Source organism: Limanda limanda, chromosome 7, assembly GCF_963576545.1.
Source record: "Limanda limanda chromosome 7, fLimLim1.1, whole genome shotgun sequence".
Classification (NCBI taxonomy): Eukaryota; Metazoa; Chordata; class Actinopteri; order Pleuronectiformes; family Pleuronectidae; genus Limanda; species Limanda limanda.
In genome coordinates, this window is record NC_083642.1 from 16907516 (window position 1) to 16969872 (window position 62357).

The 62357-nt window shown below is 43.9% G+C and overlaps 1 protein-coding gene across 1 annotated transcript; it reads left to right on the top strand.

The window, feature by feature from the left end:
• Positions 1 to 3979: 3979 nt before the first annotated feature.
• casz1 (castor zinc finger 1) lies at positions 3980 to 48155 on the top strand. Its single transcript, XM_061075377.1, has 19 exons — positions 3980 to 4058; positions 18036 to 18596; positions 23598 to 24498; positions 26348 to 26413; positions 29008 to 29104; positions 31650 to 31814; positions 33446 to 33618; positions 34218 to 35077; positions 38488 to 38635; positions 38988 to 39051; positions 40049 to 40212; positions 40438 to 40560; positions 40668 to 40988; positions 41094 to 41292; positions 42082 to 42253; positions 43784 to 43932; positions 44747 to 44963; positions 45733 to 46077; positions 46847 to 48155. Exons 1-19 carry the CDS (start codon positions 3980 to 3982, stop codon positions 48121 to 48123), a joined length of 6081 nt encoding a protein of 2026 aa, XP_060931360.1. The 3' UTR covers positions 48124 to 48155.
• Positions 48156 to 62357: the final 14202 nt, after the last annotated feature.

Genomic DNA, 62357 nt, shown 5'->3' on the forward strand with positions numbered 1-62357 from the left:
CACTTGGTTTCTGGGGCCAGAAAGCGCACGTCCCTGTCACCGAGGCTACCTCCCCTTGGCTTTGGGTCAGGGTGACACTGGCAGGGGGGGAGGGAAAAAAAATCCATCACCACCACACCCTGCCCCCACAAAAATGAATAAAAATTGGAAAACAACATGCAAGGTCCACCTAATACAGGAACACTTGCAATATGCTGATGTTTTCTTTTGCACACTGTGTTTGCTAAATTGCCTTTGACTGCGTGCATCAGTAATGAAACTTTATGTCCTTGTGGAGAGGGCAGCAAGTCCGTTCCAGTTAGGACCGGGACGATCTCTCCTGTCTGGCTTTTGTAAGACTTTTTTTTTTTCTAATACACGTCCTTATGAATAAATGAAGCCCATGAAGTCATTTTTTCCATATTTGTGTAAATTGCTTTAAAAGCATTTTATCATGTCATAAAAAAGCGCAATTGATCTGCTGGGCTTAGCCCATTGGACAGCTGTGTGTTTTGTTAATGGCCACTTTGCTCCAAGCAGCTTATTAAAAAATTTATATAGAAATGCTAAAATTGCATAAATTATTTAGATACAGTAAGCATTTTTTTGTTTTGGTCAGGCAGGGAGGGGCTGTTATCAGTATGGAAATTTACCATAGTATATTATCCTTTGAAATATAGTAATATATCTGCCCAGACACATATGTGTCCTCCTCACTGCACCCCCACACATGCAGAGGCGCAGGAAAAAAAGTATATATTTTTTGATGACTTCGTTTCAGCATCCACGGAATGTCACCCATATCCTGGTTGATTGTACTTTCGAGTTTTATGATGTTTTTCCATTGATTTGTTTCCCCGGCGCAGCTGCCGACCTCTATTGAGGGACGAACGTAATCAGCGCTGACGCAAATTAGATGGTTATTCGTTTCGAAAATTGACAGAAAAACAATAAAAAAGATGAAATGCTCCCAAATCAATAGATATAATGAAATTCAAATAATCCGAGAGATGAGGTCTCCATGGCAACTGATAATGTGGAAAAGAAAACAATTTAATAAAGGACAGACACGCTTTGAAAACAGATTGGGGAGGGGGGCGGCTGTAAAGCGGGGAGAGGAGAGCAGAGGAGAGGAGATGGAGGGATAGAGAGAGGGAGGTAGGGAGGTGGAGGGCTGTTTGTGGCTGTAGTGGTTGCTCTATAGCTTGTTTCCCCCGGCGTGTGAAGGATCTGTGTCTGTCCCAAGGACACCGGAATAATTAGAAAAGCTTTCAGGCCAGAAAGTGCAGATTCAGGTTTTAATACACAAAATTATTTCAGGGGCAGTGAATCGGAAAACCATTTGTTGGTGACCTTCCTGAGAGGCCTCCCCCTCCCCGGTACAGGGCAAGATGGAGGCTATGTGGCAGCAGTGCCTGAGTTATGGCATATTTGTGTTTTTATAGAGGCAGGGGGAATGGAGTTGGGGAAGTTGGGAGGGGGATGTGGGGGTAAATGTGTGTGTATGGTTGTGTTTTTTGTGCGAGTGTGTGTGCGTGCATGCATGTGTGTGTATGAGTTGGGGGGGTCGTTGGGAGCCCTTCATGATCTGTGCGTGCGGTCGTGCGTGCGTGCATGCGTGTGTGTGTGTGTGTGTGTGTGTGTCTGTTCTAGCAGGAGTTTGGGCAGAGGGAAGGAGAGCAAAGACGAGGAGGGAGAAAGTCAGGCAGCGACAGCGAGAGAGAGAGAGAGAAAGAGAAAGGGGGAAGTTGCAGATCCGGCTGTATTTACAGATCAGTTGTCAAAAGGAGCCATTTAAGGGGAATGCGCCCGTCCCTGCACTGTGACAGCCGAGGTGGCTGTTTAAAAAGCAAAAGACAACTATGAACCTGAGAGAGAGATAGTCAAACACAGGCTTTTTCTGTTGAAGACAGACAGAGCAGGGGGTGGCGCAGGGAGGCGAGTGGGTGTTAAGTGACTTCATTTGTAGTCTATTTAAGGTATGTTTTACTTGTCCTTGTGCTGCTCTTCCAACGTCTAATACAGGGGGCTGTGTTCTAGTTAGCACAGCGAGGGAATAATGATCTGGTGCATCATTCTTATTTCCCGTAAATACAAATGACTTTCCCTCAACTGCCTTAAAACCTATATTTGATTTCAGTCCTGCTGTTAAAGGGAGATTTCCCACTGATGCAAACAGTGATAAAAGCCCGGCTCTGTTTCCCTCATTAGCTTATCACCACTTCAAGTATGTACACTTTCGGGTGGCTTTATTCAACATCCGTGTCCTGCTATTTTAACATCCTATTTTCTTTATTACTCCTTGTCAACGTTTTGACGGCAGCCTGGCTGGGCGTTGGAGCCTCGTCTGTCAAGCAGTCACTGCCATTTTTGTGTCATTATAAGGCTTTGTTTGACTCAAATAAAGGTGATCCACCCTCTGTTCAAATGATACCAGCAGCAGGTCCGGGACAACACGTCTTGAATGCAGATACCCTTATCCTGTTCCACACGGCAATAAATGGAAAAACAAGTCCTCACACAAAGCTCAGCCTCATAATTACTGATCTAATATTTTAATAGCACAGGATCTGATCTGGATCTGTCATTTTCCTGTAATATGATTCTTCATAAACGCTGTTCAACATTTGATGAAAATGTTCTTTGTCTCATAGGTGAAATTAGTTTGCTGCCTACAAAACAAATAAGGTGTTATGGAGTCGTCACACCCTTCTGTCTACTTTTAAACATTAGTTTCATTCTATTCTTATTAAAAATCTTAAAATCTGTTGTTGACATGCGGTTGCACCCAGAAGATAATTATTACTGGTTTATTTAGACTCCGATAATTAGATCTTTGCTTTTTTTTGCCCAGGGGAGTCAAACCTTATTCAAAGTGTAACAGAGATCTGACATTCTTCCGCAGGACAGCTAATATTCTCCAGTATTGATATTGCAATGTGAAAAGTGCCCCACAAGTAGGAGAGAAACTAGAAATTCCCCACTGTGCACTAGCTAAGAGCCTTCAAATCTAACATGCCAGTGTCAATGAATACTGTTTTCTTTTTTTAAATAAAAAAACTCGGGATAGAATAGAGATCTGAAATATGAGACCCGATAGGCATCCGCTGTGTGTGTTTGTGCACACACACACACAGGACACAAAGCACATGTTATCACTGTCAACAGCAGCAGTAGCAAACAGCAGCAGTTGTTCTGTGTGGGTATGTGTGTTGTGCACGACTCAAAGTGTGTGTGTGTGTGTGTGTGTGTGTGTGTGTGCTAGTGTAGGCCTACAATCTCTCTGGCTGCTGGCTCTGAGGGACCCACTGTAAGTCAATCTGTGTGTTCGTGTGCTTGTGTGTGTGTGTGTGTATTTGTGTGCGTCTGAGCCGCTACTGTACTACTGTACAACACTCCAGGGGCCAGGAGCCAGGACGAGCCCAGCCGAACAGGGCTGGAGAGGGCCAGGGGCCAGCTCCCTGCGCACATCACTCACTTCACACCTGTCTCTCTCTCTCTCTCTCTCTCTCTCTTGGTCTCTATCTCTCTCTCTCAGACACACACACGCAAACACATGCACACAGCTCATACAGCCATGCTGCTTTGGCACAGGGCTCTCATTTATAGCAGTGACAGGAGGGAGCCCGTTAAGTGGCTCTCTCTTCCTGGGGCCCGTGCGCATGTGTGTATGTGTGTGTGTGTATTTTGTTCCCCCATGTGGCTGTGGGGTGGATAAGGGCGATGAAGGACCCCTACCGGTAAAGTGGGTAAACTTGCACAGCCTCGACATCTGTGCTCAGGGAGGGAGGGAGCGAGGGAGGGAGGGGGGAGTGGAGAGGAGGATAGAGGGGGAGGGTAAGGAGGGAGGAGAAATATAGACAGCAAGAGAGGAGGACAGAGTGGGAACAAGGAAAGGAGTGAGAAGGAGAGAGGGAGGGAGAGGGAGACACAGAGGGAGAGTGGGAGAGAGAGAAGAGAGAGAGAGAGAGAAGCTTGGCAGAGAGCAGTTGAGGAGAAAATGCCTTGCTTTGTGGAGAGAATTCTTCCAGGGCAGGAGGGAGAGGTGAGACAGAGCGCAGAGGGCGGTCTGCTGCCAGGTAAGACTCTCACACACTTTCCTCTCTGCCTCTCACTCCCTCCCTCTCTCCCCTCCTCACTCACTCACTCACTCACACACACACACACACACACACACACACACACACACACACACACACACACACACACACACACACACACACACACACACACACACACACACACACACATTGGGGTTGAGTGCTACCTCGAGGTGAACGGGACTGCTACTAGTTGCAGTTGGCATGAGTCAGGCACGCATGTGTAGTGATGTGGTGGGTGCTGTCAAAGTGTGTGTGTGTGAGAGAGAGAGAGAGCGAGTGAGAGGAAACAGAGCAGGTGTAATGTTTATTTTTTGGGACATTTTTTAACTAGAGATGCACATTTGCACATATCGTGCACTGAATGTGTTGAAGTAGTTTTGATAGTTTGTTGCTTCCTCAAAAGTTTTGTTGTTGACTTTTTGTTCACTCTGCAGTTCCACTTTTACATGTGACACTTTTTTTATTTATTACTTTTATTTTACGACATTTCAGAGAAACTAAAATGCAGTTTTCACGTCTCATAGAGAAGTGAATTTACTTTAATTTCGTTAATTTTCCATTTAGATACAAGTTGCTTTAATTTTAAATAAGATATTGTGGACTTATAAAATAGAGTGAATTGTTACAGATGAACCTCAACAGCAGTTGATAAAGTAGTTTTATGTAGTTTTATTAAGCTCAGCTTCAACCAGCTACCACACTAAAATATTTTCACTAACTATTTATATTTCATATATTTCATTTATCTTTCATAATCCATAAAACCATTGATTTATTTTTACTTCTGATATTTTCAAATTTGTACTTTTTAAATAACTTTTATTTAAATATTTTTTTATATTTTGATGTTACTACTGTGTTAAGACATTAATACTCTGCACGTTACTTAATTCCATACTAATAGTTTTTATCAAGAAGCACTTTTCAGGTCATTGAAGAAATACAAATTCTTTTCATTTTTAATTGGAAACAGAAATAAAAAGATCTAAATGTGACATTCAGAAGGTTCAAAATAGAAATAATTAAAAAGCACCATAATCCGTGCACTCTAATGTAAAGTGCAGATGTTTTCAGATCAGACATGCCGTAATTTGCGGTGTTGGTCCCGATTGATTTGTCTGTTTAGATACAGATGTTGTGATGGAGAGGTTTGTCATCGGAGGGATTTTCCACTCTGCTGATGTAAACACTGTCTGTTGAGAAAAGGCTAAAGAATCCTTCTCTCCCTGCTGGAGACACAGTTCTGAAAGGAATAATTCTCCTTGTGTATGATTAGATTTTCTCCTTTTGGTTAAATAAATACTGTGTGTGTGAACATAAACACAGATTTACATGCGGCCCTGTGGGTGTCTGTCTCTTAAACAGCTTGGGCCTGATTTTTCTTGTTAAGGCCCACAGGAAAAAAGAAAAGAAAAAGAAAAGAAAGACGAGGCGGAAGTTGGCCAGCTCTGACTTCATGCTTGCTGTTTATTTGTTTTTATAACAAATGGAACCAGCTTCCCGAGTGAAAGGTGAAGTCAGAATTGAATTTGGCTTGCGTTACCGTGGCGATCTGGCAACCGCTCCTGTGTCCCATAGGGCTGCTCCGGTTGCTGTGTGCCGGGCGCGTGTGTTTGTTATTTAACTGGCTGTGTGTGTGTGTGTGTGTGTGTGAGAGTGTGTGTGCTCTTGCATTACGTGTGTGTGTTTGAGTAGTGGGTGGTGGTAGCACCATTCACGAGAGAGACATTTTACTAAGCAGACATTTCCCCCTCTGTTTTCACTCTGACCTGGTAGGAGATTGATGACTGAATTGTGGAGTACATGTTAACAGTAACTGGTGATTTATGAAGATACTTAGGGTAAGTGAGGCCGCACAGGCTGGAAGGGAAGAAAAAGATATAGCCTTTTAAGTTAATGCAAAAATATAGCCTTTTTAAGTAATAATTGTTATTACTACTGCAGGGGTTTGGAGAGAGGACTGACTTCGAGTTGGATGTGAAGCTTTATCTTTCATGCACTTCTTTTTTCTTGGATTTTTAACTCCATTCAACAGTGCAAGTTTCTTAAAGAATGAAAAATGTGGGTTTAAAGGAAGGATTCCTTTAAAAAGCTAAATTCAAATATTTGAACGGAAAAGATAAAAACCTTCTTTTTCCTGGGTAAACCAAGATGGAAAACTTCTCTTGGATGAACCCTTGCACTGCAACAAGTGCACTGTGTGTTTTGGCAGCCCCCCTCAGCCAAAGATCCCTCAGAAAATCCTCATGCAATTTCAGGAGCATCAGATTCTTTCCCTTCGGTTGGCTCGTGAACTCCTTGATATCATGCACATGGAGAATCCTCCTCTCTATTCAAATGTGAGACTCAATCCACTGGGATGTGATCTATGGCGTTTTTACGGAATAAAGCAATTTTAGGGGAATACGGAAGAGTGTTTCCCCGGGAAGAGGGATGGCTTTCATTTTTTTTCAAGGCACCTCTTAGACTGAGTGAAATGTTTCCCCTGTTCGCTCAAGGACGACTTTATTTCTTACCAGGGATTTAACACTCACTCAGTCCCCTCATAAATACAGCGTCCCTCAGCCCTTCGCTAGCCATAACTCATGCACTAACTCTCTAGCTAACTAAACTCATATAGCAGAGCCAACACTTGTTTGTCTTTTACCTCAGCCTTTCTCTCTCCCTCTTCCTCTCTGTCTCTTTCCCTCCCCACCTGATTTATACGTGACAGAATCTACTCTGACTATCGTCTCACCATGCTCCTGTGCTGATCTGCTTGGCCCACTCGTGGAGTGGGTTTTAGAAGAAATGCGCATTTGAATATGAGCCAGCCTAATCTCCTTGAGGCTATTTAGAGTGAGCCTAATGCTCCAAGAATGAGCGAGAACAACACCAGAGAAAATGCGGACGTCCCTCTCGGCGTGTCACAACACAACTCAGGTCTCAGAAAAAACGAAGCGAGTCTTTGATTTGCTGATGAAAATCCCTCTTTAAGGCCAAGGACATAAAACATCCTACTTTCAAGACACCTGTTGAAGCCCTCAGTCGCCTCAGAAAGGTCGACGTGTGTGGTTTTGTTTTTTGCCTTTATGGCACCTACCTGTGGAATTCAGCATGTTATCCCAATGGTACAATAAATAGCAGACGTACAGCAGCTGATAAACTTTCAAGCCATTTCCCTCTCAGAAGATGAAAGTGCTCAGGTGGGAAATTACAGTATGGTGGAAGCCTTTACTGATCTGGTGCCGACTGGCATTTTGGGAGGAGACGGCCTTTCTGGCGTGGTTCCCGTATTGGTTGTTAACAGCCTGCTGGTACCTTCTGTTCTCTCTGTTCAGTCCCACTGGCCCGACACTGACAACTCCTCAAGCATCTGAAGACCCTCTGAAGTCAAAATCGCCCATTTTGATGTCTCATGGCAGCACCCGGCGTTTTGTTGTATTTGCGTCTGAAAACACAGGCCCTGCTTGGAGGAATTACCCTCAGCACTCGTTGGCGCTCGATGGGGGAGGAGGGTTATCGTTCCCCTTTTTCTCCCCCATCTCCCTGCTCTCCTTGCTGTCCTTCCTCTCTTTTTGATCTCGCCATCAAATCTTCCCCGGTTTTTATGAGTGACGTTTACCCGAGAGCAACTTGGGAAATGGTTGGCTGAAGAAGACGTTTGAGAAAATGCGCCTGAGCAAGCAATCACCTTTGATAAAGCCATAGTTCCAGTGGGAGAGGAAGAAGAAAGCCAAAGAGTACGAGCATTATTGGTAATGAAAAATGCTATGCAAGAGGGAGCATCACTCTGATCCCGGCGTGTTGAACCAACAATGTATAGTACAACAGATGCGGCACCGGTACGTCAAACATTTCTCTCTTGTTGTACAACAATGACCCAGAGGACTGATTTGAAACTGGGATACCACACTGGGCCTTTATTGCACAAATAATCTCATAATACAGCACTCACACAAACACAGTGAGTCGCACACCTGCTGCCGTCAACATTGGCAAACGTTCAGCTGTGCCACCAGTTGGCAAAAGTCTGGCAAGGCTTTTGAGAACACTGTAAAAGTGGAAGAAATAATGGGGAAGTTGAAGGCAGTTGGAGGCACGGAGAGCAAGAAATATTAGCTCTAGTAATTAGTACTTCCATAGAGAAGCAGCGGAGAGGACAGTGAGGCAAGCAAGTGCACAAAGGAGGCCCCGTGTGCAGATAATGATGGGGTATCATTGTAGCTCTGACAGCGTTAATCTTGGAGTGCTTCAGAGTGCGTGTGTGTGTGAGTGTGTCTGTGTGTGTGTGTGTGCTTGATTGCTCTGTGCAGCACATGTATATACTGCCGGAGTGTATGGGGTCGTGGTAAAGTGCCACCGACTGTCGCCCCACCAGGGAGACCGACCACCTGACAGCGCAGTTTATTTGGCCATGTTGACAGTTGCCGCCTCTCACAGCATCTAGCAGATAGTCCTGAAAATCCACAGCCTCCAGCGCAAGCTCACGAAAGCCAAACTTGTCTTTGCAGAAGAGGGAGGAAGAAACGGAGGCGGGAAAAAAAAGGGGAAGAGCAGTCCAACTTTTCTTTGTGCCCTTTTCCTTTTCTCCCCTTCCCATTTGAAGTTGTGAGACACTCATTTAAGCCTCGCTGCACACCGACACTCAACACACGAGAAAGTGTTATGAATATGTATCAACAGAGCATATGGCAGCCGTAGCGCTGGGACTAGGTGTGTCCAGAAGGTAGAGTGCTGCCGATGCATTATTCTCCATTCAAATTACCACAGTAAGAATGCAGCGGGAAGCAGAGAGAGGTGTTCGCCACCTCTTTAGACGGGGCAGGAGAAGAAGTTGGATCACGCGAAACAGCAGGAGCGGATGAGCTGTGATGAGCACAGTAGTAGCTCGGCTGAGTTTCCTTGATTTGTTCGGTTTTTTCGGCGGCTTCAAACCCAGCACTCGCTGACACGAGCGTGATTAAAAGTGATATTTCTGACACATTAGAATGCGCACGGGAAGTAACCTCCTCTAAAGCGTTCATTATTAGATGCATGACAGACCTGAATATTTATAAAATAGATTTTAATAATTAATAGCAGCAATCTGCTCGCGTAATTCATCAGATTTGCACTTCAACAGAGTATCCGTTTTCACTTTAAAATAATAATAAGAGGAATATTAATGTTGCAGAAATGTAAAACGGGCAGCTGGATACAGCGCAAATAGGCAAGCGCTCCGTGTTCACTTCTGAGGCTTTCCTTTAACGTGTCACTTTTAAAATAAAATTACATTTTAAGCCGTCAACACGGCGGCGTTTGAAAACCTTCAGCTGCTTGCGCTCGACAATTTAGTGAGTGGCTTCTCACAAACATGGGAAGTCATGAAGATAAAGATGCAGCAAACAAAGTGGGTTTGGTGTAGAATGCAAAAGTAGTGGCGGTGGTTTTATCAAAAGCAAATTTATTTGTTTGAGTGAACTTCCTTTTGTATACTGAGACCAAAAATAGACAGCATTCTTTTTTTTTTTTCCTGTAAAGCAGCTTTGCATGTTTCATCGTTTCACAGTCATTTTACTCTTTTTTTTCCTGCCTTATTGTGAGTGTTGTTTTATCCCGTCTTCAGATTCAGCCACAGCACATTCCTCCCTCTACTGAACTCCCAGAAACAAGAATGTTTCCGTTTTAGGTGAAAACTGCCGCGTTTAGTTCCGCCTCCAGTTCACATTGAACTTTTCGCTAAAGCAAGCTGATTTAGCGCTGTCACTGACACACCGGTGTGTTTATCCTCAGTGTGGATCAGGTTCTCCTGAGTGTGTAGTAATGTCAGTGTGCTCCTTTCACTGTGTGTGTGTGTGTGTGTGTGTGTGTGTGTGTCTCAGAGCAAATGATGTGACCTGCAGCCACGAGACAGAGAGAAGCAGAAAGAGCACACAAGCACAATGTCTGTCTACAACACCCTGCAAGCAGGCGTGCAACACACATGCACACCAACAACCACACTTTATATTTGTTTCAGCCACTTAACATATGTGTTTACAGTGGATTGTGCACATACTCGCACGTCCCCAGCAGCATATGGCCACACACATTCTTCACAATGTCGTGTATCATGGAAACCCTGACGTTGTCACTTCCATCCGGCTTATCCGAAGAAGTAAAAAGATAACAAACTAAAGTTCTGGCAAGAGAATCACAGCCACGGGGGTATAAAATGCAAATCCCACGAGCAGGAAGACTCACTCTCATCACTTCCTCTCATGGCCCTGCAAAGAATATATTGTGATCAAAGTTTAATTGCGCTCCATAGGAAAAATACGTTGAATATTGAAAGGGCAGAATTTGATAAAAAGTAAGTCTGAAAAAGCCTCCGCCGTTGAGCGAGCCGTGGGTCACTGTCGGACAGGTAGACAACCTGTCCAAGATGACATTTTAACAGGCACCTGTGATTCACTCCAGCGCATATAAAGTCCGAAAGAGGAAAAGTCTGTCAGGCAGAGCAAATGTTTTAATGGTAGCCAGGGATCGATGTTGTCAGCTCAGGCATCCTGTCTGGAAATACATACTTTTTGGGGGTTAATGTTACCTCCTTCTTTTCAAGGAGAGAGCAAGGGAAGAAGAGGTAGAAGGTGTGAGACAGAAGGAGGTCGGCGACATCTCATGCAAACGATCCGAACGACACCGAGTTTAGGGAAATAGCTTGAAAAACTCACTCATTCACCAGGCCCCCTTATCTTGAAAAACAAATTTGAAACATAACCTTGGAAATCAATTAAGAAGTCCCCGGGAGCTTGAGAAAAAATAAAGACATTTTTTTCTCTCTTCATGTCCTCCACTTAACAGGGACTTGGATCTGCCCATCAGAACGCTGCCTCGTGTACGGGGGCTTTGTCAGCGGGGCTTTATTTAATTTTTTGTAACGGCAGAGTGCCCTATATGCTGTCAAGATGTCTTAAGAGTCTTATTAAAGAAATGCCACAGCTCATTTCCTTGTAATGCAATTCATATGCTGTTGAAAGGGGGCATGTCTAAAGATCTAAACAGCTTTGCTTTTTAGGCTTCACATTAGGGGTTATCTGTGAGGGCTTGTCATTGATTGACATTATCTGGCCTGACAGGGCCTCATATCAAGGTTAACCTCATGGACAAAAGTGCCACCCGCGCGGACACACAAACACACTCCGTATCACCCACACCCGCAGTCAAATAAGACACGCTCTCCTCAACTTCCTGTTGAGAGGGGCCCACTTCATCCGTGTGTGTGTGTGTGTGTGTGAGAGAGAGTGTGTAAGCCAGGTGGAGATTTCCAGACTTAATTGATAACTAATGGAGCGGCGTGTGCTGAGTTTACCCTGGAGGATTGACACTGTGTGTGTGTGTGTGTGTGCGCGTGTGTCCTGTGGAGAGATGGGTAGAGGGGTAGGTGAAGGTAAGAGGATGGGGATGACTTACTCAGCAGTGTAGCGCCGGATTCTGGTAAATTAAATACAGTACGGCCCTAAAGATAATGCCCAGGAGTTACACAAGCCAATCCACGGGCTCCTGAACTTTACAGCAAGTAGGCCGCGCACTTTGCTGCACGAGAAAGTGTGAAAACTAAACAACAGTGTGAGCACGTACACACACACATGCTCATCTCCCAAGAAGCCACAAAGGCAACAAGAAATCCCCGTGACCAAAATACAACTGAAGCAGTTAATCTGTACAGATATTAGCTCAAGGGCCCTTTAGAGGTGCACCGCCGAGCCCCCTCTGCACTAAACTACCCACACTGCCTTGCATGCGGCACCAAGAACAGCAACCACCAGGGAGGGACACAGGGGTCGTCTGCTCATTCACCACGGTGGTTGGCTCATCAAATTGCACTCCCAGTGTCTGAAAAAGACTGGGAGTGCAAGTAGAGAGCCGAGCTTCAAAATAAAGCTGCAGGAATACATTCTCCTGGTTTCAGGACATAGAAGCACGAGGCTGTATTTTTTTAAGCAAAGTTTTGCCCGGCTCCACAGGAACACTTACAAATTAAGTCGTCATCTGGTGCCAGCTGTGGGTCCAGATTTCGTGTACAATTTTAACAAGTTAGCCGAGTGTCCCATGAATTACCCTGAGCAGCAAACTGAATAAAAGTTGCCTGTTTTGGTATGTGGTTGTCAGAATGGATCATGTCACTCATGTCGGATAGTGTTATATATATTTTTACTCCCTTAGACCATTTTAGGATGCTTGTCCTCTGCTGTGGAAAACACCATAATTACCCTGTTTGTGATGAAGGCGGAGGGCGTATTTGTCCTACGATTTCAACTTTCCTGTCTGATTGCCCTCAAGTTCAACGTCTTTCCTCTTCCGTCTGCACTTGAAATATACATTGTTTTCTTCAGCCATTGTCCTGTGCAGTCTCACTGTGTGTGTGTGTGTGTGTGTGTGTTACTTGGGCCGTTTGTGTCTGCCTTTGTCCTGCAGCGTCTTGTTTGTGTTTTGCAGCAGTGTGAGAGGAGCGTGGCACTTGGCTGAGGGCTCGTATTTGATAACAGCCCGTGGACGGAGCCAGAGTGAAATAGTCCAAACGGGTCCTTCAAGGTCGGCACCCCCAGAAAGACAGTACACAGTGTGCAAGGTCACATTCTAGACTAAAAGCAATAAGTGCTTTATTGATAGAAAAAAAAACAACAAGCAGGCAGATGTGCAACCAACTGATTAATAATAAAATAGATTTGTGAGAGAGAGAGACAGGGGGAGGGTCGGGGGCAGAGGGAGAGAAGACAGCTACCTCCTGATTGTACGCCCATGTGTCTGTGTACTGTGTGTGTGTGTGTGTGTGTGTGTGTGTGTGTGTGTGTGTGTGTTTGTGTGTGCATGCATGTACAGTATGCTTTGCAGCACAACATTGATCCTGTAGTGGAACCTAAAAAAATCCATTAGAAATCCAGTGGTTAAAAAAGAACAAAATGTGACAGATGGGTGCTGGTGGCAGTTTTCCGGCTGCACATTCTCTCTTCTTCATGCCTGAATCATTTCCTATCATCCCCACACAGTTTATGTGATCTGTAAAGTACAGTGTGAAAGTACTGTTTAAAAGAAGATCACAAGCAACTCACTTCTCCTGTTTTCACAGTATTCCCCATCTCGTATATATCTCATCAGTATCGCCTTTTATGACTGAGACAACAGACACTGTAGATTCCTTTTTTCCATTCAGTCACTAAATGAACAATGTGCCTTTTGTGCTGCACCTACTGTGTTATTATCTTTTTATGAAAATAAGCACAGGCTATTGGACTGTCGTCATCTTTTATATGCCTTTATCGCGCTCCCTCTTTTTCCGTCTTGTCCCCAACCTGGCAAACCTGCCAAGTGAGTAGAGCTCTAAAGTGGATCAGTCAGTGGCAGATTTAGATTTGAGGTGGGGAAAGCTTAGTCCCAGCCCCAGCCAAAACTGTCTTGTCAGGAAGACTCAGAGGGACAGGAGGGCTGGGAGATTTCCATATGCTCCGCCACCCCCTTTCCACAGCAGTCTACCCCCCCCACCCCCCCACCCCTCTTGCTCCTCGGTCGTGTACCCGTCTTTACAGCCCCCTTTTTTCTAAATCCCTTCTCTCCATAAACTTCCCCTCAGATGTGCCCACCCCCAAACCCACATCTATCAACTAGTTGGCAATGGCATTGTTTTTAATCATCAGAACCTCAAAATTATTATTATCGCTTCTGATGCGGCAATTAAAACTTCAGGTCAGAGGCACAACGAGCGGTGATCAGCAGCCGAGCTGAGAAGTTTTAATTAGACGATCAGAACCATTAATGCACAAAAAAAAGGTGTGCGCTGGGAAATTAACGGGAACGTCTTAATCAGGGTTAGCGACTCCGAAGAGGAGTCAAGTGAACAGAGAGCAAAAAACAAATCATTTCCGCACCACTGGGACAAAACTCAATTAAATATGCATGCGGAAAAATGGAAATTTCTCAGCATAGGCTGCACCGACTGTTAGGAAACTGTGGCAAAATCTCACAGCGGGGTCGGCGACCTGCTTATTGTTATTCTTGTGTAATAAAAATGAGAGAGGGGCCAGATGCTGGGGTCTGGGTGTCGTGGCGTAGTTGTCCATCAGTGGCTTTCCGCTTGACTTCCCTGCGTCTGCCGCAACCTCTCTACCATGCAGGGGAGAGAGACAGAGGAAGAGAGAGAAGAGGAAAACACTCTCTTCCTGCGAGACCTAAATTTACAAAAATAAAAACATGGTAATTTCGAGTGTGTCTGTGCATGTTTGCCTGCGTGGCTCAATGATTTCCCTGAAACACGCACGCACACTGACTCTCTCGCACGTACATCTCCCCGGAGAGCCACAGACACAAAAGGTTCACTGAGCTCCACACAGGGAGCTGCAGCCTCGTCGATTAATCTGCCAAAGGTTCATAAAGTTATAACTACGCTTTTTTAAAGAGCTGGAGAAACTCTACCTCCGCATATTGTAAAATAATCCTGAGCTGAGCAGACGTCTCCCAGACCCTGTTTGTATTAATTAAGTCCTGATATTGCGGGGGGTTTGTCCCCGTGTCAGTCATGTTGAAACTCAGCAGGAATCTACAACGAGCCCCGTACCTGTGTTTGATTAGGTGAAGAGATAAGCTTCAGTTTAAACAAGTAATATCTACCTCCCTTATATACAGACCCTCCTGCGTGCTGGCTCGCTCCGCACAAACTGACAGCGCTGCAGGGAGTCCGTGTGTTTACGGCGAGGCACTGCATTTAGAATGAACAATAAAGCCAGGTTAAATAATTCTCTATATGTTGTAAATGTAATTCTACAATTTCCATACCATGATTACAAACGCTTCTTGGACGTAAGCCGCCTCGTCTAGTATGTCAGGGAGAGGTAAAGCCCGCGGTCTTCCAACTGTGGTTAACTCCCACAACCCCTTACCCGGAGCTGCCTTGATTATATTCTGCGCACGTTCACACAAATAATGCACTTCCAACAGCGTTATTAGGATTTGAAACACCACTTGATTGGGCATGATATCATTCTGGCACACAAACAGAGAGTCTGCATCAAAAAACCAACAAGACCTGTGGGGTTTGGAGCGGTGGAAGAGTGTGTTTGTCAGTGCGGCAGTGCTTGAACACAAGCCGTGTCAACCCAGCACTGACAAGAAACAGGGCCCTGAAGAACTGGATGATGCACTTCTTTTTGACTGAAGATGAAAAAGAACCTGATCTGGTCCAAATGTATTCAAAATACTTTCTTGACTTTTTTCCTCAGGTTTTTGGCCTTATACAGACAGCACGCCGCGCTCCACTGTGGCCCTGCACAGTTTCCAGTAAAAATAGTGTCACAGTTAACGTAAGCAGTCGGAAAAATTAGTTTCAGCTGTTGTGTTCGCGTTCGAAAAACCTGCCTGTTTTTTCCTCCGCGCCGTGCTTACTGAGGTGTCTCCTCCTTGACAATTAGCACACCAGGCTAAAACAGAAGTGTAAATAATGTCCGGCGCGTGTGACAGCGTTGTTTTTCTGTCTGATATTCATTAATAAGGCAGAATGCTTACTGGACTCTCTGGGAGGTGGGGGAGTCGCTCCCAGAGGGAAAAGTTGTTCTTTCATGTAGGTCCCCACAGATTTTATCTCATTGTACGCTATCATGCACACAAACGACTTGAGGTAAACAGCTTACTGTTACCATAGCAATCTCAATTGAAAGCAGTGGCAAAAAAGCTGCTGAGGACAAAACCCGCAGCATAAATAATAGTTTAGACAGCCTCCGTAAACCATCGAACCGTAGCGTGTCCCTTCTCGGGGGAAGCTCGCAATATCAAATTTGTTTTAAAGAAGGCTTCACCTTTAAAACAACACACTAGATGTGTGTTTAAGATGTCTATTAATTGAGCTGCAGGCCTGAAACGGTTTCACTCGGCCCTCTTTTATAATTGTTAAGAAAAAAGTATAAGTGAAAAGGCACTAATGGAAAGAAACAACTGTGTAGGGGTCATTTCCTACAAGGAGCTTGAGATTGCAATAGAAAGGAAATCAGTAGTTAAAGCATGAAATACTGAACACGGTAAACAGAAGAAAAAACGACCTCCTCTGCAACACCCAAATGACCTCAATCTTCCTTTGGAGAGTATTTCTAAAATATATATATATATATATATATATATAACTTGAACATTTATGGCTTCTCCTTCCTAATAGTTTTTCCAGCTGATTTTTTTTTTTTTTTTTTCAAATTGCTGTCTTCTAAAAGGTGACCCTTTCACCCCTGCCTGCAATTGTCTAACACTAAATTGTACGGTAATGTGCCGCTGATATATGACCGCCTCAAAACTACATAATTCCTGGAGTCATTGTTTCAGAGAGGAAGCCTGCAATGTAAATACAGTAACTGAGAAAGCATGTGTGGGGGGCAGGGGGTGCATTGTGATCCGTAAACTCCTTCAAATTGTATATCCTCTAATGATTCCACAGCTTTGCAAAAGAAAATGAAAACAGGATTTTATGTTGCACCAGCGTTATTTACATAATGCCGGCAATGGCTCACACATGATTGTGCTTGGCTTTATGGCCGAGGGAAAATTAAGGGGCTCGTTCTCATTGTTGTAGAAAGTGAATTGAATCTTTAAGATAGAACTTTGTTACCTCTGATATTGTACATTTCTCTGTGTTCGGATGGTGTGTCCGTAGCTCGGCCTGGTCTATTATCTTACTCACAGTGCAGCTGAGTTCAAATTCAATACAACTAAGAGGAAATGTCTCCTCTGTTATTTGGCATTTATCAGTTTCCACAGAGCCTCAACTGACAAAGCTGAGACTCTGCTTAATAAAAATCTGAACACAAGTGAACAACTTTTTTTTAATTTATCATAAATACTGTGTAACTCAGGGCCACCTCTTCCTTCTCCAACTCCTACGAACCTGATAAAGATCTGGCCTTGATTTTGAGTCTGGAAAATGCTGTTGGAAGGTGAACTTTGGTGGCTCTGGAAATCAAGTGAAAGGTAACAGAGTTTCTGCCCTAAAAAGGCAGCTCTGGATCTGGAATGCCACAGGCAGCTGTTCCTGCCTCATCAGAGGACATGTTATAAAGATAGCCCCACTTGGGTTGAAATAATGCCACCCATTCCTGCCCCGAAGCACACTCTATCATGCTCTATTGTTCAGGGAGGCCCGGTGGGAAAAAACGCTCAGCCTGTGTAGTATGTCTTGTGAAGTAAAGACATGTAAAACACAGGAACTACAACATTTGTTTGAATGATGTACCTGTGTCGCTGTCTTGGTTAGATCAGCAGTAAAAGACAGCAGAGTGTAAACAGCTTACACACACACACACACGTTGTGTTATTTTGCTGTTAATAAAATGATTATTACGACGTTTATTGAACCGAATCCTGCTGAATTGCCGACGTGAGAACAAGGTCCAAAAAGCTCAAAAGTGCTCAGCGGTCAGAGCATTCTGACAGCTGTAACGCTGAGCAGCCCCCCACTCAGTGGCAAGACCACAGCCTCTTGAGGTGAGAGTGAAGATAACATTTCACGGTGTCTGTATAGCGCTGTCATGTGAAGGATTATGTAGCCGTGTATCTGCTGCTTGTAGTACCGTAGGGGGTCTGATACCTATCTGCCTGTGGTTTCAGCTGCCTGCACCTTTTTTTTCTCCTTTTTTTCCCACCACTGCGTTTACGTCAGAGCTGACCGAAGAGGTGTGACTTAGAAAGATATGTACAGTATCTCAGTGTGTCCTTGTAGTCTTGTGCTGTTTTTGTTAAGTGTTCTTGTATGTTATTAATAGCAGCGGTCGCTGTTGTTCTATGGCAGTTTGTTTTTCCATTGTGATGTTTTAAATCAGTACAAGTTACTGACGTGGAAAAGCAGCTTCAAAGCTGCTTCTGGTGATACTCAAAGCATTTCTGCGCCTCATGTGGAGGGAGTTACGTTTTTTCTCAAACTGTAACCGATTTGGTTTCACTATTGTAATGTGTATTTTGTTATTTTTTGTTTGTTTCTAACAGCTGAAAGGAGTTTATGCACTGAAACGACCTCAGGAAAACCCAAGATGGCCGCCAAAAGAAAAGGTGGCCTAAAACTCAACGCTATCTGTGCCAAGCTGAGCCGCCAGGTGGTGTTCGACAGCAGCTCCCAGAATGCAGAGGGAGACCAGAGTGTAGCAGAAAACAGCGAGCGTGGCAGTTCCCACGACGACGACAATGAGACCAACTTCCCCGAGAGCCTGAGCCTAAATCAGAGCCTAGAGGAGGACCAGAAGAGACGCGAGGCCATCGAGAAGTGGGTCAACGGCGAGTACGGCGACGAGCCGCCGGCTCCCGAGGACGAGCAGGAGCGCGAAATCAAAGTCAGCAATGACGAAGACGGCCCTCCCGAGGGCGTGTACATGTTACAGCCCAAAGGCTGCAGCGACGATGAAGACAATGCAGAGGAGGCGGAGCCTGTGGCCGGGTCTCAAGATGGCAGTTACCATGACGACAAAGAAGGTGAAGACAGGCCTCCAAAAGACAACGCCTTCGTGCCACCGAGCGAGGCCCCGAGTCGCCAAGCACCGTTCTCCTCTCCAGGTACGTTCTGCCCCTCTGTCCTCCCTCTCATGGAGACTTCTTATACATCTTAAACCAACACCACCTCTGCCCTTTAAAACATTTCACTCCATAGCATCAAGGCTTAGATTAAAGGGTGGGTGACATTGTCACCTCCACTAAAGCTTTAGTGAATTCAGAGTCACATTCTACAGTTAAAGTATGAATAGCCAGAACCCTAAAGACAGATTCAACTCCTAGACATGGAGGGGGGGAAATCAGTAACTTGTCAGTGTGTGGTTAACTGTATGAGGAAATTCATAAATGGAGCGCGCTTACAACATAAGGCTGTTTATGTATTCTCCCAGCAGCTGTGGGCCAACAGCGCATGGCCGGGCCAGGCTAAGCTTCACATTACACCCAGGATTACATATTGACTCTTTGATTTTTCCCTAAGCTCACTAAACTTAGCCACTGCTTCAAGCTCCTCTATTACATGGAGCCGTAGTCTGCCCTGGAGGGGTTTGTTGTTTTTTTCCACAGTTGTCAAATCCAAGAGATCAATCGTCAAATAAAGTCAGTAACATAGAAGTTATCCTGCAGTGCCATATCAACCTTTAAGCACGTTACCAACAACAGCTCCACGTATTTATGATTAACACACATTAACGTGTTTTGATACATTTCTCATATGGGCTCTCGTAAATGAGTCATTGACTGTTCAATTGTAAATTTATGATGTTACCTCGCAATAATTCACTGATTATCAAAGAGATAACATCGGCAGAAACAGTCATCTGAGGTAGCAAGAAAATGCGTTAGCAGCACAAACAATCTTTTAAGAAAGCGCCCTTTACTGTTATACACTTTGTGACCCTTGAAACTGCACGCACACACACTATGGGAGAGATTGGCCTTTGTGTAGCAGAAGTTAAAACAGAGCTGTAAAAAGGAGAAAAAAAAAAAAGTATACTCGGTTATATGAATAGATAAAGCCTGTTTTTTCACAGGCAACAAGAGAGGGGGGGGGGGGTGGAAATAGCAATTTGCAGGCGAGACCGGTTGTTGTGGTACAAAAACAAGTTTTGTTTCGTGCTTGCTCACATCAGTTTAACAGTTTTTTTTTTCTGGTCTTTCATCTAGGTTTAGGTATGTACCTCAGAGTCATGTACACAAGCTCTTTTTGTTTGCATTTTTCTTCTTGTTTTCAACGACCGTGCACCAGCAGCTCCGGCCACACACACTCTCTCACACACTCTCACACACACACTCTCACACACACACACACACACACACACACACACACACACACACACACACACACAAGCAAGGGCAGGGGCTTCTCAGAAAATGAAGCGCGTTTCATTTCAAAGGCAAATGAAAAAGGTTTTTGTGGTTTTAATTAGTCATTTTGTGTGTTTGTCATGGCCCTAAAAAAACAAAAAAACTGTCTGTTAATATGTATTACTGTAGCAGGCCTCCACCTCTGTCTTCCCTGTCTCCTTTACTACTTCGCATCTCACTACAAAGCCAGAGTTTGCAGACTGCAGGGAGAGCATCCTGCATAAGTTGTTGCAAATCTTATCTCTTTAGTCTGTGTGTTTTTTTTCAGAGTTGCTCTTTGTTGATTGTAACTAGGGCATCTATATTGCCACGTTTTTGCTCAGCTCACAATTAAAACATCCCCCCCCCCCTGTCTCTCTCTCTCTCTCTTTCTCTCTCTCTCTCTCTCTCTCGCCGCTGTCTTTCAAAGGCTGATGCGGAGTGCACATAATTATGCATATAAACATAGTGGCTTAATTATCTCTCACAACATCAGTGACAATGTAATTAACAAACATTGCAAGATCAATGAGAGAAACTGCGACCTTCAAAACATTTAACTCCTCACATTGAGGCATCGCACGGATTTCCTATCAGTGCAAAACCCCAGAATACTTTTCCTAGATAATTTAGATGTCGCATTAGAGCCCTCATAAGCCAGTCAATGGGGAAAAAAGCCAATGAATACAAACTATGAAAGCAATGACAGAGATGCTCATAGAGATGGATCAAACAGGCTTGACCATGACTTCCATTTGCAATTCTGGGTTCACTGTAAAAGGTTATTGTTCATTTCAAGCTATTTCAAAGCGCTCGCTCTATTTACTGCCCGTTAATTAACTAACCAAACAGCAAGGAAGTTCGAGGCTCTGTACAGTTTTGTGCATGTGTCAAATTAATCCAAACAAATGCCCATGATATTATTTATTCAAGCCAACTATTTATCAGCACACCACTGTTCATTTTAACAAAACACACTCAAACTAATTCGCCAACTTGAGCACAAATTGCTTATTAAAAATTAATTTAAATGACTGTACCTTATGAAAATAACACAGTGCAGAAACTTTCCCTGACTGAACTCCACTGAAAACGCAGCAGATTATAAAAAGTCCAAATAGTTTACATTGTGCTTGTGTGGCTCAAAGCAGACCCCTTTAGAGGGTATTCAAAGTCTAGATTAGTCCATATATAGCAGCTAGCATGCAGCTTTATCATCAGCGACACCTCTGCCTCTCAGTCCTGTGAGTAGAGAAGCGATGCCATGTGGATGGCCATGTTTGGTCAGCCAAAAGGAGATATAATGCCCATCTGTTATCATATCTGCGCAGGAAAATGTGGCCTAATTGCCTCAAATATAGACAAGGCAGGTCTGTGTGGTGTGTCGGATTTTGCTGGCCTGAAGTGTCAAGATTAGGAGCCACTTGTTTGTAGATCTTCCAGTGGCACCAGACAGAGCACGGTCAGACGAGCTGGGGATATTTATTTATTTATTTATTAACTCGCAGTTTCCTGCTCGGTGTCACATGACATCAGCCAGAAAGGGCTTGAGTAGAAAACTCATTTACATGGTGCTTCAGAAAGGTTATCTCCTGTTGGTCCCAGTCATAATCCCTTCATGTCCAATCGTTTGCCTTTCATTGATAGCTGTCACACGATGTCACATGAAGGAATAAAGAGACTCAGATATTTTTTTTTTGGCAGAAGGTGGTGATGAAACCCGCAGCAAAGAGAATATGAGAAAAGGGATGTCAGAGCTCCCATGACAGAAACCACCATCTCTCTGAAACAATTAGCAATTGGCCCTGTAACTGAAACAAGAGAGGTTTTCTGTAATTAACACATTTTGCTATAATGATAGTGTAATGAACTGTGAGATTTGTTATGTTGGTAATGGCATTGATCTCCAAATATTACTATGATATTTTAAAATGGGTGTCTATCCAACAATATTTATTCGACACCTTTTCCCTTTCCAGTCCTTCTTCCTCACTCAGTAAAGTGTAGTTTCAACTTTCTGACCCAGTAGTGGTGTTGGCTGCTCAGCCTTAACTTTAGAGCTATATGATATACTGTGACCTGAGATGTCCTTATAAATACAGTAGCAGTAAACTCCAACCAAGCACTGAAGTCATCAACACCTAAATCAAATGTGAGGAATGTATAGCTGAATGCTTTTCAATGAACATGCCCAGATGTATCTCTAACAACATTTGATGCCATGTGCTCTTATCATTTTACAAGCTTAGGAAAGATTAAAAACGACTTTAACTCTAGAATAGGGTGAACCCCGCATCAAATACTTCTATATGTAGACACAGTGTGTCACTCTGTGGTTTCAGTGCATGTAAAAACATGTACAAACTTCCTCTCAAATACCTCATGCATTTCTCTTAAATTTTTCATGCCCTTTCGATCCACCAGCTCCTCTTTCATACTGATCCACTGAGCAGAGGAGCAACCCCAACGTGGTGAATGGAAAATTTGGGGATTATTTTACATGCTGCGCAGGAGACGTGAAAAGCAGGACCCAGCGACTGATTTAGCAATAACTGAGAAATCTGAGACAAGAGCAGAGATATTTGTGTATTAATTACCCGGACGGTTGGTGATATTACCTCTCGCCAGCTCATGTGTTTCTGTGGTCATGAAAAAAACCAATAAGATTTTAGTATTTGGACCTTGATCCTGTGCCTGTGCCAGTGATGAGTTAAGATGGCCAAAGGCTTTAAATGACTATCATCTATCATCTTTCCTTTCATTACTAGCATGTCTGTTTTCTGAGATCCTGCATAACATGCAAACTGACACAGAGAGAGATTTTTTGAATTAAGCCGGATCAGCAAACACAACCGAGAAAAGCAGCCTCACAGGTCCACCCTGTCTCTTTCTGTCTTTGTTCCTCTCTCATATACCCTTCCCCTTGTCTTTTACCCCTCGCTATTCTTCTTTATGCACAGCTTTGTCCCTCCGCTGCTTTCAGCGCAAATCATTTTTCCCTTTTCCCCACTCTCTGACCCCTTGCACTAACCTGGATGAAAGTTAATGGGCCAGAATTAATCTCCACATAATGCAATTAAACTATACATTGACTATACAGTATTTCGCTATGTCCTTGGGGAAGTTGTCCAATTTAATGGACTCTTAAAATGAAAGTGATGTTTCAGTTCACAAATGTGTAAAAAGAGGAAAAGATTCATTCTGTTCACTTTTGAAGGTGACACAATAATCACATTATTTTAAAACACCTTACACTAAGCTTCATGGAGGATTAAATGGAACACACTTGCCACGTGTCATTATGTCTCTGCTGATAGTGATAGTTTTGTCTTTGTAATAATATTCAGCATCAGTCTGCACATAAAAAATTTGCTGAAAGTCTTTTTTTCAAAGGCTATGTAAAAAAGTCGTTTCTTCATTATCAATTTGTTGCTGTGTCTTTGCCAAAATGGTAAGGTGAGCTAGCGTCTCTTCCAAGCTATTTCGTCAGATTGTCAACTTCAATGATATCTGATCCCAAACAAAATGCAAAGTTGTCAAACAAAGGCGAGCATCAGTCAATATGTAGCAAGAGGGAAGCATTTGGTAGACCATGTTTGTATAAGCTGTATTAGCATTTATTACTGTGATAAGACTTTATTTATTAATACCAGACAGAACCGACTTGATGGGCATCAGGACTGAAGTTAAGTTTAGCTATCTTCCTTTTTTTTTCACCAGGAGAGGCGTCTGCCCTGCGAGACTATGCAGCCAACACCATGAATGAGTTTTTGGGAATGTTCGGTTATGATGACCAGCAGGTAAGGGATGAGCTGACCAAGAAGATCAGCTTTGAGAAGCTCAAAGCTGCTACCTCAAACCCATCATCCCTCAGCAGTGAAGAGGCCTCACGGCGTGCTCGCTTCTCCAAGTACGAAGAGTACATTCGCAAGCTAAAAGCAGGCGAGACCTTACCTTGGCCTGTGCATGCTCCCCCACCCAAACCAGACGACCTCAACTCAAAACTGGCCCAAGACAAGAGTGCTACCATGCTCCAGACCTCGGGGTGCCACCCAGGGGCCGAGGCACAGATCTACCCCTCCAGCCTGGACCACAAACAGCCAGGAGCACTCCAACTGGGAACACCTCAGCCAGCCAACCCCTCTCACATGCAGAACATGACACCCCGATCCTCCAAGTACGACTTCTTTATTCAGAAGCTGAAGATGGGGGAGAGTCTGCAGCAGCAGAATGGTAATGCTTACAAGCGACCCTCCAAATACGACCTGGAGAACGTCAAGTTCCTGCACCTCTTCAAGCCCGGCGAGGGCAGTCCTGACATGGGCGGTGCCATCGCCTTTAAAACAGGCAAAGTGGGCCGCCCCTCGAAGTATGACATCAGAACAATTCAGAAACTGATGCCAGGAAATCCTGAGGCCTCGCTGATGCCCAATGTCCTCGCTACAGCACCAGGAAACCCAGGAGCTCCTGGTGTTCCCACTGTAGGTGCAGCCGGGGCCAGCATCACTCCAGGGCTCACAATCGACCAGACCGGCCAAATAAGCTTCAACGCCACCGACTACCTAAAGTCCAGCTTTTCCAAGACTGACTCCATCACCACTGGCACTGTGTCCTCTGTTAAGTAAGTCTGATCAAACATTGTCATATAACACTAGAAAGCAAAGACAAGGCTTTTATTTAGTTTGAATACATCTGCATCAAAAACACAAATTGAAAATACTGTGCGCCTGTGCAAAGGTTGAAGCCTGTGAGCAATTTCTGGGCCTTGCCACTGATAGTGGATATTCCAAGTTTTAGAACTGTATCACAGTACTAAAATCGGTCTAATATGTTGGAGATTGCATTAAATCTGTAGATGGACTGGTCAAATAAGTGTGCTGTACAAAAAAATTAAAAATAGCAGAATTTCTCACAGCACCAAAATGGGGGTTATATGTTTAAGCTGGTAATTTTTGGGGAAACGTTACCCATTTTATACTTTATATGAACTTAATATGCATCCCTTCTAATGACGACATGCATCCCATTTACTTATTCACCAAAATATTAAAATCTGATAATAAATCATTTAACCTGTCATTAAAATTCTAATTTAAAGTTTAATGGTGGTTTGAAAAGATTTCAAGCTCAGAGGTCTGTCTTCCTCACACCGATAGTCTCTCAGTGGAACACCTTGGAGCTAATGTGGAGCTCACATACACTTAACTGCTACTGTGAGTCAGTTAGCCCAACGCAAAGGTAATTGCTATCTTTACAGCAGCCAACAGGAACGTTGTGTGAAATAGCGCATAGCGCCCAATAGATCCACGACATGATGAGTTGCGAAGGCACATGAAGTGTTTACTCGCTGTAGCACTCCATGGAGACTGATTTAGCACAGTCATCGCAAAGTGACTGACTTCTTTCGTTTGGCTAGGGTGTAACAACTCTCCCTTTAATTACTTTGGAGCCATGACTAACCTCCCGGCGAGTCACAGGGGCCGACTCAACACTGCCTGACGAGTGCACTTTAAAGGAAGCAAACGAGGGGTTTGGGGAACTAGCCTACAGTTGTGTGCACTACCAGTAGGAAACAGCTCCCAGAGTCTGTTTGATTGGTTTTGACCTTGTCTCTAGTTAGTCAAGACCTATCAAAGACACTGTTCAGGAGCCCTCCGGCACCTCTCCCTCAGGCTTTGGCCTTTGTCAGGTTGGGGCTCAACGGAGCTGCAAGCCTGGCTAACTAAACCAGTCTGTTGCTTGTATACGGGGAGAAGAGGGGGTGCTAGGGAGAGTGTCTGGCAGCACATCCTCCCCTCTGGGCCAGATTAACCTCAGGTCATCCCCCGTGTGGAGCTGCTCACATGGAGCTAAATGCCATCCCTGAGAGGGAGCAAGCAGAACGAATAACTGTATTATGACATCTACACACAGTACTGCTACAGGCTTCATGAAGGCAGTCACATTACAGGTGACGAAAAGCACACAACAATTCCCAGCATGTCTCTCTAATACAAATTTGATCGAGCTGAAACTGGTACTGAGTCAATTAGCTGGATCCATATGCTTTTCAGGCTTCAGTGTTGTCTTACATCTTTAGTCCAGACTGATTGGAGACAACTTGACATCAGCACTAGAGGCAAGGTCCATAGAGAATATCAGAAAAGACCTTTTCAGAGCATTTCTTCCACATCCCCATTATCCAGTTTTGCATACGAGCACTCACCAAAATACCCCCATAAAAGATTAATGTCCTTTGCTCCTGCATTTTGCCTTTCATTGGTTGGGAGACCATGCATCAAAGTGTGCACCTTAAATCCCTGATTCATACGGCACATGAAAACGCTGTTATGACACAAGAAAATGTATATTGATAGTCCAAAGTTTGGGAGCGGCCTGTAAGTAAATAGTGTGTCAGTTTGTTTTTATTAACAACAGGCAGCCCAACCTCGCCATTAATCCTGTCTCTTTTGTGTTTTCTGTTGCATTAGGAATGGCCTGCCACCAGATAAACCCGCCAGCGAAGACATCAACCTCTACCAGAAATATATCGCAAGGTATGCAAATCCCTCAATGTGCTACACCAATGAAAAAACATACCAAACAGCGATGGGCCTTTTTTTTTATGTACTGATGGTGCGTTTTATTAAGTGATGTAACTCGATCTTAGGCTGGTATGAAAATGTTCGGTGCGCACTAAATTAATTAAGAAAAGACTCCAATTTATGTGCTGAGAGGAAGTAGAAGGATAAGAGGTAATGAAAGAGAAATGGTTTGACGGCAGCGTACAGTGTCTGGTTGAATAAATGCTCACAGTGTGTATAACACTAAAACACGAGGAGAACATAAATCTGTACTTTTAGCTCTGACTGACAGAGAGGATATGAGCTCAGACCAGGTTCCTCTTTAGTTCTGCCATTTATTGTTGAAACACGTGAGGGACTGACTGATCTAAAAAGTCTGTCTTCCACACCATCGGAGATCCAAGCCTCAGGGGAGGAGAGGTATCTGTGGTTTCTATGGACACAGAACAATGTCCCTCATTCTGGATTAATTTTGAGCAGACACTAGAAAGGTGATTATCACTTGTTTGTTTATTCCGTTTAAAAAGAAAGAAAACAGCATTTGAAAAGCCAAAGTGGCTTTGGCATTAATGATTACTTCTCCAAGCCATAACATGAAGGGCACAAATCAAAGCCCTGGCACTGACAGACACACATCCTCTTCTCCGCACACACTCACACACACACACACAAAACCTCTTCCTTGGACTGATTACATTTTGCAAGAAGATTTAATTAAGGAATTTTTAATGAGGCTTCTGCTGGCACTGCCAAGAACTGTTTTGATATTTGCGCTGCATAATGCATAAAATTTGTCTAAACATCTCGGCAGTTGATGCACGGGGAGGCTGCAGATAAGCCCAGATACAGTTTCAATTTCCGTGTTGGGGTTGGGGAAAAAAAAGAGAAAGGAAAGAAGAGGAGGGGAAAAAAAAATGGGAAAGGAGGGCTCATAAAAAGGGCAAATGTAACGCAGAGAGGGGAGCTAGAAGCGGGGGATGGTCCTCCTCGGAGCTGGGGCTAATGAGTGCACACTAATACTAAAAACCAGCTTTGTGAATGTGTTCGCACCTAGTCCTTGAGAAAAGAGGGGGAAAAAAGTTCTTCATCTCCTCACCACACTACAGTTTGATGTTTTAAAGAGCTTCCCTGGTAGTGTTTAGTTGCAGTTTTCACTCTTTAAATGCTTTCATGCACCCACTATTGCCTCGGCACTTTGATCTGTGTATCTCTATTGTAACTGGAGATGCGCTGCAATCTCTGTATCGTGGCGATATTAATATTTAATCTGCTGCTGAATAGCAGCGGCCCATTAGGCCCCCTGACGCGGCAAGTGGGAATTGTCCAGAGGCAAAGTGATACAGCTGGGCAATGAGCAGAGGGGTGGGCCACAGTCTCAGGAGGATACGGGGGGGCTTTGTGTGTTCATAAGTGTAAATGTGTGTGTCTGCATGTATATAGAGGTGTATAGAAATCTCTACTGTGTGAGCATATGTTGGTTTTATTGCGTACACCTTGTGCGTCTTGGTTTGACTGGTTTGATACTTTTTCTAAAAGATTCATCAAACCCTTCGGAGTCCCTTCTGGTTCCATCGCTTCCACACACACACAAGGACACAGCCAACTTAAAAAGTGTAGTGGATATACCGTTCAATTAGCTTAATGAACTCAGCAAAGTGATCTGTAAATGCAGCTCTGGGATAATCCTTACAAGGAAAAACAGAAAGAGAGATGGAAAAAATATATTACTTAGCCTCCTTTCCCCCTCTCCTCTCCTCTCCACTCGCAGATGGAGTTCTTGGCAGCCGCAATTCAAATGTTTATTTGTGTGTTTTCACTGGTAATTGAAGGATTTTAACAGTCATCATCGTCAGTCTTAGTATCACAACTGTAAAAGTGGTTGTACTGTAGCAGGCAGCAGCTTTTTTTTTCACTGGTGCCAGACTAAAATCAGATTTTTGGATTCCAGGAGAAAGGGTGGCAAAGGTTTCAGGATGAAAAGTAAACGGAGATGTTCCCACATCTCAAGATACCTGACTCCCTTCCTCTCAGAGTGAAACTGTGGTTAACCTGAAATAACTGTGCATTGATTTGACAAGGGTTTTCACAGCGCAGAGAAATAAAGTAGTTATGGGGCGTGTGAATGTGTGTCAAGGGAAAAGGTTTCAGTGTAATAAGTGTCTCTTACGGCTGCTTTGGAAATAAATGGAGCTAATTTGGCTGAAATTGGTGTGACAGAGGGGTAAATTGTTGCAGCAGTGTGGAAAGCAGGAGTCACTTTGAAGGTGAGACGAGCAAAATGTCTTTGAAAACTCCTTGGCTTGTTTTTTTATTTTTGTGTGCTGTTCTTGGAATTTCAAATAATTTCTTCGCTAATCATTCTTCATTTTCTGTCAATTATGTTTGAATCGCACTGATATCTTTCTGCGCCGCTTTATCGTTCAACCTTTTTCATCCCCGTGACTCTGCTCTCTGTGCGATAAGCTCTCGTGCGTTCCCAGGTTTTGAAGCAGTTTTGATTTTGACTTCTGTGCCGCCGCCAAAATGTACACAACTGTTTAAATGTGTCCTGTAACTTGATTTTTCAGGTTCTCCGGAAGTCAACACTGCGGGCACGTCCACTGTGCCTACCAGTACAGGGAGCATTACCACTGCATGGACCCTGAGTGTAACTACCAGGTGAGCGTGAGTAATTTATCACTTTTTTGAGCATCACCTAAACACACTTTTAACATTTGCTTCTGTATGCTGGGAAAAAATCCGACAAATGTAGTTTGGTTTCACGTTCATATCTCACTAAAGGTTGAAACCAGGTAGTGTATCGCATGATTTATTTATATCGAGGTTAGGCTGGGTGACTTAAAGCAAAACATCCCCTCCTTTTTCAGGACACGACTAAGGGGATGTGGTGATCCCAGGATAGACAAACAGGATAATGTGTCATCTTTTTAATAGGCGTCACACCCAGCCAAAGTTTACAAAGATGAAAAGTTTGTTGGCCTATGGTCTGCCGAACAGGCTACGGGTGTTTACACTTGTTCAGTTTGCAGGTGTTTTCCAAGCACAGTTGGTCTTTGACGGTTGCCCTTTCATCACGAGGTTTGATTGTCAATATGCTTGAAATATGGCTCTTTTTTTTAATCTATGTGTTCTTTTTTTTATAAAGACATCTGCCAATGACTGGGGGCCTGCCTTTAATCCCCTTTTCACGTTATTAATCTTCCTGGTCCCTGGAGTTGTCATGTATAGCACAGGAAGGAGAAAAAAAACTAAACACAAAGCAGATCATATTACAAGGCCTTGTGTTTGCTGTAGCATATGGCCTGAGAGAGTTAGACAAACACGGGTAGATTTGTCAAAGACATCAAAAATCCATGCGCAGCCAGTGCTGTGTGTGTTTCCCGTCCTTTATTCTCTACAGTTTTTCTGTATTAAGCCATCTTCAGCCGTAATCTCCTTTTTCTGCTCCTGATCAAGAGAGATTACCGCTCGATAAACATTGTTTATGTGGTGAAAAGCATGACATATCGAAGGTCTCATTTTCTGCATGAATCCCACTTCACAGTCTGATGAGACACATTCTTAGAGGAATACAAAGGAAAATCATTTCATGTCATTATTTAGAGCGTTAGTTCAGGTTATCATGGCAATTTCCACGGTCAGCTCCACATTTCTCTGTTGCCTTTGCGTCGCGTGGAAACACAGATATGCTCTGGAAGCCAGCCCTCAGGATGTCAATACCCTGAAAAAAACAGGCAGCCCCTTTCGAAGCGATAACTCATGAAATGTTACATGACACACACTCCTGGAATATTATCCCACTGCCAGCCTCCGGGCCATTGGCTGAGTCTTAACATTCTCCTTTCATGGGCCTGTACATGAGGGAGAGTGTGCATCTTGCCACACTAGTGGGAATCCTAAAATAAATGTAGCAAGTAGCTCCCAACCTTCATCACCACTCAACTGAAAATGAGATCTTTTTCCCAGTCAGCTCTCTCCATGGCCTATTTTGGACAGCTTGATGGATCGAGTTTATCACGACTGCAGTTCAACTTATCTTCCGGTCTTCATCAACCATTAGACTCCCCAAAGCCCAAAGCCCAGAACTGAGATTAGGATTTTTTTCATTTTTTCATTTAAAAATGTGATGAATCTAAAGCATTCATCAATTAGATTTACAAAATCCTAATGAAGTGTTTGCTTCTGCAAGAGTCAAACATCGTGGAAATATGCTGTGGGAAACGGGCCAGGAGCAGGGGAGCAGCTGTGTGAGATCCTAGCTTTTTACTTGTGCGCGAGTGGAACACATGACACAGAGCAATTACCCTACTTTGTACAGCAATTATTTGCTTTTTAGAATTGTTCTTTCTGATGTTTCTCCCTCAACTGGAGATAAATATGGATTTGAAGAAATGTCTCATTGATTTGCGCTTCTCCCGTTACAGTTTCTGTAACATCAGCTTAAGTCCAATTACAGCAGATTTGGTTTCTGCGGGTCTCTGTGGAGTGACGTTCCTGTTTAGTTTTTTTCCCCTTCTCGACTCCCGGGTGTGGGAGGAATTTATTTATTTATTAATTTATTTATGCTATAATTTTAGAAGGCGGGCCTCTTAGCATATTCACTCATCACCACAGACGGAGCCGGCACCAAAAGCGAGCGTTAATGCTTTAATTAAAAACGGAATCATATCTCGGCGAATTGAAAGGGAAAACGTTTTTTTGGTTGGCTTGTTTGTTTGTTTCTGTTGTCTTCCCTTTTCCCTGATGCACGTCTGAGAAACCATCTGTATGGAACATAATTTTTCCAGAGTCAGAACCATCAGAACTGTGATCTTGCATGCCAATTGATTCATCTTAATTAAAAAATGAGTTTTAGTGGAAGGGAGTCCACCTGTAAAGATGGGGCTGGGGGGGAGGGGGGGAGGCACAGGCATGCCTCCTGTTTCAAGTTTCATTTCAGACGTATCTTGTACTCAGAAAGTCCCAGAGTGTTTTGGTGTGGCATTTGGATAGAGCACAACTTGCAGATATGCAAAGTGCATCAATAACCACAGAACACGTCATATTTAAAGACATTGCAGCATGTACAGCCCCCCCCAACTGTCAATTGGCTCCCAACTGCTGCAGCTGCTGCTTCCACGGAGATGAAGTGACTTGTTGCTGATTCTGTGACTGGTTTAAATAAACGCCAACCTGTTGCTGTACATTTTTCCCCCCTCCCCTTTTGCAGAGGTTTACTAGTAAGCAGGACGTGATCAGGCACTACAACATGCACAAGAAGAGGGACAACTCTCTGCAGCACGGATTCATGCGCTTCAGCCCTCTGGACGACTGCAGTGTCTACTACCACGGCTGCCACCTCAATGGGAAAAGCACCCATTACCACTGCATGCAGGTACACCACCCAGACGCACATCTCCTCTTCCACGGGCTCACAATAAACCCACAAGCACGCACAGCAGAAACAGAATCATACGCATCTGCTAACATGGGCGCAGGTGCTTAAGGATTCCGTACATTTCAAACAACCCGACAACTCACAATTCTGATTAAAAATGTAAAATTGATAACAAACAGCAAATCAGATCACACACACACACACAACAATAAAAGCCTTGTAACTAATTTTCTTTGTTGCAGTGACATTTAATCATAAAACCAAAAGGTATATAATGAATTGCAGAACGTTGTGATATAAATGTTGGTCAGATCAGGGAAATGAGGCCACTCGTAACACACAACACACACACACACAAACACACACACACACACACACACACACACACACACACACACACACACACACACACACACACACACACACACACACACATACACGCCACAGTTTACTTGCATCTGTGAAATAGAATCACAGCCCCACACTTTTTCCATTTACACCAAAGTGTCTTTAAAGAGCAGTTTGGCCAAACGTGCGCTAAGGTAAATAAAAGAAAATTGAAAAAAAAAACAGGGTGAGTACACGGGTAAGGCTGCGTGTGCATCCCCCCCCCCCACCTCCTCACTCTCTCACTCCTTAATTGGCATGGATAAAATTCAGTTAGGTGTTTATATAAACTACACATTTTTCATCTTTTAGTACCAAGCGGCCCATTGAAGATTGTTCCCCCTTCTGGATTTGTTTAATTTTTTAATACATCTGCTTATTTTCAACGTGTCACTGTGCGGAGAGCTCTCTCACCAGCAGGGCAGCGGTGCAGCGGAGGATGGCTCCAGATATATTCTTTTTTAAACCCCTCTAACGGCGTAATTGTTATTAGGACGTTTCAGCCCTTGTTTTAACAGTCCCTGAGAACCTGCAGATGTTGGCATCGGCTCTCGTGATTTAGTGGGGGGAAAAAACAGAGTGGCATTTTTTTCATTGTTTGACTCAATATGGAGAAGTTGCCCCGGTTTGTGCGGATGAAAAGTGCCAGGGATGATATACAATTGCTGCTTTTAAGTCAAACATTACCTGTTTTTTTCCCTTGGCTGTGGCTCTGAGGGCTCCAGAGTACCAGAACATTTTAAACTAAAGACTAGGACCGTCCTATTACTCCTGTCTGCTCTCCTCTGCCCCCTCCACCGCCAAAATCTGCTCTTAGAGTTACAGAAAGACTTGTGCTGAATGTACTGTCAGGCTCAAAATATAAATTTCATTTTCTAAATGGCAGCTTTGCCAGGAAGCTACTGTATTTTCAGCTACCTACTGTGACCACCGATACTTTCAGTCACATTTTGTTTCAAAATGTCACAATGATAAGACTGTTGAGCTTACATTGTACTGCTGCTGGTGTGCGTTACAGCGCATTAAATTGTAAACGTGAGAAAACAAACCTTCCAGTCATTTCTAGGCCACTAGCATTTTCGTAACCACACTGAACTCCTTTCTCAGAGACTTTTACGGTCTGGCACATCTCTTTAAAGCACTGTGTTTCAGAAGTTGCCTTTTTTTCAGAGTGAAACTCTCGGGTCTGCAGTGGGCCCAGATCTTTGTTTCCGATTACAATGCTTTGCCTCTGCTCGTAGGTGGGCTGCAGCAAGGTGTACACCAGCACCTCAGACGTCATGACCCATGAAAACTTCCATAAAAAGAACGCCCAGCTGATCAACGACGGCTTCCAGAGATTTCGGGCCACCGAGGACTGTGGCACAGTTCAGTGTCAGTTCTATGGGCAGAAGACCACACACTTCCACTGCAGGTGAATGTGGTGGATGTTTTTTTTTTACATTTATTAAACATAACTTAAGAATAAATGCGTAAAACACATGTATATATTTTATATATAATTGTTTTCAGATCAATTTACATTTATTATTAGGATATATGTATATGTGAACAAACACTTAGCTGCAGAGGTCCTAGCAGGTTATATAAGAGAGAGAGAACAAGAGAAAAAGAGGAATTTAGGAACATTCTCTATTTAAGTGTAAATAAAATATATCGTCTAACATCACCATGAACCATGGAATTGCAACTTATGGCCTGTTTGTATATAATAATACAAATACATTTTAATTAAAGTCCATTGAGCTTCAAACGTGTTCACCTTATTTTGAAAAGGACACACCACATATCCTATCAATGGATATCGATAATTGCTCCCTGGAAAGTTTCCCCCAGAGTTTTCAGGTAGTGATGCTTCAATGAGCTGCTGCTGTGTCAGTTATCATTTCTCCATTGTACCAAGTATTTGAATCAAATGAATCATGCTCCCAACTGTACCTGGTTCTGAGGAGGCTTTGCAACAGAGCATTGTGTCTTATCATGTTATCCCTTTATTTCCCGTTCTTTTCTCAGGCGCCCAGGCTGCACCTTCACCTTCAAAAACAAGTGTGACATAGAAAAGCACAAGAGCTACCACATCAAGGATGATGCCTATGCCAAAGATGGCTTCAAGAAGTTCTACAAATATGAGGAGTGCAAGTACGAAGGCTGCGTGTACAGCAAGGCCACCAACCACTTCCACTGCATCCGTTCAGGCTGCGGCTTCACCTTTACCTCCACTAGCCAGATGACCTCCCACAAGCGCAAACACGAGCGTCGGCACATCCGCTCCTCTGGCGTCATGGGCCTCTCTTCCTCCTTCCTGCCGCCAAAGGACGACCAAGACGAATCGAGCAACGATGACCTGATGGATTTCTCCGCCATCAGCAGCAAGAACTCGAGCCTGAGTGCCTCGCCCACGACCCAGCAGTCCAGCACTGTACCGCACATGATGGCCACACCCACCACCGTTGTCTCCTCCTCCTCTACAATGGGCCACGCGCTCAAGCTGACATCCTCGCTGTCCAGCGCCGGCCAGCGTATGTCCAACCTGCTGTCCCAGGCCCTGCCCAGCAACATGACCCTCGGTCTCTCCAACAGCGCCATGGCCTCCAACCCGTTCTTCCCTCTCATGCCCAGGCTGCCTCTCCAGCCCCCTTTGCCTGCGGCTAGCCTGATATCAGCTGTAACCTCTGGGGCCCACTCCATGCCCACCGACTCACTCACCCAGGGTTGCTCCACATCGGGGGCGGAGGGAGCCATGGCGTCGACCCCGACCTCCTACGCCACCTCCTCCATCATGGAGAAGATCTCGGCGAGCAAAGGTCTGATATCGCCCATGATGGCCAGACTGGCAGCTGCTGCCCTGAAGCCGAACATGAACCATGATATAGGTCAGTTACTCCACAAACCGCCATAACTGTACTGATTTTTTTCAATGTAAATTATTTGGGCTAAAAAAAATCTAATAATGCTGATAATCAAATAATTATATGGCTAAAACTCTTTTATACTATTATAAATTGATTATCTTTTCAGTTTTTAACTATTAATTGATGTATCAACAGAAATCGAACAGATTAATTGATCAAATTAATTGTTGATGCGATAGATAATATAACATTCTTCTTATTATTATTACTGTAACTGAACTACTTTAACAGACTGAGTTGTAAAGTTCACACTTAGTCAGTATACTGAGTAACTGCACGTATAGCAAAAGCCACATAATGTTCTGCGGACTTCACTCCACTGCAGCGAGAGAGCAGAGAGAGAGTGCACTCAGAGGTCATTTCTCTCACTATCCCACACCAGAGAGAAAGGCAGAAAAAGTGCTGTTTTCAGGCTTACAGGGACATACCGGAGGCATGGTCCTCTGCTCTGGGCTTGTTATTGTGTTGATCGTTTGTTAGATACCCACAATCCATTTGGAGATAAATGCGCTGACAGGGGAGAGTAGAGCCTGTAAAAGTCTCTTATGATGTTCGGAGTGGGGGCTCCTGGGGCTTGTGTCGAACATGTTTCCTCATCATTGGTCTCTTATCTGTGTCTGCGCCCGTTCCGAGCAAATGGAGGTGGAATGAAATTAAGTTCAGAAATTGCGAGAACAAAAAAAATGTTTTTTTCCGTATCCTCTATGCAAACTGATAAAAAAACTGAAATCGCTCAGGCAGAAATGACTCAATGCACCAGAGCTGAAAAGACGTTTTTTTTTTCTAACAGATACAAGACCTCAGACACACTTGCATGCATCAGCAAAGACACACTTTTTGAATTTCTAGAAACCCTCGGTTCCAAGAAAAACACGTCAATATCTGTTTAGCATAAACACAATTCACATAATTTTTGGAGGTAATTGCCTTGTCTCTGTTTATCATACTGCTCTAAACAAAGCGTCTGAAAATGAAGTTAAGGTATTAAATTGATAATGCACCGCAGAGTGCAGTCTTGCATCCGAGCGGCAGCGGGGCCTCCTGTGTTGAGCCCGAGCAGGTGGGGGGTGCGGATTGTAAATGGGGCTGTAAGGGGGAGCATCTCCGGATGTTGGGACGGGGAAGGATTACAATTCCTGGTGGTGTTGGTGGAGCAGGACAGTTCCTGGGAGAGAGCTGGGGCAGCTGCTCTGGGGAGCCAAGCTGAGCCCAGGCTGTCAGGCTGAGCTCCACCTCTGGGCTTCCAGCAGTTAGTCTGAACACCGGGAAGACCCCCACTGAGGGTGGGGCCTCCACAGATGGTGCATTCACCAGCCCTCATGTCGGCTCACCGAACGGCTGCAGCTCAGATCTTGCGGCTGGATCGTGAAGCTGTTTTAAAATAATACCTCATGCAGCATCATTTATTGTAAAAGCTCAGAGCAAACGCAGGATGGACGGGTGGCTGCGGTTTGGTTTCTCATATTTGTTTCATAAAATGTGTGAACAGGACATTTCAGGCTAAAATTAGGAGGAAGTGGTTTGTGCTTCTCTGTCGAAAAGATGTGAGAAAAGTCACAGTGCTTGTGGCTATTTCACACAGTGTGTATATCTCTCGTGCAGTTGTGAAACTCTATTGTGAGCTGTGCATTTTTCCTATTTCTGCTTTCAGTCATTTCTCAGTATTTTTTTTTCTTTATTAATGTTCCGCTCTAATTTACCCCTAAGTGTTTTTCCCAGAGATTCGAGCATCTGAAGGGTTTACTAATTAGATACACAGTACAAATGATCTTTCACAAGCTCTGTATCTTATCCGGAGTAATTACATGGTGGTACATTATTCCTGGATAATTTCCAGAAAGAAGCTGCTTTGAGTCAAACTCATTTGTTCTCCCTCTTTGGGAAACGGATAGAAAAAAAAAAAACGACTTTGCGATGCGCAGCAGAGTGAGAGACCTTTGCACTCTAACGAACCTCAGTGAGTCCCATGCAGCCTCTGAGAGGGAAGGAGTGCATCTCTCTGCCTGGTGATCATGTGTAGATCCTACAGTGAGGGACGGCTCCTGATATGATGTGTTCTCATTTGGTCTGAGAGTTGATGTAATTGTTAATGACAAGGCAGGATTCGTCAGGCTCGCTAATTTTGGGTCTACTCTTATCAAGTTGGGGGAGGGGAGGAGCGCGGCGCGGCGCCGTGGCGACTCGGTAAGCGTTCGGTGACCTCAAACCAGATGCAAAATTGTTTGACTGCTGGTTTTTCTTTGAGCCCCACCCCGGCCCCACCCCCAGCCCCTCCAACCAACCTCAGCCATTGTCAAACTGAACTGACACTGACAGTGATACCTCCTCGTCTCCGAGCTTTCAGCTGACAGGGCCCAAGACTGGCTTTTCCACTCCTATTCTGCCTGATATGTCTCTGGGTCATCTTGTAGTGGAGGGAGGGAGGGGCGGGAGGGGGGGACTCTGGTGCCCCCTACGTTATATGGGCTAGTCTTGTTTTCTCCCCAGCTAAGAAAAAGGAGAGAGGCCTCCACCAGGCTGAGGGCCAAGGGCACACACTTGGTTGCCCATGACCTTGCCTGTCACAATCCCTCAGCACCAGCTCCTACTCCTAAACAACTGATCCCACACCAAACCAATCACAGCCGCTGGTGCTCTCCAATCTCATACCGGGGGCCTCATCCCTCCCACTCACATTTTTTTAAAACAATAAAACACCACTTATTGTCTATCAAAAGCCCAGCTTTCTCTTCATAGCCCCAGGACAAATTAATATTTCAGTCCCTAGTGGATCGGGGGTGGTGTGGGGCAGGAATCCACTTCCTCTCAGGATTATTTTTACCCCACGTCGTTTGCTTATTTATTTCACTTCAGCTGTCTGTCCTCACTCACAACATCCATTGAATACCTATTTGGACGAGAATGTGAAAGAGGGGTCACGCTATTTGAACCAATCTGATTGGCTGTCAGCTCCAATCTGACCGACATAGCACCCCTGTTCCTTGTGGGTACGCTCAGTGGCATTGGCTGCCGCCCGTTGTCAGGCCAACGCGGAGCCTGGGAAGGTGGGAAGGGGGGGGTGGGGGCCAATCTGAGACTGCCACTTTCCCTCAGCATTAGCATCTCACTTAATGACCAGTTAAGAGGCAGCCTGGCAAATGAGTTGTGACAAGTGCTGCAGAAAAAGGAGTCTTTTTCCCTCATATCTCCCGCCTCTCAATCACCATTTAAAAGGCTTGACGGCTTGACATAATTTCGCCATAATTATCACTCTGAGTATTCTTTTCGGGCCTGGAAAGAAGTCAGATTGGATCTTGTCATGAGGTAATAATGCTGACCAACAATAACTTTGTTGTCTCTTCTCTCCTCTGCGTCTCTGGCTTGATCCTCAGGGAACGGGCAGCCGTGTTCAGCCAGCCAGTTCAATCTGGTTCAAGTGAAGCAGGAGCCGATGGACGGCCACTCCGGGGCCTCCCACGACTCTGCACAGGAGCACAGCCTGGACCTGAGCAAGAAGGACCATCGCTACGGAGGAGAACGGTAATTCTTCTTGTAAAATCAACAAATAAATCACAAACAAAATATGGTTTCTCTGATTTATTGATGAGGTCTATGTTCTTGGCAGCCATTCATAATTATTTATCAAAAATATCTTATTTATAGACGTGCAAACAATTAGAAAACCGTCAACATATTTCTCAATTTTTGTGCAAGAAGGTTATTTACATAAACCTTCATATCCAATCTTCCCTCACACTCACTGTAGATCTTATTTCTTAAGAAGACAGCATTTTTCTTCTTCATTATACGGGCACACCTTGTGTGATAAATAGTAATATTTACTGTTCTCATGCAAATCTTGACTAAACATTGTTCATTTTCCTTGTTCCAGTAATGAATCAAACGGACACCCTGTTCCAGGGAATACATCTCTTTTATCCTCGCTTATGAATAAGGTAAGATCCATCCATCAAACGCCTTTCATCCCAAGACAAATTAGCGGGACACAGAGGGGCCTGTTTGTTTTTTAATGTTTCACCGCTAATAAGATGAGTTTGTATCATTTAAATTTTCCAGCCATTTTTCATACCGTGTAATTTTCACTGCACCTCTCACAAATTAATATAATGAAGCAGTAGCTGGGTGCCATGCCAGATATATAGAGATGTTTGTTTTTTGATGAGCTGTTTTGAACTCGCCGTCCATTTTTTCTCCTCCTTTATACTTTTTTTTCCCCTGCCTCACTCTGCATTTATTTATAGAGTTTGTAAATTATTTGATTAAAAAGTCAGCGGAGGAAAAAGTACACGACGGTGCTCCTCTCATTCTTTTCACCCAGTGTAAATGTTAGTCTATGGAAAATCTAAACAGATTTTTTTTGTTGTGAAGCCAAAATGGGCATCTTCATACTCGTATATCTTATTTAACTGATACAAATGTGCCAGGTGGTTTCGATTACATTGATGATGTAATGACAGATCGGCCGCCATTATTTTATTTTTGCCAACTGGTGTGATACCCCCCCCACCCCCCCCTTCAGCCTTCCCCTTCACACACACACACACACACACACACATAGCCTCTCCCCGGGAGAGGTTCACTTTGGAGTCGCTCTGCTCAGATTCATTGAACCCAGACACTGGAGGAGCTTGAAGACCTGTCGTCCAACAGCTCCTCACGTCATGTCAGATTTTTCGGAGTTTGATTCAAGCCACCACATCACATAAAGGGGTTAACAGTTGCTCCCAGAGGACGCTTGGCAAACACGCTTGGCCGGCGCTCAAGCATAAGCTTGGATGTTGTGTAAATCTGGCCGAGCTTTTTTTTTGCACTGCCAAATCATTTTGTGTGTCAAGTCTCACATTCCAGCTACAGTAACACAAGCAAGTGGCCCGGCTCATGTGTGTGTAGCTCACCCAGTGGCTGTCTCTTTTTGTGCCGTTTGTCTCGTAGATGTCCCAGGTGAACCCCGCCCTGTTCAACGCCATGAACCTAAAGACGGAGCTGGAGGGGGGGCAGGGCAGTGACACGTCAGAGGCAGCTCAGTATCTGAACCGAGTGCTGAAGAGGCCCCTGCTGGAAAAGCCCAATGAGATCTGGAGGACATACCTCCGCAGGTACAAAACACAGAAGATGGGCATATTTATGAAAAGAAGTGAAAGATTTTTTTCTCAGTACTATTCCTCTCATAATGTGCATGAACATAGGAATTTTAAATGACCTGCGGGATTATGGGCGTGCAATCATTTACTGTAAGATGAGTAGTTTAACCAGTTCTCCTGTATAGCGTGCGTTGGGGTTAGGCAGTGCATTCACAGTCTTTATAATCTGTCTCTGTCAAGGTTTGACACCGATGACTTCTGCGAGGCTCAGTGCGACTTCCTTCAGAAAGTGCACTTTCACTGTGTGGTAGAAGACTGTGGTGCGCTCTTCAGCACAGTGGATGGGGCCATAAAACATGCTAAGTGAGTGTCACACTGGTTCACGATCAGAAAATATACCCTTACAATCTACATTTTAGTTTTCAGCTTTATTGATCGACATAAAAATGAGCTTCCCTCTCGTTGTTCAGCTTCCACCTCCGCGCCACCTTGAAAGTGAAGTTGGAGCCTCAGTTCGGCGAGAGCAAGGACTCCAGTGAGGGAGGCCTCCTGCAGCCCGCGGCGCCGGTGTCCATGGCCAACAATCCCTCTATTGATGTGGCTCACCTCAGCTCCTCCCGCGGCTACAGCTCACCGTCTCCCTCCCTGCTCGCCTGGAAGCAGCTGGCCGGCAGCATCCCACAGATGTCGGCCTCGATGCCCAGCCTGCCATCCAACTCCCCTCTGGCCACCACCTCTTTGGAGAACTCTAAGCCACAAGTCAAACCAGGTTTCCTGCAGTTCCAGGAAAAGTAAGAGAAATAATCGGTTGAACGTCCGTGCAGGGTGAATTACGTTTCCTTTCCTCTTATTGTCAAGTTTTGAATAAGCCATATCTTCCCTTTTCATTCACCCAGTGATCCGTGTTTGGCCACTGACTGTAAGTACTCAAACAAGTTCCACTTCCACTGCTTGTTTGGGAACTGCAAGTACGTGTGCAAGACCTCTGGGAAGGCCGAGTCCCACTGTTTGGACCACATCAACCCCAACAACAACCTGCTCAACGTCCGCGACCAGTTCTCCTACTACTCTCTCCAGTGTCTCTGTCCCAACCAGGTGAGTGGGACTTGATAACTCGCCCAGGAGCTGAATCACCTACTGTCATCTGCCAGGATGTCTAAGCATGAAGTATGCTATCTATTAGACCAGTATTTGAGGTTATTTGACTCAAGGCTTTCACAACCGCTGCTCGCCGTCTTCCATCTCCGCTGAAAAAGACAGTCGACTCACCCCAGTAATGCCTGTTTATATGTCAATGATGTCATTTTGACTGCCGCATTCTCCTCTCAGAAAAGGCCAATTTAGCTGATATTACCCAATAAATCATTGTCACTCGCACAGTAAACAAGGCTGTCTGGAATAGGGCAAAAATCAGGGGAATGCTTCGCAAATGAAACCTAAATGGCAGCCCCTGCCTGCTCTCATGAGCCCGTATTTGGAGAACGGTTTAAATGAATTCATTAATGTGTCGAAAATCACCCCTTCTCACAAAAAGTCCCCCCCCCCGTCTCCCTCCTCCTCCTCCTGCTCCTGCTCCCCCCTTTAGTCTCCGTCTCCTGAAGTGAGCAGATCTTATTTGGCCCCGTCCTTTGGGATCTGGGCCTCACAAGCAGATGGTGGTGCACAGACATGTTAGAAAGGAAGTAAAAAAAAAAAGAAAAAGTAATCATGCTTAGAAATGAGGGATGTTCCAAATGACCAGAGGGGAAGAGAAGACCGTGAGATATCAATTATGCGTCAGGAAAATGTCTGTGTAGTATTCACTTTAACTTTTCCCACAAAGAAAGATCAATCCTCTCTCTACGTTTGACTCATGAAATTGGAAACTGTGTGTCCCTGCTGCAGCACTGTGAGTTCAGAATGAGGGGCCACTATCACTGTCTGCGGCCCGGCTGCTTCTTTGTCACCAACATCACCACCAAGCTGCCGTGGCACATCAAGAAGCACGAGAAGGCCGAGCGCCGCGCCGCCAATGGATTCAAGTATTTCACCAAGAGAGAGGAGTGTGGCAGGCTGGGTAAGAAAAATGATTCTCAAATGAGCGTTTTTGTCCTTTAACCCCAGACAGGTCCTCCGTGTCAGCATGAACACTTTGGGAGGAGAGATGTGTAGATACAAAGTTTTGTTAGAAAGAACTAAATCAATTTGTGGGGGTGGTATTCTCTGTGTTTGCAAAGGGAGAGATACAGTGTTGGCAAACAGAGCTGTCCTGTTTGTCTCGCATGAAACAGCCTCATGGACTCGGTTGTTGTCTTTTGCATATTCACAATGGCACCTCAAGTCCCAAAGGTAGTGCTGCCTGTACGATATAAGCAACAACGTCAGAGGGGGCAATCACTTCCAGGTTGTTTTCTTCTTACTTTTGCCCCTGTCAGAAATGAGCAATTAGGTTTGTGTTTGTTAATTATCTGGCTTGTCTGGTTTAGCCTGTTTGTGTTCCGAAGCTGTGCCTCACAGCCGCCGCTGCCATCGCACGGGGAAGAATTAAAAGTGATCTGTTTTTTTCAGGCGGTTACACAAGCTTTTCAGAACGCAGACACAAAGCAAACAAAAACCGGCCCGAAACAGCTGTTTTCTGTCCCCAGCCTGATCTGCCAACTGCATTGTTTGGGCTGCGGGGGGGAAAAAAAACACAGAAAGGATTACCATCGCTAGCACTCCAGTCATAAAGAATTGATGGGTTGCCAGTATCCATGGCAGCAACATTAAACTGAACACAGCTGATGATGTTACCTGGCTTGTGTCTCACAAAAGGCCCTTCATGTCACAGGGGTTACTGTTATTTGCTCAACTTTGCGTGTTTGAAGCGTTTGTGTGCGCGGAAGCTATTTGATGACACAGACATGTTGTGCTCTTAAACCGGGTGCCATGGTTACTGACATGCTAGCACCTGCCCAGCATGTAACTCTTTCAATTATTTCTGCCTGCTTTTATATAATGGTATTTGATTAACAGGCACAAAACAGAACATTCATTTAATTTGAAATCATAAAGCAATTAGAGCCAGAGCGGTCAAAACATGAGCAAAAGAACAGAAGAATATGAAGCAGACGCCGATGCAATGGAGAACAAAAGGAAAAATGACAATGGAGATACTTTGAAAAATGAATTTAATATGGTAATAATTGTATATTTACTTTGGTTTGCAGGGGTGTGTGCATTATTGGCCCACAGAAAATGAGAATTTATTTATGTAAATTCCTAATTGAATAAAGCATGTCAGTGTAATAAAAGAGCTCCACAGGTTTAGTGAACAGAAGCCTTGACTTGCTCAGTGTGACACCGGAGTGATCTAATATTCCTCCTACATGTGCACTCTGAAACACTTTGAAACCCGATCCCTCTTTTGTCGGAGCTACAGTATATCATGAAATTAAAAAAAACTAAAAATATTTCACCGCGTGTTTGATCTAATCACAACACCGTCGCACTGATAATATTGCATTTACCGCCCGAGCTGCTCTCTGATGCCTCGCAATGAGCCAAAGACAAATTAATCTGCAAATGGAGACTTTACAACTGTTCTTTTCTCTTTTTTTCTGCGCAGGTTGTAAGTATAACCAAGTCAACAGTCATTTCCACTGCATCCGCGAGGGCTGTCAGTTCTCCTTCCTGCTCAAACACCAGATGACCTCACACGCACGCAAACACATGAGGCGGATGCTGGGGAAGAACTTCGACCGAGTCCCATCCCAGGTACAAACACACACACACACACGCACACTGTGGCATAAAACACATGCCATTGTGAAAGGGTAATTATCTGAAAATATGGGCTGAACACCTCTGTGAACGAAAAACAGGTGTTGAGAAGTTCATTGAAACGTATTCCAACAAAGCACCTCACACACCCTTTTCCTTAGAGGTTACACAGGGATGGGTCTTTGTGTCTCAAAAGCTCATGTATTTAATTTTGTTTGAAAACAAACAGATTTTTCCACCGCCCCAAACATTTAAACTTGTTCAGTGGTTGTCCTTTCTGATTTAAAAACACTTTTTAACAATATCTAGCACAAGTACACCTCAGATTCTTTATGAAATAACTTTCTCACAGATTTTGGATTATTACATTATTAAAACAATGATATTCTTGTTAAATCTGTACGTAGCTTTTTTTGATTGGTTTTTACTTTTTTTAAATTGTGCTTCTTGTTCTATGAGTCAGATTCTGGGAAAAGAGCCCTGCTCACATCCTGCCTCACCAGTCAGCGACAAATCACTCATGACATTCTTCTAGGAAATAGATCACAGTGGAGTGCTCCCTAACCTAACGTATGCAGGTCGTCATGTTCCCTACGTAGATTTAGATATGTGGATCATCTAGTTCTGTTTGTTCTATTTTTTTCGGTTTCGAAGTCCTCGTTAAACGACAGAAGCGAAGTTTCATTGTTTGGAAATACGTTTGATGTTCTGAGGAATGCTTGGTTGTGAGCCAAGAGCCAACACCTGCATTAATGGCACGTTGTTACCAAACGTGTCCTTTACAATGAAGATTATTTTGTTTTTCTAGATGATGCCACATGGTCACAGGTCGGATGACATGCATGGATCCGGAATGGGATCCATGGCGAACCAGTCCGGCTTCTCCTCTGGCCTCATGGATGAGACTGACGACTACATGGACTACATGGGAGGCGGAGGCAGCCCCCTGGGCCTCTCCTCCGAGTCCTCCAACCAGGACCGGAGCTGCACCAGCACTCCAGGAGGCAACGATGGCTCGCCAGCAGGTGAGACCACTCACAAAACACCAGGCCGGCATGTAGAGCTTTGGTTTAGTCCAAAAGGTGAAAAGTGAAATATAAGAATATACTCAGCACTGTACATAAAGTTTAACTCTAAAGAAAAGCAGCAACTTGCCATGTCATTCTTCACTCTGGTTTTTTATGATTTAATAGTTTGAGTTATATCAACAACACCAGTCATATAATACAAGGTTGATGACAATGCTGTATTGTTTCTGATTCCTGGACAAAGTCTTTTGCAGTTTGCGTGGTCATCCTCATAAAACATCCATTTTGTACATCAGTGGTTTGAGTTATTGCTCTGTATCTAGCTTATTACATTTTCCTTTGGCCAGAGATCACCCCCGTGGCTTTGTGTCTACTTTAGCACTTTTCCAGGGTTGAATTGTGGGATAAAGGAAAGGAGAAACAACTTTTTCTTCAAAATTACTGAAAAATTGTTTATCCTCTGCTTTTTTGGGGTGTCTGAGGCCACCTGTGAATTTTCATATTCCTTCATGTGTTGACAGTATTATCCACGACACTCATCGTTGTTGATTTGGCGGGTGTTTGGGTTACTTGTCTTGAATGGGCCTCATTTTGTATCATTCTCTTATCTCTTTATCTTTCCCTTTTTACCTCCCATCCCTCTGTGTGTGTGTGTGTGTGTGTGCGACTTGGCCCTTGTGTTTGTGTTCCCGTCTGTGTGTGTGTGTGTGTGTTTTTTCCTCCTCTTGTCTGTCCTTCACTCTCTCTGGTCAACCTGTCTCTCCAGGACAAGGCTGGCCTGCCACCTCTTCTGCTCCCACCACCCCTGCTGACACTAGCGCTACCCAAAATGCAACTCCTTCTTCCCCTCCTCCTCTACCACCTCCTCACTATGCCCCTCAGCCTGGTTTTCACTCCCAGGTCCCATCCCTCTCTCCTGCCCTCCTCCGTCCTCCTCTCCCCTCACTCCCATACCTCCTCTCTCCATCCTGTCTGTCATACTCTCTGCTCAGCGCCTCTCTGGGAGCCACTCGGAGTGTTGTCATGCCAACCAACACACCAGCTTTCAGCCCCATCATTGCCACTCCGTCTCCGGTTAAAAATGACGTCCCTATAGTACAGGATGCTGCAGGTACTTATCCCCGGCGCAAACCGACACTGCAGCTGTCTTTGAATTGAGTCCTGTGCAGCATTTAACTGTGTGACCCAACCTGTCTTTAAAGTATAGTTGTGGGAAGACAACAAAGTAGAAGGGGCTTTCCAGCATGCAAACAGAACGTTTATGTAGAAATGATGAAAGGTGCATGTTTACTGAGTTGGTACAATAACAGAACAAGTGTGTATAATTACTTTACTTACACCTCTGTCTGCTCTCACTCTTGGTGTTACTAGGATTTAGAGACAGAGCAGTAAATTTGGCACACATATTATGAAGCCTGGGCCTTGTTTAGCTTCCATTAACAAGGCTGCATCAGCAGCATTTTAATCACGCTTTAAGTTTTATCGAGGCCCACTGCTTCCTGTCTTGCAGAACAGGGATCACATCATTAGCAGTGACCGCAGGGTGTTGCGAGAGGTGGGTGCCCCTCATAAAACAACATGGAGATAAGAGGGTCGGTTAAGACCCACAGCTCCGCCTCTGTTTGGAGGCTGGAGACACCCTGTAAAAGTGTCATGTTCCAAAGTCAATCTATCACTTTACCTCTCCTTTAATCATTCTGGGAATTAGGAATAAAAAAAAAAAAGTGTTGCTCTCTGTGCTTACTCAGCTGTGAACCACTTCTGGCTGAGTAAGGTTGCATATTAGAAGAGGGTCTCACAGTGTCATTTACTTGTAGTATGTGGGTTTTACTCTGTGAAGTGATTGTTCTTTAATGTGCTCCCCTCATTTCTCTTTTCAGGCAACACCATCTCCATTCCCACGGCCACCGGGGCAAAAAAGCGCTTCTGGATCATCGAGGACATGTCACCATACGGCAAGCGCCGCAAGACCGCATCGTCACGCAAGATGCTGGATGAGGGGATGATGCTGGAGGGCTTCCGGCGCTATGACCTCTACGAGAACTGCAAGGACACGACTTGCCAGTTTTCCCTGAAGGTGACCCACTACCACTGCACACGTGAGAACTGTGGCTACAAGTTCTGCGGCCGCACCCACATGTACAAGCATGCACAGCACCACGACCGCGTGGACAACCTGGTCCTGGACGACTTCAAGCGCTTCAAATCCTCGCTCAGCTGCAACTTCACCGACTGCCAGTTTTCAGGCAACAGCACCCACTTCCACTGCCTGCGCTGCGGCTTCCGCTGCACCGACAGCACCAAGGTGACCGCCCACCGCAAGCACCACGGCAAGCAAGATGTGATCACCGCCGCCGGCTTCTGCCAGTTCAGCTCCAGCGTTGATTGCGAGGTTCCCGACTGCAAATATAAGCTCAAGTGCTCACACTTCCACTGCACCTTCCCCGAGTGCAAGCACACGGTGGTGGGCATGTCCCAGATGGACTCCCACAAGAGGAAGCACGAGAAGCAGGAGCGGGGGGAGCTGCCGTCAGTGTCACCCAAACAGGAAGGTGCTCACCACCTGGGAGGAGGTATGTTGGTGGTCCCTCCAACCTCCATGACCCTTTCTACCTCCTCACCCGGTGGTCTCCATGGCTTGTCCCACAACATTAACAGCCACGCTCCCTCCATGCTCTACACAATGGCCCAGATGGGGTCCGACTATAACCACTCGTACCCACCACCCTCCATCAGCCTGGATGGCTCGCTCAACCTGGGCACAGACACCAGCAGCTCCCTGTTCTTCCTGAAGAACGCCGTCGGTCTGGGTCTCAGCGACTCCCTGGACCTCAGCAAGAAGATGCACCACCACGATGCAGCTCGATCTGGCCACAACCCCACCCCCCCTCACGCTCTGCCGGCAGCTCAGGACGACACCACGGGAACGTCTGGAGAGGCCGAAGACGACGCGTCGCCAGAGGAGGAGGCGCATGCGGAGGAGGAGGAAGAGGAGGAGGAGGAGGAAGAGGAGGAGGCGGAGGAGGATCTCAACACTGATTCGAATGATGATTCGATGCCGGAGCCCGATGGTGAGAAGGACAATGATGAGAGTTTTAATGCTTCCGTTAACCACACTGATACTTCCCAACTGGAAAAGCAAGATGCTGTCCCATGAAAAAAACGATAAACTAACAGTGACTGCAGAAACTGAAGAAGAACCCTGTGTACTATGAACAAACAAAAATGAAAGTGGCCTCATTTATCATGTTTAGAGACTTCAGATGACAACAAAAAACAACAACAGTGCAGCGTGAAAATGACGGCCCGAAATGATTTATTATGATGTTTACAAGATGACCAACATTATTAATTCAATTATGCATTAAAAAATATGAACGGAGACACACAGAATTAGGCCCTGTTTTACACACGGGGCAGCAATGTAAAGCATTTTACTACACATCAGTCTTTTTGTGTGCGTGCATGTTTGACTTTAATTTATTTTTTATTTTTTTCACTTTTTGTGTGTGGAAAAAAAACGTTAGAAAAACAAAAACAAATCTCTCTATATAACTATATATGTAAGTGTGTGTGTGTGTGTGTGTGAGTGTGTGTGAACGATGATATACAAAAGGAATTTGCTGGCACAGGTGACATGAAACCACAGGGCCGTGGAAACATAGAAAAAGGGACGTGAATCACTAAGAGGAAACAGGATTCGTTGCAAACATTTGATCTTTTTTTCTGTATTGATATTATATTATTATTATTAATTATTATTGTTGTTAGAGACAGAGAGACAGTGGGTGACACTCTGCTTGTTCCCGTCTCTCTCAGGTGATTTTCTTTGTTCTCAATGACATGTGGAATCGACCAGTAACTGTTCTCAGCTGCAGTCGGGGGTGTCTGGCGAGACGCCAGGTCTCAACAGTTCTCTCTCGACATTCTGCTAGAAATGTTCCGCTAGCACCAAAATCCAAGCTCAGCCCTCGTAAGGTTGTCAACCCGCCTGTGGAGGAATCAAGTTTGTGTGGATAGTGCACTTTTCTATTGGCTGACCACGACGACACCGATGACGATGCTAGACGACTCATAAGCATATTTAAAAAGAAAAAAATATTTTTGTTACCATTTTGCATCTTTGCATTACAGTGTCGTTTTTGTTGTGTTGTTAGTCAGAAGCATATCGATCTGTTAGCAGGCGAGGTCGTGATTAACGGCTGGCAAGTCGGGCGGGCGGGTGGGGGGGGTGAGACTGACCAGAGGAAACAATGAGTCACTCAGATGCAGCGAGGGGAGGGGGCGTGACAGAGGAAGCGTCAGGAAGTGTGTTTCATGTTGAAAATGTACAGACCGAAAAATGTCTCAACGGCATTTCTTTTTTCCATTCACTATGGCTGTGGTTGAGCTCCTGTTGTAACGGTTTTTATTTAATATTTATGTGACCTTCCAATGAGAAATTTTAGGGTGTCATTGCACTTTTTAGGTTCATTTTTACCGTCTGAAAAAAAAATGATATATTATCTTTTAACAGGGAATTTGCTTTAAATATGTTGTTTTAGTTCACTTTTTTGCTTTAATGCACAAATAGATGTTAGTGTGACAAAGAACTGTTGTTCTGTGATTATTTAAAGACTGGGTTTTATTTTGCATCTGTGATTGGACAGTTTGACGAAAAAGACAAAAAGGGTACAAACGTTGTGTCCTGAGGAGAAACACTAATACGGACTGTGATTTAAATTAATTCTTGAGAAATTCATGGCAATGCTCTCTAACTGTAGTACTAAATTATAAATATGTCAAAGCCACCCTCTGGTTTACGTTGAGCAAATATGTACGGCCGAGGAGTGGACACACTGATCAAGAATTATCGCCTGAGCTTGGCATTGGAAAGGAATGATCATTATTTAGGGATTAATAATGTGTGTAGATTATAATCCTCCTGATATTGTTTTGGGACAAAAAAAAGGTTGTACAGTATTTTCCTCTGTAAAAAAATAACTATATATGAACAAAATGCTCTTTGATGAACAGATTCATTTAAAAAGAAAACCGTAAAAAGGAGAAGTGAATAATAAAAAGCTAAAAATTCAAATAGCCTCGTTTTAGTTTACTTGTGTGCTTGAGCTCTTTTAATTACCCCAGATTTTTTGGCAAAAAAGGTTGTTGATACTATAACATTGGCAGATTCCGTTATGATATTTGCAGTATATATATATTTTCTTTTTTTTTAAAACTGTGTCAGAAGCTCAAACTAAAATACACTGATTTGAATTCATTAGTCAATGTTTCTGTTTTATTTAATGACTTGTTTCATTCACTGTCATTTTTTCTGTGTGCGTGTGTGTGGTTTTTTTTGTTTGTTTTATCCTCATTAATTGAAACTCTTGGTTTATATTTACTTTGCTGTGGGCATGCCTCGTTCACAGACTCAAACTGTCACCCAGGACTCTGTTGCAAAGCAGAGGCGTCACGACATGTGTTTGGTTTTCTCATCAGATAACCGTAGAGGCTGGGAGACGTCCTGCACTTGAATTTAGTTCATGTATGTGTGTGATCTGTGTGTATGAGTGTGTGAGACGGTGTAAAATAGCAGGATTTGTAAAAAGCTGAAAATAAAGAAACTATGATAAATATAATAATACACATGTAGTGATTGATAGTGCTTCAGTCTGAGGATGTTTCGGGTCACGCGTGAAGGGGAGAGGCGCTGCTGAGCGGCAGCAGAGCAAAAGGTCATGGCGGCGGTCTCTGTCTCTTTTTCCTTTCTGTAGGTGACACTACTGAAGTGTGTGTGTGTGCAAGTGTGAGAGAGAGAGACAGAGAGGCTGTGACCATAAGAACACAGACCTGTGGCTCCGTCCCAGCTGCTCACAGCTCCGATTCATATTTCATGACCTTGTTCGTCTCTTCCCTGCTTTGTTCTGCTATAAATTCAACTGGGACAGTTTTTTTGGCCACAGAATTTGAAGATAACAAACAAACAAAGAAAAAAAACATACATCTGCATCCCTGCAGGTAGAGGAATCAACAATATTTGTTGTTGGGGTCGCCTGTTGTTCATGTTCGACTTTCTGGTGCAAGAACCAGATCGGATCTGAGGACCGTTAGGGAGATTTAGAGGCCTGCTACTGCTAACAAGATGGCTCTCTGTGTCTGGTTTAGTGTTAACAGGGCACATTGACACATGCATTTATCTTTTTGTTTTTTTTTAAATTTGATTTTTCTTTTTCTTTGCCTTGAGCCATGTGCGGGGGGGGGGGTTCTCCTCCCACTCCCTGATGTCACCCAGTGGCCAACGTGCCGGTTCTGTCTGTCCCCTCGTCTACAGCTGTTCCTGTCCTTTCTCCTTCTCTTCCTTGTGATGTTTTTTAATAAAAAAAAAAAAAAGGAGAAAAAAAATCACGAGTAAAGGCATCACCATCTGTCAGCCAGCTGGCATCCTGTATATAATCTACCAGAAAAAAAAGAGAATAAACATGAAAATTATATTACACAAAAACCAGACGGAAATGACCTCCAAATCCTGCATAGGCTGCTGCTGAAACGACAGATCATTTGACTGTTTTAATTAACAGAGCAAAAAGGATGGTATAAAGAAGTGCTTGGGAAATAAACTGAGATGTATTTCCACTGCTGGAAAAATGAAACATGAAAGCCTCCTGCTTCCTGCAGCGTAGTGGATCAACAGCAACATTTTAGACTTTGTAAAATATATTGCACTTTTGGACTAAAAGCCATCTCCCGTTAGCATTCAATTTGGCTCGATTCATGAGACATTTTATATGAGAAGTAGACACTGAAGCAATTTTTTTAAAAGTCTCTACTTGGATTTGTTGCCCTCAGCGCTACTATTCCTTCTAGTCCTATTGCTTATTTCCACTTGGATACAGTACTGTTCATCTTCATTGTGCTATATTTATGTTTTCCTCTGTTTCTGCATGTCTTATGCAAAGATTGAGCTTTTCACTCAGTGAAATAAAAACATACTGAACGACTTTAGGCCTGTTTCCAGTGTCGATGTGTTTTTTGAGTGTCGAAAGGCGAGTACAACCCATCTTTCAGCAGATGCACGCTTTCTACCTTTTCACAAAACATCTCAGAGTCCTGGTGTATATACTGCCAGTGCCAACAATGTGTGTAGTGGGGCTGCATGCACGACGGCCATTGCTGACACGCAGAAGCTTGATGTGCCAGGAACAGGTTGAGTGAGAGTGTGTGCGGCGTGGAGCAGCAACAGGCGGGGCTGGGAACACACACGACAGGTGTGCACTGCATATGTGGTCACATGATGCCTATAAGGCAGATTAGGGCCCAAACAGATGAAGCGCTGCTTAATGGCAGCTTTTATTAAGTTCACAAAGCGTGGAGGGAGGGGGGTGAACGGAGGGAAAGCAGGTGGCTGGGCCTGTGCACTCCTAGATGAAGACAGATATTGTACAGTGGAGTCTGAGGAGGGTAGCCACTGTGGAAGGATTTATGGAGATTTGCCCGCCCTGGACTCACCCACCGCCTGCCTGTTCCCCAACTCGCAGTAATAGCCAGAGAGGGAGAGCTGGAAAAGCTCAGACAGAAGAATGTGCCAGCCGCGAAGCCAGAGAGTGTTATAATAAAAGAGGAGATGAAACTATAATAATACCTGTGAGGACAGTCACTCACTGCGACTACAAAAGAAGTTTTAAAAAACGGAGGCAGAGAAATAAACCGGAATGAATGTCATGATCAGAAATGAAAAGCTGAAACGTTTTAGTATAAAGAAAAGCTGAGCTCACAGCTTTATGATTATGAGCCAACTATCCAAGATCTTAAACATGTGACATGTATTAAAAAATAAATGCACATCTAACATCATCAGTGTGGAGGTATTAATTGACAAAACTATAAATATTGAGGGAAATATGTGAGGGAAAATATGGCATGTTTAAACATGAACAACTTTATACATCTACACTTAAAATAAAGGAAAGTTGTAGACTTGAGGATGTGTAAATTGTAAATTATACATAAACAACATTAAGCTACAGATGCGTGATAATAACTAAGAATAACTATAAAGGTTTGTATATTCGCATTATCACATATACACAGTAGATTTCTTTTCATAATGAGATATAAATGTTAGTGGAACATTAAACCATCACAGAAAGGTGGTTACGTGTATAACTACAGTGCATCTGTCCTCATTGCCACTACATTCTGAACATATTTCACGACACAGTTGTTGCTCCACATCAGTCAGTCAGCGCACAAAGCTGATTGGCTAAGTCTGTATGTACTGTACGTACTTTAAGGAATGGGAGGTTCTACAATATAGTTCACTTCAGACCACATCTGTCAGTAAAAACTGCTTCCAGGCAAATATCACTGACACAGACTGTTCCCTCCTTGGTTTGTCTCCCGCCTCATTCTAATTGATTCTACACGACTTTGGGCTTTTTTGGTATGTTGAAGGTTCAGCCCTAAGGATTTAGTGCAATCTAGCTGCGAAGTTGCAGATTGCAACCACCTGAACATCACCCTCCCCTCCTTCACATGTAGAGGAACGGAAGGCTGAGACTAAAACACAAAAGTGCTTCTCTACAGCCAGAGTTCGGATTGGACATTCTGGGCTCCTGATGAAAAAAGACTCATTCTAAGGTAAAAGGGTCTGCATTAGAATTATCACCTTAACACCTGTAATTCAACTGTTCTCATAACACTACTACGAGTAGCTGGTGAACAAAGTGGCGCATTTAGCAGCTAAATAGAAAGATATGTATCTATCCAAGTTGGTAGAGACCAAAACAAAGCTTAAAGTAAAGTGATTCATCGGGAAACACATACACGGCTCAACTTTATAGCTAAAGTGGCTCAATATCTGTTGGATGTGTAAACATGCAACTGTTAATAAAAAGGTTATTAAATGTTAGTGTTGTGTTTGCAACATTCTGTGGATTTAGGAATGCTTCAGGTTTTTTGGGGTTGTCCGTCCGTCCGTCCGTTCGTCCCGTGGACTTCCAGTTAAGAACTTTTTCATGAAAATGAAATCCTGACATCAGCTTGAGGGAATTTCTTCAAATTTGGTAAAAACATTCACTTAGACCCAAGGATGAACTCGATTTGGTGGTTAGATGTCAAAGGTCAAGGTCACAGTGACCTCACGTCCCGGTGGTTGTGACACATTAGGATTGCCTGTAGGGAATTTCCTAACATCAGGTTCAATTCAATCTCAGAAATCTGATCAACTGATCAGATTTCAGTGTCAAAGGTAAAAGTCAAAGGGACCTTATATCATCTGGGTCAAATGAGTGGAGGAACATGTCCACAGAAACAGAACTGGTCGGCGGAGGCAAACAACCCCAGTGCTGTAATTCTAGTTTAATAAAGAAAAGGTTGTCTCTCTCTCTCTCTCTCTCTCTTACTCTGATCTTACTGAAGTAGACTCTTTTAACTTTGAATAAAAAGACAAACTCAGAAACATACTTAAGTCTTAACATACATAAGACAGACCAATGAAAGCCTCTATGAAAACAGAGAGTAATGTTGTCTCAGGATTACTGTAATTACTAATTTTACCTGATAACGACACTTAATGTCAACATTAAAGTTGTCATGACAACCGGCAACTTGGACTTTCTGATGGTCTGAAGCCGAAGTTCCAGGTGATCAAACCCACATGTACTAGATAAAGTTCTATAATGTCAATTCAATGTGTTTAACAACCTCACACATCAACTAACTCTGCAGTTATACAACTCCTGTGGATGCTTGAAATTCACAAACATCTTTTTGATCTCCATAATCAATCCTATAGGAAAGCAGTGAAAAGTAGAAAGAGCAAAAATTTGTTTTTCACAACATGTATTTGAAAAATAATTCAAGGAGAACTGAAAAGCTTGAAATAGACAGTATGTGTTCATCTTGTGTTTTTTATGCCTACATAAAGACATATTAGTCTGAGAAATGTTTTCTCTACACACCTGAAAATAAACAGAATAAGGAAACAGTCACAGAATGTTACGACAGCTCTGTCTGCAGGTCACAATGACTGGGGGTTTTGAAACAGGCCGATTTATTTTGTAATGTTCAACTCATACACTGAAATTATTCTGTCAAAAATGTGGCAGGAAGTTTCATAACCGAGCCTCGTCCTGACTTTCCAGCTCGACAACACAAAAGAGGCACCAGCCGCAAATAGAGAAAAGCCTTTTGCATAAAATGAATCATCTGCCTTTGTACCATATCTTTGTCATCAGAGCAGCCTGTGGTTGATATGCAGCCTCACAGGTGTGCAGTATATCATGTGGCATGAGTATATATGACATGGCCGCGCTGCTCATTTTACTGCTTCATTGGCCCATTTATAGTTCACATTTTTGGATGAGATGTTTCCCCCGTCTCTCTCAGCACTGTGCCCCGGGTAGACCTCTCTTTAAATCCGCTGCCCTTTGCAATAGATGTTCATTTATCTATTTTTGCATGTGTATGGGCCTATTTTGGAAAGACCCCAGTCACAAGGCGGAAAAGGGGGCTGTGTGAAAAAAGCTGCTTTGCCATTGGTAGCAGCTGTTGCTGCTTAGACACCTCTGAGGAAATGGAGAATTGGACACACACTCATCCAATTTACCATTAACAAGACCTTATTGGATGCAGGGCCATAGGAGCATGCAGCTTTGCCTTGTGTGGCTCTGTTTAGATATGCCCCTGTTCTTCTTCAATGTGTGTGACTGGGGTCGGTGATAATCTTAGCATCTGTGATTAGGGATCACAGCCTGACGTGTGCAGTCGTCTCGAGTCTATAACAGACGTTCAGGCAAGTTACTCTATCGTTACATATCAGAACTGTACATAAAAAACAAAGCTATTATTTCTGCTAGAATCTACGTTCTGGGAAATTTAAGATTGAAGACTAAAAAATGAAAACTTTGAGTTTATCACAATAACATGGATTCCCATAATCAGGGAAGAATCACTATTAAAACCTGCGCTCCAGAGGAAAGTCTGGGTTGTAACATGAGATAGTTTCACACATCAAACACTGAAGCTGCTCCGCAAAGATGTGCAGAAACGAGAGATTTCCATCTGTTTGATTTTTTTCCACTTCTAAATCTAACCACACCAAGAGATTTAGGTTGTTGTTGAGCTTCTCGTCATGGCAACCGCTGGTCTGACGAGTACTGGCTTCTCTTTCCTTCATGATTTCATGCATTAACGAATATATAATTATCTTTTAAGAGCCTACATGATGCACAGCTCCAAGTCTCTATATGCTCAGTAGGTTTGAATCAGATATTATTCTCTTGTGCAACACCTTTGTTTTGTTTCTGGTTGGGTAACTTTTTTTTTCTTTCTCCTTTTTCCATAAACACATCTCACATTCTTTAGAGGGCTGTGTATCTAGAAATCTTTGTCTTTCAACACGTTTCTTTTTTTTCTGTTAGGACATAAAGATAACAAAGCATTCTTCTCACAGTTTTGCTGGAACATTCAGTTAGTGAACACAAACAACCGTGTGGTTATTAACTTCAAAAACCTGAAAAACTGTATTAAACTCTGGCCTGTGCACATAGAGACGGGGTGGAGCAAACCGTATGGGAAACTGCTGATCAGCTCGCTGCGGTAATGAAGCAGGTTGATCTCCCTCCCCCCCCCCCCCCCCCGCTTTTTTTCTCCCTTTGAGAAAGCTTCATTTCACTTTTGTTTTTCCATACATGCACAGAGGTCACAGTTTGTTAGCGGGTAGGGATTCGGCGTCTTGAACAAGAGCAGAAATAGATTCACTGCTGCTGATGACAAACATTGACACCTAATATCATTCTTCATAATTTTCAGGGTTGAGGGTTGGTTAAGGTCACAGCTCTCCCTGAAAGACTCCTGAGCTCTTCAGAGTATGAGGTTGACATTAGAATGGTTTTGTGTGTTTTTTAGAATTTGAAATTCTTTATTTTTACATATAATACACATATCGTCTTTTGTATTTCTTTGTCATGCCAATGCATTTGGCCGCCTAATACACACCTGATTCCCAAAACTGTATGTCTTCCGCAAACACACATCCAAACCGTAGAAAAAATAAAAGAGAAGACACACGCACACACCCAAAAAAAGAAAGAAAAAGAAACAAGGAACACAATCTCTAAATGCGGGTGTTTATGTTCATGTTCAGTGTGTTCGTCTCTTTGGCTACGAGCTCAGTTGTTGCGGTCACGCCCAAAACATAAACGTGGTTACTGCGCTGAGTTGGGAACATACAGAGCTCCTGCATTTCCATGAGCTCTGTTTAAAGAGAACACATTTTCAAAAAAAAAAAAGGGGGGGGGGCGGGTGTAATGTAACACGAGACATGTTATTTGGTAAACACGCAGTTGTCATCTTACAAACACAAACAGAATCCACTGGAAAGATTAGTGTTGAGGCCCTTTAAACAGCTTGTGAAAAATGAGCCTCCTGTCATCCCGTTACATAAATGTTTACCGAGAAATACCAAACATTGTGTTCTATTTGTTTTACTCTGCCTCCAGTTTGCCCATCGCCACAGATTAGTCATCCCCAGGGTTAAACACGACTTTGCCAGCAGAACAAACAACTAGTAGCAAGACGGCGACCAGAAACAAGTGCACAGAACACTGGATCCAGTCTGGCCCGCAGCCACGTGGCCATCACCCTTCAAGTAGTTTGCTTCTGAATTGGACCAAAGGTCTCCGCGGTCGAGTGGGAGTGTTTCATCACTTTATAAACCTGATCCAAAAAGGAGAGAGCTTGGAGCAAAAACATCCAACCGCCCAGCGCCCTGAGAAGCCAGTCATTCTCATTCCACTTCATTTCCCACAGAGCGGCACGGCTAACTGCCGAGTGAGGCCTGCTGCCGCTGCTGCCGCTGCCTCTTTCTTGGCAAACGGAGAAGTTCTTAAGTGCTAAGCTGTAAATTTGCTTGATTTGACGCGAGTCCGAGGGGAACGGGATCATTTGCTTTCAGGGAGAAAGCCGGCCATATTGGCTGACAATAAGCTGGAATGGTTCAACATGGTGTTTCTGCACGGCGGCAACGACCGGAACATACGACGGACAGCGGTTGACAGAGCTGTAAAACCAGCGCCGTGTGACTCATTCTTATGTTAATGCCGTGGAAGCCTTTCGACTGTAATTTCAGTGGAGAAGAAAAATTATGATAATTATTCCTCTGAAGCGGCTTAAAGTGGTTTGTGTGTTTGTACGTTTAAAAAAAAAAAAGGTATTTACTGAATGTGCAGAGCGCTAACTCACACACTTGTATAAATCTGTCTTAATAAACTACTCTTATATTATGAAGTTTTGGTCACAAATGTGGAAGCAAAAGAGATATACTGTGCAAATTACAAATATTATATGATCAAACTAATGGTTAAACTCACACTCGCTCCCTCACTGAAAACATCAGCCTCTTGAGAAGAAGAAATTTTCATACCGTGCATTGCTGTATATAATCTATGAAATTCATGAACTGAAATTATTGATACATTTCAAGCTGTTTTCAAATTATCTTTTTCTCTCCTGCATTAAAGTACCACTTAACAGCCACAAAATTACCTTTCATAACTAAGTGACAAAAATAACTGTGCAGATAGTGGATGATTGTCAAATCTAGTTAGTGGTGGTTAATTAATAATCACCCACTGTGAGAGACAGCGTGGAATGAAAACATCTCTTTTGACCTTCTTCTGGAGTTTTCTGACTATTTCGCTGTGAAAGAGACAGAAAGAGGCAATAATGTCACAGCTCCTATGAAGGTGACACTGGGGGGGGGGGCGGTGAACTTGAAATAGCTCGAGTCGAACAGAAATGTGACAACTGTGGCATTTGCAGGACAGCATGTGGCCGAGTCCTGTTTTTAAAGAGTTCATAAAAATACTTGGTAGAAACCTGGAAGAATCTAATTTAGGGGTTTGTCTTGTAACCTTGCGACAGAGCCGTTGAAATCCATTTAAAGTTAAGTGTGCTAACATTCTGCTTTATTTCTGTTGAATGACTCTTAAATATCACCAGCAGCCCATGAACATCACGCGAGCCTTTAAAAAGACCGGTTTCAGTATCACAGCTGTGACCTTCGTAAAAACAGAGCTGGGCAACAGGTGGGCTTCATGTGTGTGCTAATCTTCCACATTATGGTTGTTGATAACAGACACTGCACAGCCCCCCCGCTCAGTTAAAACTCAGTAATTTAATATGGAATACATCAGCAATGTGATATTTGTAGCACGAAGGAAGCAAAGGTTGCGAAGATTCTGCCGATGCTAATAATAGAAAACGTCCATCATTCACTGTGGGTTTGTGTTACCAGAAGAATCCTGCGAGTACCGCAGACCCTCCAAAACAAGACATTGGGTGTCCACCGAGGGATTGTGGGATTACTTTTTTCTCCTCCTCGCTACAGGCATGAAAATGTGGATTGTATTTCGCTGTGACAATCCAAGCCAATTCTGGAGGACAAGGTCAGTGAATGTGTGGCCCCACCCTCCAACTTCACCCTTTAAAATCACATGGGACTTGGACGAAAGTTTGGAAATGGAGGCAGCGAGTCAGACAGCTAAAGCTCATTTTGCATGTTGAGGTCCTATCAACACAGAGCTGGAATACAGTTGAAATTTTTTTTTTAATACTTAACAGAAATAAAATACAGTTAGTCAATATTTACTAATCTTATTACAACACTGTTTATTTGCATGGCAACGGCTTCACTGACTGTTGCTCGTCAAAGGCCCAGGAAACGTTTAAAAAATTCCCCTGAACTGTTCACAGAAACCAGTTCATTGTTAGCAAGTTTGAGAAGCAAAGAATCTAATTATCAACTCAATGAATCCAAACTTTTTTTCCCCTCATACTTCTCCACCGAGTTCATATTTGTGGCTGTTTGATGGCATTTGACATTTTGTGCCAATCTTCGTATTCCCCTTCCAGATTATCATCTCTGACACTTTTGGTTTATGACCAGATACCAGCAAAGCTAATAAACTTCAGTCATTTAGGTTTCAGCTGCATGTTGTGTTAAGTGCCATTATGAAACTGTTGACGTGGAAAATGGGCGAACTAAAATGGACGAACATGATAACCCTAAACATGGTAACCCTGAACCTTCTACCGGCTACACATCATCATGTTAGCACTGTCATTGTTAGCATGCTGACATTAGCATAAAGTTCATTCCTGTGTCTAAGTACAATCTGACACAATCGCTAACATGGCTGGATTCAGACCGAGTCTTGTTTTTAAAGTTCAAAGGGAAATATTGTATGCAAGTCAACTGTGAATGCAAAAAGCCATAAAGCACTCGACTCTCTAACCCCCTTTTATTTCCTTCCCCCCCCGCCCACCCACCTGGCTGCTAGCATGCTTCAGGTGTTCCACAGTCAGGCCATGTGATTAGTCTCATTTGCACAAATGCTGGCAAGCGCCGCACCTGTTGCCCGTGCAGCGCCTGAAGCCGCGCTCCCTCGGCCGGCTGACAGGTCTTCTCTTGGATAATCCAATCTCCTCACAATAGCCTATCTGCTCTCCACCAGCGCAGCGGTAGGGCGGCCATTCTCTTCTACCTCTTGTCCTCCTTGATGTTCTCCTGGCCACCATTCTCCTGATGGCTCATTATTGGGCCATTCATAAGTACTGTCAGCCAGAGACTACTTCCTGTTTTTTTTTCTCCACCCGGCCTGCCACTGTGTTTCCTCTGCTCGTCTCCAGCGCCTTCCCTCACCTGCCACTGAGGTGAGCAGAGGCTTTGCTTCAAGTTCAAAAGAGGCCCCCCCACAGCCCTGCTCATGACAGCCTCACAGCATTCACACACTCCATTTGGATTTGAAACAGCGCCAGGAGAAAATCAAGTGACACAGGCCACACAGAGTGGAAGGGAGGGAATGTGATCCCACTTGATTGTTGAGAGTTTATATAGCGAGCGATGACAAAGTGCTTTATGACTTTGCAGTGTTCGCGGGGCCCTGCGTTTGAAGCCTTATACAGGCAAAGCCCCCCCGGTGACCTTGGCTTGTCAAATGTTCTCATTTTCACCAGGAAGGAGCGGAAGGGTTCAGCGGCTACTCAGAGCCGGTGAGCTGCTTTTAGAGAGACAGGCGTGGAGAGCTTTTGGAGGTGACCCATGCTTCCTTACTTCCACTGCTGAAAACTCCAGTGGGGAGAGGCGTCACTCAGAGGAAAGCATAGGCCGCTGAATTATAATCATGAATATAAATATATTTTCAACAAAACCTAGAGGCCACAGCTACGCTAGTTAAAGCGATTCTGTACTGCCCAGCAGCGCTTTGAGCTAAATGCTAACATCAGCATGCTAACAGGCTCTCAATGACATGTGCAACATCTTAACGATCTGAGTCTAGAGTGCTATCTAACATACTAACATCTAAATTAAGAGTGATAAGAATGTAATGTTTTTTTTTGTTATTTGGTTACAAATACTAGTATTGGATGATCTTGACATTCCAGTGGCATAATAACAAACTGCCTAATCCTGAGGAAACCAGTAGAACATGAATACATCATTGAAATTTCACTCAAAACCACAAATGTCTATCTTATTCATAGTGTGAAGAAAAAGTCTAAAAAAAAAAGATGAATGCATCATCTGGAAACTATGAATATTACAAAAAAATATTCTGTCAACCTATCAGCTAGAGATTAGATATTTAAAACTGAAAACCTTGACCTGGTCTTGGCACTAGAAAAAATGTTGGTGGATAACCAATGTTATAAGGATTCATCCTCTGGTGAACATGAATGTCTCTATGAAAGTTAATTGATGATGAGAACATTTTGGAACCTGGTCATTAGTTTCACTGCAAATGGTGATAACACGAGGATTCCTGCAGAGTAAAGTAAGAACGATATTTCCAGATGGGTAGAGAAACCTCTCATGAAAGTATGACCTCAGATGCCTGCAACATGCATCTTATCTGACAGGGAAGAGGATGTCATCCTTAGGGCTCCTTTTCCTGCATTGTCCATGACTATGCAAATTGTTTACGACATTTCCCCATATGTCTGGAAGCCGTGTTGGGTGGAGCAACCTGATCTGTGTTGCTAGGACGTAAATGATCCTGCAAAACAAAAGCTGGACAGGGATTAACCCTCAAGGACCGAAGGAGGACTTTACCGGAGTAAAGCTGATGTGTCTATGGTGCAGACAGAGCCGTGGTGTAGCCCTCTGACTAGCTGCTATGGGCTAACAACCCTTGCATTGATCCAAGGAGACACTCAGCCCTCTAACCTGCTGAGTGCTCAGTTCCAGTGAACAATGGAGTTCAGAGCGCGTCGATACACTATCCTATTGAGTGCTCTCCGTTTAGCAGCAAGATTGATGAGGTGAAGGCTCCCAACCGGGGAGCCAAACGGTGTCAAAACCAAGGTGTCACTTTGGACAAACAATCCTTTGCTACACTACCACATTGA

Excerpts from the sequence above, each read along its gene's own strand:
- casz1 (XM_061075377.1), top strand. The coding sequence starts at position 3,980 with ATGCCTTGCTTTGTGGAGAGAATTCTTCCAGGGCAGGAGGGAGAGGTG. Across the intron at positions 4,059-18,035 it reads AGAGGGCGGTCTGCTGCCAG|CTGAAAGGAGTTTATGCACT; the intron begins GTAAGACTCTCA and ends TGTTTCTAACAG. Across the intron at positions 40,213-40,437 it reads TGGAGGACATACCTCCGCAG|GTTTGACACCGATGACTTCT; the intron begins GTACAAAACACA and ends GTCTCTGTCAAG.